General features: G+C 43.7%; 2 protein-coding genes across 2 annotated transcripts; one reads left to right on the forward strand and one right to left on the reverse strand.

The window, feature by feature from the left end:
* Window positions 1–27,483: 27,483 nt before the first annotated feature.
* LOC308292811 (alpha-aminoadipic semialdehyde synthase, mitochondrial-like) lies at window positions 27,484–32,337 on the forward strand (the record flags this gene model as incomplete). The annotated part of the gene is made up of 2 exons (XM_080735236.1): window positions 27,484–28,323; window positions 32,296–32,337. The coding sequence occupies 2 exons, from the start codon at window positions 27,484–27,486 to the stop codon at window positions 32,335–32,337; spliced, it is 882 nt and encodes a 293-aa protein (XP_080591362.1).
* A 5,732-nt stretch (window positions 32,338–38,069) lies between these two features.
* Window positions 38,070–60,213, reverse strand: LOC308292812 (protein NLRC3-like; the record flags this gene model as incomplete). The annotated part of the gene is made up of 7 exons (XM_080735237.1): window positions 38,070–38,193; window positions 39,725–40,236; window positions 40,513–40,661; window positions 51,606–51,763; window positions 53,295–55,010; window positions 57,216–57,250; window positions 60,154–60,213. The coding sequence occupies 7 exons, from the start codon at window positions 60,211–60,213 to the stop codon at window positions 38,070–38,072; spliced, it is 2,754 nt and encodes a 917-aa protein (XP_080591363.1).
* Between the last annotated feature and the right edge of the window lie 735 nt (window positions 60,214–60,948).

Raw genomic sequence — 60,948 nt, forward strand, 5'->3', positions numbered from 1 at the left:
TCTCCGTATTTAATTTTATGTACCATGGTCAGTCTTGACATGGTCACTCTGGATTCCACAGGGAGCCAGTTGATTTCCCTAAATTGATTCCTCCCTATGGGGCTTTTAAGCCGTGACATCATTTTGTAGGCAGAGGAGAATCTGCCCCCAGAGCATTTTCTGTCCCTCGCTATTTCAAAAAACAACGACTAAAAAATAACGACTAAAGTATAATTCTAACACTTTCCTTTCAACAACAAAGAGAAGAAAAATTTGTAAATTGTAAAAATAGTAAAAAGATTCACGGAAACTGGGGGCAGAAATTCTCCTCTGCCTACAAAATTATGTCATACTTAACAGCCCCATATGGGATCTGGGCTCTAGCCCCAGTATGACCCTGATCAGTCTATTTTGTGCTGACTGTAGCTTTGTCTTTTGGGACTTTAATAGGCCCTCGAACCAGGATGTACATGCATAGTCAAAATGGCACAAAATCAAGGAGTTTGCCACCGTCAGACTAGTTTCCCTATCTAAATATCTTGCTGTCCTTGCTAAGAATTTGGTCAGGCCAGAGACCTTGCTCAAGACCTTGTTTGCCATATTTTGGCCATCTAAGTTCCCTTCCAAGATACAGCCCAGATATTTCACTGATGTTTTAGCTGCTATAAAATCAGAATTAAGTTTGACCTTGAAATCGGTGTTCCTTCCTAATTTTATTTTTGATCCAAACAGGATTGATTCTGTTTTCCCCGAGTGTAAAGATAGCTTGTTGTCAATAAGCCAGGAGTTGACATTAGCCAATTCCTTACTCAGGGAGCTCTCCAGGATTGATTGATCCTTATGGGACATTAGCAGAGCCGAATCATCTGCATACAGGAATAAGTCACAGTTACAGGCATCTATCATATCATTTATATAAATTAAAAACAAGGATGGGCCTAGAATGCTTCCCTGAGGGACTCCACATTCCATGGTGTTTGGGTCTGACAATACACCACTTACCTCAACCCTTTGCTCTCGCCCTGTCAGGTAGGAATTAAACCACCTGCAGGTTGCCATGTCTGCCCCCAGGGCCTCAAGCGTGTTCACTAACCTGTTGTGGTTCACCGTGTCGAAAGCTCGTCGCAGGTCGAGCATCACCATACCACAGAGCTTCCCACCGTCAACCTCCTTCCTAATTTTCTCTGTTAAATACAATAAACATGTATCGGTTGAGTAAGATTTCCTAAAACCTGATTGGAGCTTGTACATTAGATTGTTCCTATCCATGTACTCATTTAATTGCTCGTTAATGATTTTCTCAAAGATCTTTGACATGGAACCCAAGATTGACACTGGTCGATAATTACCTGGGTCACTTTTGTTTCCTTTTTTATACAGGGGGAGAATCTTTGCCTTTTTTAGGTCATGGGGAAAAACTCCCTGTTCAATGGATAGGTTGAAGATCTGTGTGATACTGGGAGCTATCTGCATTGCTGCATCCCTTAAAAAGAGAGGAGATATACTGTCCAGGCCTGTGGCCTTAGTGCAATTTATCTCCAAGAGCATCTTAGAGACCGCTCCCTCCTCAACCTTCTGCAGTGAGAATGAATTTTAACTCACTCCATGCTTCTCATAAAAATCCCTGACCCTGTTTATGTCAAATATCCCAGGTGTGGCCGGCAATTTGGAGACCAGATCTGCTGCTACATTTGTGAAGTAATTATTAAATTGATTTGCCACCAATTTGTTATCATACTCCATCTCTTCATTTATCCTAAGGCCTATTTTGCTGCCTTTTGTTTTTATTTTATCTCCTGCGCCAAGTTCTTTTAGGGTCTTCCACAACTTCTGTGTATTACCTTTATTTTCCATGATCTGATCTTTATAATGGGACTGTTTAGTTTTCTTAATGAGCCTCTGAGTCTTGTTCCTCAGTTCCTTAAAACAAGAAAAATCTTCTAAAGAATTCGTTTTGCGAAATCTTTTTAGGGCTGTCTCTCTGGCCCTGATAGATTCTAATATTTCATTGTTAAACCAGCTGCTCGACCTTTGTTTTATTCTTACTTGCCTGAGGGGTGCGATTTTGTCAATTTCTTCATGGAAATCTTTCCCAAAAGCTTCCCATGCTTTGTTGACACATCCTCCTGTTTGATCTGAAGACCACTCCCTCATGCTTAGTTGTTCCCTGAATTTGTCTGCAGTATAATTTTTATAGGTCCTCGCTAGGACAGTTTTGTGATCACAACATTTCTCTTTCATTACTTTCCTTGTACAGTACGTTATATAATGATCACTTATACCGTACACAATTGTACCACTCTGAGATATTTTTGAGACATCTGAAGCTAAAATTAAATCAATGATAGTTTTAGATTTTTTGCCTATTCTGGTAAATTCTTTTATTAATTGCTTAAGACCAAAAGAATTACAAACTTGTTCAAGCGCTTTCAAAGAAGGTTGGGCGGAGTTTGCAACATCGGTGTTCATATCTCCCAAAATCAGAGTTTCCATTGATACAGTAACGTTGGATAAGACTGAGTCCAAGGTGTCATAAAACCCTGACTGATCTGGAGGTCTGTAACAAGCCCCAAATAATATCGGTTTTGTTTTGGCTAAACAAATGTCCAACCATATGATTTCCAGATCGCTCATGAGATCCTCTCTGACATTAAAAGGAATGTCCGATCATATGTATACACATACCCCCCCTCCTTGTCGGTTTCTGTCTTTCCTAATTATATTATAATTTGGGATTGCAATTTCAGAGTCATTTATACTAGAATCAAGCCAGGTTTCCGTAAAACACATTATTCCAAGCTTTGCATCTTTTACCAAATCCTCAATTTCCCCTATTTTGTTAAACAGGCTACAAATATTAAGGTGTAGAAAATGCAAACCTTTCCTACAAAACACTGACTTGAAGACCCTCTTTGTTTGTGCCAGTCGTTCTGCCGCGGATGACGATCCATTTATAGTCGTGTTGCTCTTGGCCTTGACCGTGGCCGCTGTCCTGCTGCCCCGCCTGGATGCTTCCCTTTCGCCTGGCGGAGTCTCCCCGCTGTTTACCCGGTTTGCTGCCGTCTGGAACGCAGCCAGCGGCCGCTTTGTCGTCGGGTCCATGCCGTCGCTCTGGAGCGCCTCACCACCCGCTGGGATTGACGCTGTCTGGAACGCTGCCGGAGGCTGTGTAGACTCCGTATTGCTGCCATCAGACTGCGTGGTGGCGAGGATGTTTTTGTTCTGGAACGTCTCGCCTCCCGCTGTGTTTGACGCTGTCTGGAACGCTGCCGGAGGCTGTGTAGACTCCGTATTGCTGCCATCAGACTGCGTGGTGGCGAGGATGCCTCCGCTCTGGAACGTCTCGTAGCCCGCTGTGTTTGACGCTGTCTGGAACGCTGCCGGAGGCTGTGTAGTCTCCGTATTGCTGCCATCAGACAGTGTTGCTGCGAGGATAACGTCGCTCTGGAACGTCTCGCTGTCCGTGTTTGTCGTGGTCTGGAACGCAGCCGGTGCCTGTGCAAACACCGGATTCCTGCCATCAGCCAGTATCCCAGCGAGAATGATGAGCCATTTGAACAACGGCGGGGGAAGATGGAACCAAGCCAGTAGAATGTTCGCAGCTTCGGGTGTTAGCGGAGGCCATATCAGCTGCTGCTGGATGCAGTTGTTTTGTGGCCCGATAGCCTCATTCGTCTGTGTTATGGGCACCTGAGTTGTTTCGCGTGGACCCGGATTTTGTTCCACATCGCCCGCTAACAGGAGAATCACCGCTATCTGTACCAGGCCTCTGGAGGAGCGAGATGTTCCCCTTTCTTCACTTTTGGAAGGAGACCTGGCGTGACCGTTGTCCAACAGCCCAGAGAACAGTAAGAGTTGGCTTCTCACCGCTGGTGTGTAGTTGCAGGAGTTTTCTCCCATGTTGTTTAGCATGAGATTCCTCGACTGGATTAGACATACACACGATATTATAAATCCGATCGCCACCCACGGGGGAACACTTTTAGTTACCCGTGGCTTTTCTACCGATTTTGTTTTAATCGCATAGAAGCGCTTTAAATCCTTAGCTGTTTGCCGCGATGCACTGCGAGTCATGCCGGTTGCGGCCATCTTGCTCTCTCCTGAATGAAATGGTTTTCGGTCCGAGACTTAACGCTTCTTCTGGGTTATTCTCTTAACACGGGAGTGGATGGGGGTCAATGCATCTGCCTCTGACTGTCTGAACGTACCCTCTGTCTGTCTGTCTGTCTGTCTCTCTCTCTCTCTCTCTCTCTCTCTCTCTCTCTCTCTCTCTCTCTCTCTCTCTCTCCAGGGAGTGCCTAGGTGAAGCTCATGAGCCGTGTGACTGCCAAACATGGAGGAACTGGCTGCAGAAAGTCACTGAGATGAAGCCTGAGGAACGTATGTGTTGTTGTTCACTGTTCACTGTCACACGCCACGCTGACATATAGAGTCCTAGTTGTTGTTCACGGTTCACTGTCAGACACTTAGTTTTTAGTTTAGTTTAGTTTATCAGCACATTATTATAAAAACATAGAACAATACATAATGAGGATACAAAATACTGTGCAAGGAGAGGAAGAAGCCAATCAGGCTTATTTGGAATCCTTTCCTTAATGAAAGAGGTCATTCATTAAACAGATACAAGTTCACCAGGAACAATACAACATACACGTTATGTAAGAGCACTAGAGCAGCTGTGCAATAAAGAAGTAAAAGCTCTAAATCCTAGTTGTTGTTCACTGTCTGACGCCACGCTGACAGTCATGCTCACATATAGTCCTACATCATAGATACATAGCCTTCTTGTAGTGCTACTTCAGGCTGCTAACATGTTTCAGCACAGAGGCTTCCCTCCTCAGAGCATCATCTGTCAGACTCTGGTTGTTATGTCTTGTATGAAGTCCCCTCCAGGTAGGGGAGAAGGTAGTGGTACATGCACTACATGAGACTACAACACATGCACAAGTAGTAGTACAAACTATTCATGAAACAATGTGATCATTGCATCCAGTGTTTATTGATTCGTCGACTAAAACCATGATGGAAAATGTCCGTGGACTACCTTTTTTACACTGATGAAAATGAAATGAAAACAAAATAATTACTAAGCTATTGATTGATTGAAGAATGTATTAGAAGTTTGCATAGAAAAAGCAGTTTCGTGACAGTACAGTTCACTGGTACAAAAGATCAACTAAAAGGATACACTCAGGAAAGTGTATGCTATCCATCCATCCTATGATGACTAAAAACTAGACTACAATGTTAGGAAGGGACAAGTGGAGAAGAGATCCAATAGAACTAAAAGACAAGTCATTTATTTTATGCTTGGTTGCTCTCCGAAAATAGCAGATCTACAAGCTCAGAGATTTTCAGCATGCAACCAAGTTTAAAAACAGCCAATACGATGCCATCAAGGCCTGCCGAAAATACATTTTTGACGACAAAATCAACTGTAGATTTAGTCAACTAACACTAGACGAAAACTAAAAACATTTCAGATGACTAAGCATAACTAAATGGAATTTCATCAAACTAAATATTAATCTAAACCTGCTGTCTAAATGAACACTGGTTTCATCATCACAGTATATCACAGGTCTCTATAATGCAACAAGTCTCCAGCATGGTATTTCATGGTTTGTTACTCCCTCTAGTGGCATTATCTTGTATAGGTTTTGCTTCAACATAATGTTTTGTCAGCATATTGAACATTTCCTGCAGTTTTGTGTCGTTTCATATGCCTTTCCACAGGGACAAGTGGGCTTATAATATACAGTACCATTGGTGGAATTGCAGTTGATAAGGTTAATGTTAAATTACATTTGGATTTTTATTTAATTACCTGTAAGAGATGTGAGCCTGGAAACCAGATGAATCTGCCATTGCAGATTTGGTCTGGCAGCGCTCAGTTGTGATTGGATTTCATTCTCAAAGAGAACACCAGCACTCACGGAATAGTCCTATAAAGGCTCTTTTTTATTTTGCATTAAGGTTGGCATGGTAGGCTATATGCTGCATAGCGGCCAGTAACAACGAACGCGTTTCGGCGTTTCACGCCTTCATCACGCTCTATACATATCAATAATAATTCACATAGGAGTGAAAACAAATAAATACATCAGTCTGAGTCTGTTCTAATATAGGGGTCTACTTAAACACTTAAATTCATAATCAATAATAGGTAGGAATCACAACAGAGAGGCATGTGGTACTCATAATTAAACTAAGTCAGGGCTATTCACAAATATAATGCAAAGTAAACTTTGCATTATATTTGTGAATAGCCCTGTGAATTTTTTGTGTTTTTGATGTGTATAGAGCAATGAACTATTTAATTGTCTTTGCATATTATGTACAATGTTGGGTGGGAGTTGTTTGCTACACGGACGGAGGAAGCTGTCGCTCCTACAGGACACTATAAAATGTGACACTTCCCTAGCCCACAGTATACAACGCTGATGAAGGCGTGAAACGCCAAAACGCGTTCGTTGTTACTGGCTGCTATGCAGCATATACCATGCCAAGTTGCCAACCTTAATGCAAAATAAAAAAGAGCCTTTATAGGACTATTCCGTGAGTGCTGGTGTTCTCTTTGAGAATGTTCCTTGTAAAGTTATGTTTCCCGACCGTGCACCCGGTAAGAAGTTTACTACTATAGAGACGACTTGGAGTTGTGCGCGCACCTCTGCTTCAAACATATTGGATTTCATTCCCCATGATGTTGTTAGGGACCAATCAGTGCCCAGTATGCAAATATAGGGTGGCTTTATCACCAGAGGATTTTTTTTTTTAAATCAGCCTTTCTTTGTACACTGTGTTTTTTCATCTGTTTTTTATTTCCATTTCGTATTAATTTTGTCTGATCTTCGTAACTGACAGCACTGGGTCCCTTGCTCTCTCTCTCTCCTCTCTCTCTCTCCTTGGCCTGAAAAAGGTTTTTGCGGATTTTGGATTTCCAAAATGCAACAAAAAGACGCAGCCATGTGCAACCATCATGCAGTGATATTGATGTATGCGTGTGTGTCTGTGTGTGTGCGCGTGTGTGTGTGTGTGTGTGTGTGTGTGTGTGTGTGTGTGTGTGTGCATGTGTGTGTGCATGTGTGTGTGTGTGTGTGTGTGTGCCACAGTGGCGGGTGTGGGCGAGGCATACGAGGACGCTGCCAACTGTCTGTGGCTGCTGACCAACTCTAAACCCTGTGCCAACTGCAAGTCACCCATCCAGAAGAATGAGGGCTGCAACCACATGCAGTGTGCCAAGGTACACGCACACGCACACAAGCATGCACACATACACACACATACACACACACACACACACACGCACGCACACGCGCGCACACGTTTGCATTACTCTACAACAATGTTAGGACGACAATTTTATGAATGCCATTCTTGATTATGTTTTTACTTTATTTGGATTGACGAGGCCAAAAACACACTTTGGATGTCGGTTGAACTATTTTGAAGTGTGTAAGCCCTTCAACTACTAACTTCACGTCACCAGTCTTTCCACCTCGGAGGAAAGCCTGCTATTGGTTTACAACGGGCCGTATGATCTGGTCTAGACGTGGCCTAAACTGGAAACAAGCAGAAGAAGCGGCGTCGCTTTGTTTTGGTTCCCCCTGTTTGTTTCCCCAATCCCTATTTAAATGCTCGAAGAAGTGTAGTCTTGCCAGTCGCTGCGAGTTGGACTAAATGATGGATATACCAAACAGACTTTAAAAAAAATAAGCATAACTACTCAATGGTTTTATTGGGCAGGCCCTAAAATGATTTCCTTGAGAAATTGTTTTGGGTTCAACTGATTGGGGTTCAGTAGTTCCGGCCAACGTGTAGTCCGTTTAATGACTACAACATGACGTAGGTTGTTTCCTCTCCCGACCGGCTCAGAGTCCTCCCAGGCTATTCAACTACAGTAGTAAAGTGAAGGTGTTTCAACTAATAAGTAGGTAAGTAAGTAAGCCTTGCCGAGCCATGAGTCCCATATGACTCGGCCGAGCCATGAGGCTCATAGGGCAGGAGCCTATCTCCTGTTTCTGTAGCGTGAGGCTGCTTTGATGTACAAGTACACCCCCTGGACATGACGCTAGTATGTCGCAGGGACTTACCCCCAATCCAACCCTTGATGCTGAGTGCCAAGCAGGGAGGCACTGGGTCCCATTTTTTAGAGTCTTTGGTATGACCCGACCCGGGTTTGAACCCCGATCTCCCAGTCTCAGGGCGGACACTCAAACCACTAGGCCACTGAGCTGGTCATTTCAACTAATAAGGTGCCAGATTATGCCACGAGATACCAACGATTTTAGAACATTTTATGCGGGCTGAAATGTAATTAAATAAGTCATTTAGGAGTGAGTTTTCTCTCTACCTTTCTTAACTAATTTACTGCTATTAAAAAGTCGTACTATGTCGTTTTCCGACACAATGTCCTTGCCTTTTAACATGGGCATGTGCTGCAAGCATGCCGTGCATGCCATGGTAAACTTTCAAACACATCAACAGTCCTTGATATTCCATTACGAACATGTCGGCACTGAGCAGTCAGCCAGCGTAAACAAGGAAGCAAAGCGTCCGGGGACAGGATACAGGGAGTGGTTGTCCCGCCCCCTGTTTCTCAGAACATCCGTATCCGGTTCCAACGGGTAGTCGTCTCTCTATAAAAAAAAAGTCAGATCGGCGACCAAATAGTTTTATAGCGATTAAAGCATATTAAATTATCTGGTTCCTCGGGCCTGGTGGAGAGAGACAGCAGCATTTTTTCGGGTTCCTCGGGTTGTGACAGTAAATGTTAATGTCTCTCTCTCTCTCGCTCTCTCTCTCTCTCTCTCTCTCTCTGTGTGTCTCTCTCTCTCTCTCTCTCTCTCTCTCTCTCTCTCTCTCTCTCTCTCTCTCTCTCTCTCTGTGTGTCTCTATGTCTCTCTGTCAGTGTAAGTATGACTTCTGTTAGATCTGTCTGGAGGAGTGGAAGAAGCACAGTTCGTCTACAGGAGGATATTACCGCTGTACTCGTTATGAGGTCATCCAACACCTGGAGGAGCAGAGCAAGGACATGACCGTAGAGGTACACACGCACGCACGCACGCACGCACGCACGCACACACACACACACACACAAAGCGTACAGGGACACACATACTGTTGCAGTAAAGGTTACTTTCACAAACTTTGAAAAATACATATACCGGTATTCAAAGATTTGCACACATTTTCACGACTTTCAAAAATAGCAGATTTACTTGTTTATCTGCTATTTTTCAATAGTTAAAGTATAAAATAATTCTAGGCCTAAATGGGTTAACTGGCCTTTCTGCCACGTCTTTGGGAATCCCAAGTTGTGGAAACGCTCAAACAAACAGTTTGTGGTTTTAATGTCCTGGGCTGGATCACCAGAGGAAACAAAGTTCTTAGTCTTGTACTGTTGCTGGGTCTTAAAGAGCTCTCTGTAGTTGTTCTCTGGTGCCTGGAACTGGATTCATTGCTAATCCGACAGCGGATGGACATACCGCTGTTAAGCTGCCAGGTCTATTGCCTCTCCTCCCGGTTGCTGTTAACGGGAGGGAGAGGCCGTCAGGTAGCGTGGGCTGTTGGTAGATTCCTCCGTTCAGTTTGTCTGTGTGTTTGTTTCAGGCTGAAAAGAAGCACAAGAGTTTCCAGGAGCTTGACCGCTTCATGCACTATTACAGCCGCTTCAAGAACCACGAGCACAGCTACAAGGTAACACACATCTTAACCATTCATTCACGTCCACACCAAAGGAAATTGCATAGAAGGACATCAATATTTCAGGTGCAGCAAAATTGCATCCACAAAATCAAGGCATACGTATGTCCTCAGTCATGATACAACGCAGGCGGGACATACTGTATCACCCTTCAAGGCAGTCTGCCAGACATACTGTAGCAGCCCAACCCAGTCGTCACTTTGAGTGGCAGTTGGGGCAAAAGCAGTCCCCACAACAATATTCATTCTGTCCCTATCGGTGCGCAACTCGAACGGCGCTGAGTCGGCTCAAGTGAAGTTCGCAACGCTTAGCCCAGGTGGGGCCTCATGTGGCTCAAGTTCGCTTGAGACAGCGTGACTCCGTCGTGGTCTAAAACTATATTTATCACTATAATTTATCAAGATTTTTTTGGCGAAAAATCGTTTCACAAGCGGGAGATTGGGGGTCTAATGACTAGAGAGGCAAGCCACTGAGCCCGATGCTGAGATGGGGCATTCTGTCTGTATTAGAATATGGCAACGCCCAACTCCTGTAAAATGAAAGAAACCCCGCATTGGAGTTCCCAGTCCACTCCCGCATTGACAGCCGGTGTCAAAGCACTCTCTGTAGCGTAGCAGATCCCAAGAGCCCCAAATCCACCCACTGTTGTTCTGTCCGCGGACAGACACACTGCCAGAAGGCCGGCTCCAACGCCTCTCTTCCCGTTAGCTGCTCGTGTGAGGTGCAGCAAGGCAGCGTCGGCGGTCGCTATTAGACCTGTCACAATTCAGGCAGACAACTCTTGGATTAATTAGAATATATTTTGATTGAGCATTTACTGAGCATGATATACAGTATGAAGATATAGTTTGGCGTCAGGGCTCTGTCTCTATTCATTCCCTGTAAGCATAAACATTTTAGATAAGTTATATACCAAATAGAATTACAGGGAATGAATTAAGACCCCCAAATTGGATCTGGAAACAGCGGGGGATGTGGTGGGTAAAATGTCATAATCGTGACAGCCCTAGTCGGTATAGCCTACTCCATCTGTGAGCAGCGCCCTCTTGTATGCCAGCTTGCCATGCTAATGAAGCACACAGTCCACAGAGGCTGCAAACGCATCTTAAATCTGCACCTTCTACATTACCGGTGGTACAGTAGTTACAACAGAGCAGTGAATGAATCATGATGGCTGTGTGGTTCTCTCTCTCTCTCTCTCTCTCTCGCTCTCTCTCTCTCTCTCTCTCTCTCTCTCTCTCTCTCTCTCTCTGCAGCTGGAGCAGAAGCTGCTGAAAACGGCCAAGGAGAAGATGGAGCAGCTGAGCAGAGCTTTCATCTGCCGTATGTCCTGTCTTACTGTTCTCTAGAGTCTACGTTCTGTCTCTTTCTCTCTGTCTTACTGCTCTCTGGAGACACTTTTCTTGGAAGTCACGAGCGTCCGCTAAACGCCTGCACTGTAATTCATGTGTTTCATCAGGAGAGGCCACCCCTCCAGACACGCGCTTCATCGAGGACGGTGTGTGTGAGCTGCTGAAGACGCGGCGCGTGCTGAAGTGCTCGTACCCGTGCGGCTTCTTCCTGCAGCAGGGAAGCATGTAGAAGGAGATCTTTGAGCTCATGCAGGTACGGTACATGAAGGAGATCTTTGAACTCATGCAGGTACAGTATGCTACAGTAACAGTACATCTCACCCGTCTGTCTTGAGTTATACTTGTACACGTTAGTGTAGAAGTGCAGGGGTTCTCAAACTGCTAGAGGCCAGCTTGCTTCTATAAAACATGTGACTTTCGAAGGGAATGAATTGGACGCCGTTGTCCCCCCCGCCTCCCCCAAGGGCACGCGAGAGGCTTGTGCTTCCGATGTCTGTCGGAGGCCTAGGAGTTCTTGACATTAAAAAAGTTTGAGCCCCACTGATCATAGAGACATAGGTTTTTTCAGTAAACTGTTAGGATTTCTAGGGATAGAACACACCCGTTATACAGTGAATATAACCTTATGCCCTCAGGACGACGGTACACAGTACCTGGGTTGATGGCGAGGGCTTCCAGGACATTTGTCCCTACAAGTATAGGGCTTCTGAACAAACAAGCCCCATCTCAGTTCTGTGCATAAAAATGTTATGTACTGTATGACTGGTAGCCTATTCTCGTTTTGTATCATGTTGGCAGTGAATTGTGAGTTCTGTCTTGTCATTCATGTATTGTGTATTATGTGTTGTGATTGTGTGTCCTGATGACTGCTTGGTGCAAAAAGAATTTCCGCAAGGACAAATAAAGCATCTATCTATGTAGAAGATTTTTGTTGAATGGACCTCAGGTCTTAATGACCCCTTGTTGTGTCCTGGTCCAGACGGATCTGGAGATGGTGGTGGAGGACCTGGCCCAGAAGGTCAACCGTCCGTACCTGCGGACGCCACGCCATAAGATCATCAGCGCCGCGCGCCTGGTGCAGCAGAAGAGACAGGAGTTCCTGGCCTCGGTGGCCCGCGGTGTGGCCCCCAACGACTCCCCTGAGGCCCCCCGCAGGAAGTATGTACTCATTACACTCACACTACATACATACCCGCGGTGTGGCCCCCAACGACTCCCGGAGGCCCTCCGTAGGAAGTATGTACTCATTATCACGATTATTGTGACAAAAGACACAGCAGTTTATGATATTATCACAATAATCAAAATATCCCCAACATCCATTTGCCAAAAAAATAGCAGATCTACAAGCTCACTACGTAAAATAATGATGAAATAATCATTTTGGCCATTGTCAGACTGACTTTGTTTACATCCCTTATCAATCCATATAAAAGAATAGAAGAGGGATGTAAACAAAGTCAGCTCGACAATGGCCAAAATGATTATTTTATCATTATTTTATGCTTTTTGTGGTCATTTTTGAATAGAAACACATGAAGCTCAATCTTTTTTATAAAATATTTTCGAAACATTATTTTTATTTTAGCGTCCGTTTTTCAAGAAAAAGTTGACTATAGCTCCTTTAAATCTCCACGATACGTTTATCATGATAAACGATAATAGCGATTATCGTCCCATCCCTACACACACTACAAACACAAACACAGGTGTTTCGTTCCCTACACCAGTGGTTCTCAAAGTGGGGTCCGGGAACTCCCAGGGGTCCCTTGAGGGGGGTCCATGGGGTCCCCAGCATAATCTCTTTGCTGAAAATAGTCGATCTATAAGACCACAACGCCTTGTGTCGTCGCGACATATTTATGAGCTTGTACATCTGCTATTTTTGCTGAATGCTTGACTGGATGATTTTCAGCTGCACAGCACCTGTATTTGTCAGTACAGTCAACATTGTGTCATAATAGCTTTGGTGTTCAGAATTAACTACCGTATTTTCCGGACTATAAGGCGCACTTAAAAGCCTTTCATTTTCTCAAAAAACTACAGTGTGCCTTATAGTCCAGTGCGCCTTATATATGGATCATTCATTGACATTGACATTCCCTTTAGCACAACTCCATCTGTTGGATGCATAACACAATGGTAGCGTCTATTATGTGCGCCTTATAGTCCGGTGCGCCTTATATATGAAAACAGTTTGAAAATAGACCATTCATTGACAGTGCGCCTTATAGTCCGGTGCGCCTTATAGTCCGGAAAATACTGTACTTCTTTTTTTTTTTTTTACATTTTTATCCCATGATTTTGCAACCCATTTTTCACCCATTGCCAAATATCTACTGTAATCCTGGGCTCTGCTCTCCTTCTGCAAACCTGGGGAGAGCAACAGACTGACCTCATGCTTCCTTCTATGCATGAGGAGTCCAAGCCGCTTCTTTTCACCTGACGGGGGAGTTTCCCTGGTTGGACGTACTGTAGTGTGGTGGAAGGAACACTTTATGTGCATGAGTGACATGCGTCACCCCCTGTCCCTGCTGACTGCATGTGGTTTAACCTGCAGCCCTGTGGCTCTAATATATTCAGACTAAACTCAATGTTATGTATTATTCTTATTATGTATTATTCTTATATCAACAACAAGTTATGTTATGCAACCACAATTCACGGTTGAAATTACACACCTATTCATTCAGGAGTTCACGGTCCATTTATGCTGCTCGATTAATCCATTATTTTCTTATAATCGATTGAATGGAATAGTAAGACTAAGACTAAATATATTGACAATTTTGTCAAACAAAAACTAAAATGTCAGGGAGGGACTGGTGGACTGGTAGAGCTAAAAGACAAGTCATTTTATGTTTGGTTGTGCTCGGTTGTTGTAGCCTGGCGTTGCTCATACTAATTCCTCACTGCGTATATCGGATATTAGTCTGGACCAATGCTGGGCCCTGATTGGTCCCCCAAATTATAGGGGAGAGCAAATGGATTCACAATTGAGCGGGGCCAGACCCATATCCGCCAAGAGCACATTTCTTTGCCCAGGAAGATTGGTCTGGGTCATGGCTACGGTTGTTGCACTCTGAAAATAGCATGAGCTTGTAGATCTGCTATTTTCAGCATGCAACCAAGTGTAAAGTCAGCCATTTCACTGCCATCAAGGCCTGACAAAATATATTTTTGTAGACAAAATCAACTGTAGATTTAACTAAATCGTATCACAAAAATCATATGATATTTAGTCGACTGAAATTTTTTATCAAAAGTCTATTACTAAAACTAAATTTCCTGTCAAAATCAACACTGGTGCGATGAAGGATCTTTAAAATAAAAATAATAATAAGGTTTAATTAATTAGGCTCTGCTTATGTGTGTTAAGATGCTGGCACGACACTCAGTGCTGGGGGACGGAGAGCAGAGAGACACGCACGCACACACACACACACACACACACACACACACACACACACACACACACACACACACACACACACACACACACACACACACACACACACATGAAATGCATCAAAAGTGTTTGGCCAACAGAATAACATTACTGTAGAAAAACTTATCATCGCAGGTCTGGGGATGCAGTTATTACAGTATGAGAAAGGTCATACACCGATGGCAGAGGAAACCATGCAAGGCACCAACCTGCTCACCAGGAGCAACTAGGGGTTCAGTCTTGCTCAAGGACTCTTCCACATTAACCCTCGTTCTCTAATGACGGTTTCTCTACCCCTGAGCTATGCCGCCCCAGTATATTATATGTATTGTATATACCAGTGCAGTCCTGGCTGTGTGCATGCCGTGCTATACGGACGTCTCTTGCGAGCTTTGCTAAGCTGACCCTGCACTGCAGCATGCGCCGCTTAAGAGGCAAAAACACCCACATTATTTAAAAGAGACTGAGTTCACTGGTGGTGAACGCTATGTTGTTGTTACGCTAACGTTGACTTCCTCTATGTTTTTATGCCATTAGTACACTGACTTCCTGTATGTTTTATGCTAGGAGTACGCTGACTTCCTGTATGTTCTAGGAATACGCTGACTTCCAGTACCGCCGCAGACACCGGCAGCGTCGTCTTCACAGCGTTCGCAGCAACAGCAACACTCCAGAGACCAGCAGGAGAGCCGGCAGCACAGGTACAGTACCTGAGCAGCCGTGAAATACATGGAATTATAGCATGTTATACAATGGGTAGTTCTGATGAAGCAATCCGATTGGTTGAAATATCCATCTACCCGTGATGATAATGAGCACTATGGAACAGGTCTCATCAAACAAAGAAATCAGCTGTGCCCGGTCGGTTCGCAAACGCTCGCTTTTATTGTTTCCGTAGGATGCCTTGTAAGTGGCTAGCAGTTTTCATGTGAAGTTCAGGGACATGCAGTAGTAGCGAAATCTGGCATTAAAAATGGACAGATTTCCATTGAATATCTGAATTACAATGAAATGAAGTTGACGTGTGTTTTTTAAAGGGTAACAGTTGTATAATCACAATATTAAACTCTGGAGGGTTGTGCCTTATCATGATTATATCGGTACTTCACCCCTGCCTACAGAACTTGTCTATTGGCTGGTTACTGCAGCAATGCTGGCGTGCCGATAATCGTAATGATGCACACCCTCTGGCTTAATATTGCTTAAATTTGTCCATGTATTTTATAGGCAGCAGGGGTTGACACTAAGGTCTCAGCACGTGCCTGTTGGACAAGTACAGGTCATGTTCTACATCACAATTACACATGTATTATAAATGGCAAGACAAAATTCATCAAGAACAGAATTAGTATTGGTTACTATAGGTTATGAATGAATTACAATCACAATGTAATATAAATTGTAAGAATGAATTCATGAGGAATGGTACACGAATACCAGCGGATTCCTTGCTGGGGCTGTGTGATAAAAAAAAAGAGAGAGTATGCCAAATAAGTACATAGCATACTCTCAAACATGTCAACAAACCAAGATGGCAGCCAACAGACTTCAGTTATTGCTTAATGAATTGCTATGGGCTGTGAGTAATAATCGTCGTAGAGCTTTAGCCAGAGGTAGAGTAGAGCAGCCGCTCGGTTCCCAGTTCAATCCCGGCGAGTTGATTAATTGGCCGCCTACCCGTGAGTGGACAAGGAACTGGTTGAGCAACATCTAGTCTAAAACGACACAGTTAAGGCTGAGCCTCATTGTGTTGTGTTATTGCTGGGTGATTGCAGACGGCCCAGAGAGGAGCGAGGGCCGGCGACGAGCGGCGCTGTCCTCCCTGGACGAGGACGACCCCAACATCCTGCTGGCCATCCAGCTGTCTCTGCAGGAGTCCCGCCGGGACCGCCAGGCGGACGCAGACAGGTACGCAACCAGGGGAAGCTTATGCTGTATGACCTACAGTACTAGGGCCCATTGATTCACTCTGAAATAAGGAGCCGAGTTTATTCCGGTTTAGGAGGGCTCCCCGAACAGGCATTTTATCACGCAGCCACTTTTCTGTGGAATGCCCTCTTCCCTCCAGCCCTGAAATGTCTAAATTCCCTTGCAAGATTTGAGAACAAGGTTAATACCTTAATACTAACTGGTCTTAGTTATATCCTTACCCCGGATGGCATAATTTGCACTGATCTTTCTCCTTGAGTACCTCTTGTCCAATATGTATATTATATTATATGTTTATGTATAATCTCAAATCAATCAATCAAATCAATCGATCAAATCTCTCTCAATGTTCTTTGGTTGTTTGCTATTGCATATAGAGTAGTGAAGTGTGACGTAATTTACACATCCTATCTGGTTCGCGGTTTTCTTCCCCCATTCTGAATTCCCATAGAACTTTTTCATATCGCGTCATATAAGAACTGTGTCCCAATTATAAACACATTATCTCAGCGGTTTCACTCATGGATATGAAGAATCAACTGATGGTGAGAAAACTCTAATGTTACAGTCGTCGAATTAGTAAAATTTTCGCTAGAAACAGGCTTTATAAAATATGACTGACTGACTATCATAAACCACCTCGCCGACAATATCGCAAAGACAGTTTGTTTATTTTTGGACCGCAATGCTTATATGAGAGGATTTTAAGATGACTCGATGTTATTCTCCATAGAGAATGACTTCATTGGAACCGGGGGATGAGCGAGTCACGCCATGACTTTGTTACTCTATAGTGTATTTGTTTCATGTCCAAAGTGGGCCACAATGGAAACAAGCTTCGTCCACATTGGCCATTTCAGGAATTGACGTCATTGTTGCAATGTATTTTATATCTGTCAATAAAGTATTCTATCTATCTATAGAGACAGAGCCACGGACGGAAGGCCGGAGACAGAGAGAGCGGCGGACCTGGGCGACCCCTCCTCGCGCTCCCCCGCCGCGTCGGGGGCCAGGCGCCCCTCCTCCTCCTCCTCCTTCCTGGAGCCCCCCTGCCCCCCGGCCAGGACAGACTCCTCCCCGCAGCCCCCCGTGCCTCCCCCTCCTCCCCCCGTCCCCTGCCACCGCCTCCCCCTGCCTCCCCCGCCTCCCCCCTGCCTCACCGCCGAGCTGCTGAAGCTGGGCGACAGCCTGATGAGGCTGGGCGACATCACCACCCCGTACCAGCTCGACCATGCCCGCGCCGTACCACCTCGATGCCAACATCACCCCCCCTTACCACTTGGACGCCAACATCGGCGCGCCGTACCACCTGGACTCGCGTGCCTTCGGCGGGCAGCGAGACGCGGAGGACGGTGGCCCGCACCGCGCCTACGACCACGGCGTTCCCTGCGACGCGGAGCTGGGCTACGGCCCGGATCCCGTCCACCGGGCCGCCGCCGGCCGGAGCTCGGACCCCGGCTACGACGGCCCCGAGTGGAGTCACGGCCACTGCCGCGCCGGCGCTCACTCCGTCAAAGCGGAACGTGCCGACGTCGGCGGCAACGCCTACACGCTCGCAAGCGCCCCCGAAATCCACCCAAATCCCAGGCTGGAGAATCCGCGAGAATCCGTGGGCCGCCCGGCGGCGACCGCCCGCGAACCCGACGGCTGCTCTGGCGCCGCTGCCAAGCTGGAAGAAGAGGGAGCCGGTGGCTCCGGCTCGTACGCCCCGCGACACACGCCTCCTCCAGCTCCTCCTCGCGCCACCGGGGTCTCCCCGCTCCACCTCACCCCTCGCCCCCCTCCCACCCAGCTGTGCCTCCCGTCCCGGGAGCGGGAGCTGGAGGGGGACGAGGAGGAGGGGGACGAGGAGGAGGAGGACGACGAGGTGCCGCTGTCTCCGGTCATCCCGCCGGGCGGCGCCTTCACGCCCAGCGACCCCCAGAGCCTGGAGCCTCTGGACCCCGAGGCCTCGGCACAGCTGCTGGACAACATCATGGCCTGGTTCAGCCAGAACATCACGGCCCAGAACAGCCCCCAGAGCCTGGCCCTCATCCCTCCCTCGTCCCACCAGAACAGCCCCCAGAGCCTGGCCCTCATCCCCCCCTCGTCCCACCAGAACAGCCCCCAGAGCCTGGCCCTCATCCCCCCCTCGTCCCACCAGAACAGCCCCCAGAGCCTGGCCCTCATCCCCCCCTCGTCCCACCAGAACAGCCCCCAGAGCCTGGCCCTCATCCCCCCCTCGTCCCACCAGAACAGCCCCCAGAGCCTGGCCCTCATCCCCCCCTCGTCCCACCAGAACAGCCCCCAGAGCCTGGCCCTCATCCCCCCCTCGTCCCACCAGAACAGCCCCCAGAGCCTGGCCCTCATCCCCCCCTCGTCCCACCAGAACAGCCCCCAGAGCCTGGCCCTCATCCCTCCCTCGTCCCACCAGAACAGCCCCCAGAGCCTGGCCCTCATCCCCCCCTCGTCCCACCAGAACAACCCCCAGAGCCTGGCCCTCATCCCCCCCTCGTCCCACCAGAACAGCCCCCAGAGCCTGGCCCTCATCCCCCAGAGCAACCACCGGGAGTCCCCCGACGAGTGCTGGGACCAGGGGGGCCAGGGCTGCGACTCCTCCGCCGCCCCGGAGGGCGACGCTGACCCCGCCCAGCCCGCCCCGGAGGCTCCGCTGGCGCCCGGGCACGAGATTCACGAGGAGGGGGACGAGGAGGGGGACGAGGAGTGCTGCGCGGAGGCGGGGGCCGTGGTGGAGCTGGCGCTGGATGCAGCCGACTGGACTCACACCGCCTCCGCGCTCTCCTCCTCGCTCGCACACGGCCAGGGAGACGACACCGACGCACGGGACGACGCAAAGGACAGCGCACGGGGCGACGCACGGGGCGAGCGGGGCGACGAGACACACCTCACACACCACCACCAGCAGCACCACCCTCAGCCGGACGAGGACCAATCACCAGAGGAGGAGGAGTGGCTGGAGCAGGAGGAGTGGGTGGAGCAAGTACATTTGGACACCAAAGTCCAGTGGTTCTCAACCTGTGGGTCGGGACCCCCAGGGGGGGTCCCCAGATGATTAACTTAATGCGCAACATTGTTTCTCTCTCAACAGTAAACAAACCAACATAAAGTTTAGGTGTATAGAAGGAATCTGCCCATTTCTAAAGTGACAATTTAAAGCTATACTGTGTAAGATGCCCAACTAGTGGTCATTAGCCCTATAGCAAACCGCGGTCGCGTCCGCGTCTTTCGGCCGTTTTTCGTACCTTCAGACCCCCGCGTCTGCCTCCACCTCGCTGAGATCTATCTTTTGAGGGGTCCCTTGTTCCTGTGCGTTCAGTAATTCCAGAGATACGGACTCCTTCACCCTGCCTGGTAGGCGAAATTACCTAGAGAAGGGATGGTACAAACGGGCGACAACAAATATGGCTGCCATAGCGACCCCACTTCAAGATGCGCTGTGATTGGCCGGCAGTTGTATAACCCTCGCTGTGATTGGCCGGTAGTGTGATGACGCAATTTTGGCGCGAGATCCGGTCCCCGGCAAGGATCGCAGTTTACATATATAGAGAAGGCTTTACAGGCTGAAATTCACGGAGTGGGTGTTCTAAAACTTTAGCGATTTAACAGTTAGGACAATTTTAAGATTTGTTTTATAAAAAAAGTTACATGGTACAACTTTAAGGACTTTTTAATACCTCTAAAAAGACAAATTAAACATTGGCCAAATTGTCAAATATTAGAGGCAGAAATTGTGAAAATAGCAGATCTACATGCTCACAAAACCTCTCAACGCGAGGCATTGTGAGCATGTAGATCCGCTATTTTCACAGTAGAACCGTGTTATACAAAATGTTGCGCCTCAACTCTTAGTGCTCATAGGGTGGGGGTGAGAGGGGGGGGGGGGGGGGGGGGGGGTCCCCAGTTAAAATGTGATTATTTTGGGGGTTGCAGCCTGAAAAGGTTGAGAACCACTGGCCAAGTCGACGGGATGGATGGAGAGAGAGAGAGAGAGAGAGAGAGAGGGGATGGAGCAGAACGAAGGAGAAGGAAATATTGGTGGAAAGACTAGGAGGGGAGGTGGGAGAGAGAAGGTGGGAGAGAGGTGGGAGAGAGAAGGTGGGAGAGAGAAGGAGTAAACTGTGGTTATAGTGTACGTAAAGGGTCGCCTCGCGACCGCGAGGCGCTTCGTCCATTAAAGATGATGTCATGAGCGGCGTATTGAAAAGAAGAAGAAAAAAAATAAGTGATTTGACGAGAATTAAAAAACAACAACAAACTAAAAACAATAAGAGTTGTCAAAACTGAGAGTGCATCGTTAGAACACTACTGCTATCACACCTTATATTTATCACCTTTCATTTGATTTTGATTGATTTGGTCTTATTTTTTATATATATTTATTCACTGGCCTCATGTGGTTTTGAGTATTCGACCACTGAGGGGGCAACACGTTGGTGCCGATCGCGTCCCAGATTTCCGGAACGCTCCTCTTTGCCACCTTTTGACCACGAGGGCCTCAGTCCACAAACTGACCCGGACGCTTCTCCACCACACCAACGCGTTCGTGGTGACGCGGTAATAAAAGGCTTCTGAAGTGGCCAAAATATGCCCACGCCCTGGAGGCTGAGGGTGTTTGTGTTACAATCACGGCGGCTCCCTGTGCGTCATGGGTGTTTGACGCGCGGTGAGCCGGCCTACATAGTAAGGGGATAGTGTCATATCCTGGAAAAAATTCCTTACCAAAAACTTTCTTCACCAATGTGTTCGTAAAGGTGTCTAGTAACACATCTCAAAAAAACATTCCCTGGGTTAAAGGCGGCTCCCACACATCCCTAGTTTCACTAGTTTTCATCATCACTAAACCATAGTTTTGTCGGGACGTTTTTTTGGCAGAAGAATGTTTTTCGTGAAAAACAAATGCTTGCAATGGATTCAGAATCATGAAAAACCCCTAGTTTGACCCCTCACATGCTACTTAAAGCATTTTTATTTTGGTGTGTTTTGGTGTGTTTTATCCTGTATAGTTAATTTAAAGGGACCCCAACTTTCAGCAGCTGTCAAGGATTCTCCTAGGGAAACTGAATTTCAGTCTTTGTGAGATGTGAGATGTGTTACTAGAGACCTTTACAAACACATTGGTGAAGAAGGTTTTTGGTAAGGAATTTATTCCAGGACTTTATAAGATATCCCCTTACAATACAGTTGGGGGAAGCTGAGCTGTGAAGTGTAAAAGGAGTGTTACGTCCAGTGTATAGGAGTGTCTAAAGGTAGCTCTTCACAGCACCGGCGGCGGTACGCGGCAGAAATCGTCGGTTGCCAAAATTCTGCCGTTGAACGGGCAGTGGGTGCACTGCCGCGTCGGCTCGCAAGTCATAGGGAAGCGTCGAAAGCCGACCGAGCACGTTCGGCCGGCTTCGTCGGATAGCAGCGGGCTAGTTGTTGAAAAAGACATCAAGCCATAAAGGCTATTTTTAGCACCACCGTAGCCGTCTTGTCGGTGTCGGCTCTTAAATAATTTTTTTCGCACTTTCCGACCATCTGATCTCCCGACTTCATTGGACTGCCAGTCAGTCTGTAGTGATCTGCAGCAGTCTGTTTGGTGGAGAGCTGCCTTTAGACACAGCATCCCATCTCACCCACATCCCAAGCTGCCACAAAGAGACAAGTAGAGCACAACCCCTGCTGCGAGTTTGTAGATCTGCTATTCTTGAAAAAAACATTTGTGCAAGAATATTTTTGAGTAGAAGTAGAAGGTCAAAGGTCACATGGTTACACACATTAAAATCCTTAGTATTCATTTCATTCTTAAACAGTGATTTGGACCATAATGACGGGTCAATGTTTACCATTGAATGAGCTCTCTAGACCAGGGGTTGGCAACCTTAGCACAGGGGAGGGTGATCACTGACTGGCACACTGGCAGAAGTGTGTGAGAGGATCTATATATTAAAATCAAATGTTGATTTAAACGTGGTCAATTAAATTAAGCCACCTAAAATTACATCCTGCACATAATTCTACATTCATTAAAATGCTGAACTTTGGCTGGGGGAGGAGTCTGGGATATACGTAGGTGGGTACGTAGGTGGGTTCTTCCTCTTGAGTCTAGTGATCGTTATAACAATGTCCTGACAATCAAAATATGTCAGAATGTTTGATGGGGTGTCATTACATTTTATGTTGACATGGCACACTGACTATCTAGAACAGGGGTGGGCAACTTTGATGATGGAGAGGGCCACTATATTTTCACACACACTAAAATCCTGAACAGTATTTTTTTTACATTTCATTTCAAATGCATGTACAGGTACTTATGTTACTTCTTACTTTATGAACTAAAATACAAATGCATTGGACATAAAAAACATAAAAAAAAGTCTAGTAGTAGGCTACTAGTCATCAAGATACTAATATACAGTAGACTAAAATAATAAAAGCTGGTCATGTTAGCACGTTTGGTTTGGAATTATAACAGCTGAAACCGATAATATATCAGTATTCCTGCAGGCCGCATTAAGTGAAGTTGGGGGCCGCATGTGGCCCCCGGGCCGCCAGTTGCCCATGTATGATCTAGATAGAAAATAAAAACATGGCATTTCATTTCAAAAAGGTTGCTGACCCCTGCTCTAGATAATAATGACTTGATTCAGGCTGGCTTTTGTTGTGCCAATTATGTTTCCACACTAACACTTATTTAAATGGACTTTCTTTATTATATTTTATTTTAATCATATCTATTCCACTACTGATGGAGTGTGTTGTTCATTGAACGATGGATGACGATGAGTTGGGTTTTCAGTGATGGTTGATGATGATGATATCACACATTTTTAGGTCTGTGTGCCTTTTTTTATTATTATTGTTTCAATCATTGCTGAGTATATTTATTATTGATTGTGTTACATGTTTTTGTACCAAGTTTTATGGAGGTCCAATTAACGATGAATGATCAGTAGCTCGACACAACTCGCCCACTTGGGTGTGACTGACTCTGTGTTGCCATCTCCTTGTGTTGGAGCCTCCTCTGTAGTTAGGTCAAATCGGCAGCACAATATTATAGTTTGATATGCCATCGCAACGGTTCACTTTTTTTTTTTTTTTTTTTTTTACTGGGTTGAATTTGCACGAGTCAGAGAAAGTGAAATGGATTCAGTAACTTATCCACTGACACATCATCACACGTCATGTCTCATGTCCCTGTTAATCATTCAGCAACTGTTCCACACACTGTCCTATGCTGTCCCTGTTAAACACGCAGTAACTATTCCACCACCCTGGCCACAATATGCGATGTGAATGGCATGAACCTGTAGACACCGGAAGTGGCGGAAGTGCTGCGTCATGCGTCAACATCCGGTGAAATTATCCCGGTGGAAGTAGCACTGTTCTATGCCGTATCAGCCTCATGTCATAACCAGGCTCTTCTCTTCGCAGATGAGTAAGCCTGGCTACGCGAGGCTACTGTTCCTGTTAAACACAACCATGTTCAAAGCATGGAAGAGGAACAGTGTGAGAGAGCGGCAGGGTTTGCCGACCGTACCTTGAAACAGAGAACCGTTCCTTATTTGGAGACTAAAAGTTCTTATTGCGTCACCTTATTGAACTGATGAGGGACACACTTTGTTCTGGTGTTGATTTGGTAATACTACGATGAAAGATGTTTGTCGACTACCTTTTTCCACTGACGAAAACAAAATAAAAACTAAGCGATGGAGACTTAAGACTAAACATATTGACGATTTAGTCCAGTAAAGTAAACCAGACTAAAACGTCAGGGAGTTACCTCCCTGGAGAGGAGATCCAGTAGAAATAAAAGACAAGTCATTTTATGTTTGGTTGCGCTCGGGTGTTGCTCTCTGAAAATAACAGATCTTGTATCGGCCAAGTGTAAAATCAGCCATTATGACGCCATCAAGACCTGCCAAAATACATTTAAAAAAAAAAATATGACAAGTTATATGACAGGTATACGTATACTAATAATACAGGTGGTCAACCACAAACAACTGTACATGTACCATACACCGTGAGATTGTAATCTTGTTCTGGGTGTGGCTTATTTATTAATAATATTTCAGGTAGTTGGAACAAACGCCAACCCTTAGAGAGCAGATGCAGTGATTTCCACCAAACCAAACTGCAAGATGCTGTTCCTGATGTCTGAGAAGAACTTTTATTTTATTTTTATTATTTTTTACACCCGGTCAGCAAGACGATGCCAAGAGTGCTGGAGTGTTGGATTTTATTTATCACGTGGAATCATTTGGTTGGTGTAATCTGTGGTGACACAACTGAATCACTGATGTCTGAGTGGTGTCTTTGTTTTTTGCACACCCATGTTCATTTGTTTGAGCGCTGTTGGATACTGTCTGAGAAGTTGTAGAGGACTCTGAGTGTGTCTGTTATTGCTTTAACCCATTTAGGCCTAGAATTATTGACTGCTTTAACTGTTGAAAAATAGCAGATATACAAGCTCACAGCGCGGCACCGAGTGCCGCGCTGCGAGCTTGTAGATCTGCTATTTTTGAAAAAGTCGTGAAAATCTTTGAATATATGTATTTTTTTGTAACTCAAATTTTGCTTCTGGTGGTCCTTGCAACTAGATATTTTGAGATATGATTTTTTTTACAGGGGTCCTTCACATGAAAAGGTTTGAGAGCCACTGACATAGTAGTCTCTCAAGAACAGACTAACTGATAACTGAGCTCCAGTTAAGTGAAAAGGACCTTTTCTTTGACGATGGCAGGCCAGATTGCTGACATAGAAACATAGGGTTTTTCAAAAAACCTTAGAAGGATTCAAAAGACACTAATATAGAATCGGGTAAAAATTATAACACGTTTTTTCACGTTTTTTTCACTATTTTACAAGCTTGCAGCGCGGCACTCGGTGCCGCGTTGTGAGCTTGTATATCTGCTATTTATATCTGCTATTTTTCAATAGTTAAAGCATACAATAATGATACACAATAATGTGTACCCGTTCTGAATGGGTTGCAATGGGGCTCTGCTGTCATTTTGTACTCAAACCTTTCTTTTTTATATACCGTGTATACAGTATAATACTGCAACAATCCATACACCAATGACCATTAAAAGTTCAGAAATGTTAATTGCACTTTCTCAGATTATACTTGATACATTCCCAATCAGTCCATAAGAAAAAGGAGGCAGTGTTTGATGTGTGCTCAATGCTGCTGTAAATGAAAGTGTCAGTGCAAAGTTTACTCTCAATAAAATAGATAAAACAATAAAAATAAAAAAAAGGAATTGAAAAGTGTAGCGTAAGCTTGGAGTGGTTATTTAACTGTCTCCTCAGAGACGCTGTTGTTTACTATAAGACCGCCTTAACGCTCCCAAAATAATTGATTAACAGAGTGGTAAAAATATGTTTAATCCTCTAAGGCCGTTGTCAGGTATACTCAAGATATATTCTATTGAGTATATGAGTATAAGCTCTCACATGGAGTTGGATACAATGATTATTGCGACCGTAGGTCGCAGTTTACTGTCAGAACCGGCACAGCTTGTCCTTATGTATGTGTAACGCCTGACACTGTGGTTCCCCTGACACATCACTGTGACATCACAGTGATGTCAGATACTCAGAGCAGGGATCTCCATATATGGGCATAAACAGGTGGCATCACAGTGGTGTGACTGGTTCAGACAGGGATGTATCACACCATGTATCATACATGATTTATGGGCATAAAAGGGATTGTATGTTGTGATGTAGGGGAACCACTTCATGCCCATATATGGAGATCCCTGATGTCATCAATATTAAGCCCATATCTAACAGGACTTGTCACCCTGAGGTGTCTTACTTGTACACGAGAGCAAAAAAGCATGAAGATAACCAGTGGGGTTTGATGATGACACATTTGTGCTTGTTGGAGGATCTGACCATGGAACAAGAGGCAAGTCCAGACCTGCTCCTCCTACAGCAGGTCACCCCAGACTGACGTGATAGAAAGCACGCAGACTGAGAGCGACGTCACCACAGCTGATGTCACGGACAGAACGGTCCATACAAGGACATACTGTATGCACACTCCATATAGGGCCTGGTGAGGTCAGAGGTACAACACCACACCCCTTAACTCCATATAGGACCTGGTGAGGTCAGAGGTACGACACCACACCCCTTAACTCCATATAAGACCTGGTGAGGTCAGAGGTACGACACCACACCCCTTAACTCCATATATAGGGCCTGGTGAGGTCAGAGGTACGACACCACACCCCTTGGGTGGGATTTATAGAGGGATGGGAATGAGCAGAGTTTTATGGTTCCATGTGTTCCCTCTCACAGTTACAGACTTCAGGAGTATCTCTGTCCGCTCATTTTGTATGTTGTGCAAACAAGGGGAAGGGACCCCAAGCCTAGCCATTAGACGTATTTTAGACATCCTTAAATAGCGCCAAAAATGCTCGGTGGATAAACTATTACTTTATTTACTTTACTAGCCTTGGATCAAGACTATCATGTATTTTATTGAGTCTGACTTTGGCTTGGCTTTATAAATTGGCTTTATGAATTATTAATCGGCCCTTGCCCTGGGGCTGTGCACACAGCACAGTATATGAGGGATTGAATGTAGGAGTCTCAGAAGTAATGCTGGAGAACCCAGACGTATCAGTGATGTCAGTCATCTCCAAATTTGGGCACTGTTTTAGCATGCGGCTGTTACCATGGCGGCGGTATCGGGAGTATGTCGTTATTGCGACGTAGCATTTGTTCGACGTCCCATTAGTTGAATGCTAACCTGGTGAATGAAACTATGCCAAACCTTAGCCCCAGTAAAACTATGCCTAAACCTAACCCTAACCCTTAGTCAAACTAATGACACATCGAAAATCGAGCCTTTCCCGGCGGTATCACTGATGTCAGTTATCTCCAAATTTGGGCACTGTTTCACCCGTTTATGCCCATATATGGTGTTCTGTGTGCAGGTTTCACCGTAATAGTTAGATAATTCATAAAGCACGAGTCAGACTCAATACTTATTGATGCCATGTTCAGAGTTCTGAGTCACCAGAGCAGGAGAACCACGAGGGCCTGCCTTAGCAGCCAGCGGCGCTATGAGCACATATGAGGACATCAACCCTTGGGAGCGGAGGGCGCCGCTGGCGCCACGCCACGTCCAGGAGCTGACCCAGGCCGGGCACAAGGTCCTGGTGCAGCCGTCCAACCGGAGGGCCATTCACCAGAAGTATTACGAGAAGGCAGGCGCCGCCATTCAAGAGGACATTTCCGAGGCGTCGCTGATCATCGGCGTGAAAAGACCCCCGGAGGAAAAGGTCTACCCCAGGAAAACCTACGTTTTCTTCTCCCACACCATCAAGGCGCAGGAAGCAAACATGGGACTCCTGGACGACATTCTGAGAAAGGAAGTGCGTCTGATCGACTACGAGAAGATGGTGGACGCTAACGGGTTCCGCCTGGTGGCGTTTGGACAGTGGGCCGGCGTTGCAGGAATGATCAACGTCCTGCACGGTTTAGGATTGCGCTTCCTCGCGCTCGGCCACCACACCCCTTTTATGCATATCGGCATGGCTCATAACTACAGGAACGTCTACCAGGCCATCCAAGCGGTGAGGGATTGCGGCTACGAGATCTCCACAGGACTCATGCCCAAATCCATCGGCCCCGTCACGTTCTGCTTCACCGGCACAGGGAACGTCTCCAAAGGCGTTCAGGACATCTTCAACGAGCTCCCGGTGGAATACGTCCAACCTCACGAGTTGAAAGACGTCCCTGAAACCGGAGACACGACCAAAGTGTACGCCACGGTCCTGAGTCGCCATCACCACCTCGTGAGGAAGAGCGACGGCATCTACGACCCGCTGGAGTACGAGCACCACCCGGAGCGGTACACCTCCAACTTCAGGACAACGGTGGTTTTTACTGGGGACCCCCTGGTATGCAGTCCATGACCCTTGTGGGGTCCCCAGACGCATGGAGGTCACTGAACACCATTCTGACACGAAACGACCAAAATACGTGCTATGAGTTTGTAGATCTTTGCAGCCGTAGTCCCGCCTCACGTCGCAGTAGTAGAAACAGGCTCCTTAAATTACCTAATAATAATATCAGCCACGTATCGGTATCGGACAAACTTTTCGGGTCGAGACCCGAAAGAGAGATTAGTCGTTTGCCCAGGACCCAAACTAGTGAAAATAGCAGATCTACAAGCTCACAACACAGATCTATTTTCACTACTTATTGATTAGTGTGGTTTCCCCGCAGGGCAACACACTTCTTGGTGTTTTTTACTCATCATCATCTGGTGTAATCTTTTCTCTAAGGGTTTTCCCATTGAAGTACTTGTCCGAGGTACTCATCAACTGATGTAAGCATGTCAGACAATCAGACATCAAAATTCCTTGATATTGTGATGTCATCCATTTCCCCTATCTGTTTGTTTGTCAATTAGAGAGTGAGATCATATATCAATATTATACTGTTGTTCCACAAACTGTTGGAGATATACTGTTTTTCCACTTTCCATAAGTATTATGTCTTATAGTTCCTAGTATCTATGAGTTAAGTAAAAAAAAAAAAAATCTAATTCAACACAATGAGATGGGAGTGCATTAAGAATGTAACAGATTAAAAACTTCTAGTTTACAGTCTGGTAAATCAAAACAATATCTATATTCAACATTTTAAAATATGGACTTTTTCGTCTCAGGTACTCATTAATGAACACAAGGTTTCTCTATGACATCATGCACACCGGGTCCCAATTTGTGACAAATTCTGACAATATTGTCATTTTTTCCCGTGTGGGAAATCAGACCCTCTCTGCAAAGGCCTTTAAGTCAAAACGTTATTATTTTTTGGGTCTAATTTGCCTAGTGAATAAGTTAACAGTTTGACCACTTTACAGTTGGTAGTAAGCTTTGTATCGAGTGACCTGTGACCTGCTATGACCCAGGCTACTGTGTTCTTCTCAGTACAGATGGTAGATACAGTAGCCTACTATAGGTACGTTACGTACCATGTACATATAGAGCATCACAGCGGAAGTGGTTTGCTGGTGCCACTTAAAAATCGTCATTCATTTTCCCAATAGACTTTTACAAAAATATTTGTAACAATTATGTTAAGCCTTGAACCAAGCAATCCAGGATTGCAGCGAATCATGAACACGAGACCTATGTTTCCAACCTAGTTATTATACATGACCAATGAGATCCAACCTAGTTATTATACATGACCAATGAGATCCAGCCTAGTTATTATACATGACCAATGAGATCCAACCTAGTTATTATACATGACCAATGAGCTGTGGCCATGTTGTCATGACAACACTATGAATATTAACACACAGGAACAACGACAGACTGTCAACGATCAATTTATTAAACAATTATTACTTCTACACATGATCATAAAATAACATGTGAACAATGAGAACAGCATCACATTAATATTCAATGAAAGCACAATAATGGAATGAGTGAGGAAACAATGATCTGATAATGAATCAATGAGTAAACAATGATTGATTTGAGTTCATTAACAACACATTCAGTAGATGTTTGAATCCAGAGTGATTGACAACGATCTGACAAAAATATATTGAACATTTCATCAACAAATAAAAACTAGACTAAAATGTCAGGGAGGGACAAGTGGAGAAGAGATCCAGTAGAACTAAAAGACAAGTCATTTTATGTTTGGTTGCACTCGGGTGTTGCTCTCTCTGAAAATAGCCGATCTACAAGTTCACAACGCGTCACAGACATGCTGTGAGCTTGTAGATCAACATTTCTTTGGCACAGAGCTACAGTAACTATAAATCAGGCATTAAGATGCCATCACAGCCCTCCAAGAATTTACATTTTCATTTTAGTCGACTAAATAAACGGTTGATCTGGTCAACTAAAATGCTATGACATTTAGTCAACTAAAATGCTATGACATTTAGTCAACTAAAATGCTATGACATTTAGTCAACTAAAATGCTATGACATTTAGTCAACTAAAATGCTATGACATTTAGTCAACTAAAATGCTATGACATTTAGTCAACTAAAATGCTATGACATTTAGTCAACTAAAACTAGACAAAAACAAATAATAATACGAAAAACAGTATGATTAAAATATGACACAATAATTTGCTATCAAAATGAACACTGCTCACAATGTGTCACTTTGTGATGTAGATCTTAGCTATTAGATGGCTTGTAGATCTGCTATTTTCACCCAAGAGATCTGGTGTAGAGGTGGGGGAAAAGCAGGGGACCAATTACAGAACCCTGGGGAACCCCAGTCAATAAAGTATATGGGGTTCAAGTGGTTCAGTATAAAGGTTTATATACAAGAAACAATATTGATATTGTGACAATTACATGATCAAATATACAGTTTATCTCTGTCTATTGAATAAAAATATCAAAAATAAAATATACATCAAATATGAGTTTGTATCTACATAAGAGAAACAAGTATAACACTGATATTTACATTATCATCATTGATGGACAGTATTTATGATACATATTTATAAATGTGTGGAGTGGAGGTTTGTGCACTTCTATCTGATCTAATCTAAGATCTAAAGCTCCCTGTGGTGATGACTCATTTTATACCATAGAGTTTGACATTAATATGGATTTGACCAGGGACCCCCATTTGAACATATTTGTACCAGGGACCCCCATCTGAACATATTTGTACCAGGGACCCCCATCTGAACATATTCGTACCAGGGACCCCCAAACAACATTTGTATATTTAAAAGAAAGTTTATTTTTTTTGAGCTTGTAGATCTGCTGTTTTTTGAATAGCCAACATACAAATGGATTAAGTGGTTCAAGTGATTGTGATGCTATGTTAACTACTTTTCCTGGGGACCCCCTGGTTCGCAGTCCACAACCCTTGTGGGGTCCCCAGACGCATGGAGGTCACCGAACACCACTCTGGCACCAAATGACCAAACGACGCGCTGTGAGCTTGTAGATCTGTATTTTTTAATAGCCAGACCCCACCCACCTCAAAATGATAATCTTAAAGTGGTTAAAATGTTGTTTTTACTGGGGACCCCCTGGTAAACAGTCCACGACCATTGTGGGGTCCCCAGACACATGGAGGTCACCGATCACCACTCTAGCACGAAAAGACCAAATGACGCGCTGTGAGCTTGTAGATCTGCTATTTTTTTTAAACCATGAACATTTGTGCAAACCTTTGAATGTATATTTTTAAAAGCAAACTTTGCTTCTGGGGGTCCCTGGAACAACACATTTTGAGATGGGGGGGGGGGGGGGTCAGCGACCAATTACATGTAATTTTGGGGGTCCTTGACATGAAAAAGGTTTGAGAACCACTGATTTAGCAGAATCTGGTAAAAAAAAGTAGTGTTCACGATTTTTCAAAAATAGCAGATCTACAAGCTCGGGGACTCGGCACTCAGTGCCGCGCTGTGAACTTGTAGATCTGCTATTTTAGGGAAAATGTTTGTGTTTATTTTATATAATTTGTAACATTTTTAACGACACAATCTGTCTCATGGGGGTCCGGGGTCAAAGGTCAAACACACATGGGGGTGTTGTCATGACAACGTCAGAGAAACACTGAATCTACAGGAGCTGTAATGTGTGATGTCACTGTGCTGCTGATTACATCATCATGATGATGTCACCGTGATGTCACCACGAGTCACTCATGCCCAAGCCCACAGTCATAACCAGCTCCTTTCCTGCTGATCCCTCTATAAGTCACTGCTATCTTAACCTCTCCACTGCACTCTACCTCCCAGTAACAGCGTCCAGTCAGACCCTCTGTACACAGAACCTGAGACCATACATCAAACCTGTCAGGATGTTTAGGATATGATTGATCCTGTCCCTCACGTGTCACCTTCCTGTTGTTCTCAGACACAGAGAGGTCTCTGTATGCTGTGTTTGTGTCCAGAGTGAGACGATGGAAATCTGATGAGAAACACACAGTAAACATTAAATACATCATTCACTGACTGACACACAACACACACAACACACACACACACACACACACACACACACACACACATACACACACACACACACACACACACACACACACACACACACACACACACACACACACACACACTTGAAATAAGACATGGAACCACTTTATTAATTATTTTATGCTTTAACTATTGAAAAATAGCAGATCTACAAGCTCACAGCGCGGCACCGAGTGCCGCGCTGCGAGCTTGTAGGTCTGCTATTTCTTATTTTGTATGTATTTTTTTCCTTTGAATAATTCTTTTTAAAAGCGAACATTTGTGACTGGAACAAGATATTTTGATATGGGGTCCGCGGCCAAACGTGTGTCATTTTGGGGGTCCTTGACATGAAAAAGTTTGAGAAGCACTGATTTGGAAGACATTTATAGAATGGGGTGAAAATATTCACACCTTTTCAGGATTTTCCAAAAAGAGCAGATCTACAAACTCGCAGCACGCCCTGAGGTTGTACGTCTGCTATTTTGACCCCTGTGGGTGAAGCGGACGGATGGGGGTCCTCGCACCCTAGTGTGACACCCAGTGTCCAAATGATGTGCTTGTAGATCTGCTATTTTTAAATAGCCAATACAGAGCAATATGGATAAAGTGCATAAAATGTGGTGTGAACTAGTTTACTGGGGACCCCCTGGTAAGCCCCCAAGGACACCTGTGGGGTCCCCGGACAGGTGGAAGTGGCCGCCCACTAGTCTGGCACCAAACGACCAAATGACAACCTATGAGCTTGTAGATCTGCTATTTTCAGAATAGCCAATAGAGAAAAATATTCTCAAAGTATAAAATGTGGCACAAAGTAGTTTAAAGTCCGTTGTTCTAAGTGCGACAGGGAGTTTATTCCACAACTTGGGGGCCAGGAGGGCAAACTGTCTCGGACGAGTGGATTTTTGCCCTGGAGTTTTTAGCGAGGGTTCTGTCAGCATCCCTGTGTTGGCTGATCTAAGTGAATGCGTGGGGGTGTAGGGGTTGATCAGGTTTTGGAGGTATGGAGGAGCCATACCTTTGGCTGCTTTGAAGGTCAGCATCAGTGTTTTGTATTCAGTGCGGGCCGTTTTGTATTCAGTTTACTGGGGACCCCCTGGTAAGCCCCCAAGGACCCCTGTGGGGTCCCCGGACGGGTGGATGTCACCCCCTCTAGTCTGGCACCCAGTGACCAAATGACACGCTATGAGCTTGTAGATCTGCTATTTTCAGAATAGCCAATAGAGAACAGGGGACCCCCTGGTGCACAATCTGTGACCCCTGGGGGTCCGCGGACCAGGGGGGGATCCCCGCCAACTACTCTGGCACCAAATGACCAAATGACGCCCTAGGAGTTTGTAGATCAGTATTTTTGAATAGCGAACAGAGAGCAATATGCATTAATACATAAAATGTTGCGTGAACTAGTTTACTGGGGACCACCTGGTAAGCCCCCAAGGACCCCTGTGGGGTCCCCGGACGGGTGGAGGTCGCCGCCCACTACTCTGGCACCCAGTGACCAAATAACGTGCTGTGAGCTTGTAGATCTGCTATTTTTTCTAAAAGCATGAACATTTGTGCAAACCTTTGAATGGTGTATTTTTCAAAGCCAACTTTGCTTCCGGGGGTCCCTGCAACAACACATTTTGAGACGGGGTCCGCGACCAAATCAATGTAATTTTGGGGGTCCGTGACATGAAAAGGTTCGAGGACCACTAATTTAGAAGAACGGTTTGGAATGGAATCGGGTAAAAAATATTCAAAGACCTGCACAAATATTCATGATTTTTCAAAAATAGCAGATCTACAAGCTTGCAGCACGGCACCGCAAGCTTGTTAATGTGCTATTTTTCACACATGCACGCACGCACTCTCTCACACACTCTCACACGCGTATTAGTAACCTTTCTTTTAGTGTTGATTTTGTTGACTAAAACTTGTACTGCTTAAATGCTGGATGCAAAATATTATTTGTGGGTTGTTGAAGGCTAAATGAGGCTAAATGTGACGGATTACCACACACCTGCATCCTGTTATGTAGAGACACACATGGGGGAAATTTGGTTGAAATGGAAAACAACAAATGCAGAAGCGACTTGGAGCACACTTATGGGGAAGTGAATTCAGACAAAGTCTGGCAGAGGTGTATATACAGTATACTGTCCCCTTCAGAAGGAACATTGGGCTCTCTACCCCAGCGAGAGGTCGCACGCCAAAAGACCTCTTGCACCAATCTGACAGAGAGAGAGCCCCCAGGATTAACAATTTTAATTCTGTAAAAGAAAGTATGGAATGGAAATGATCAACCGGTTGGTGCATCTCTAACCTTTGAAAGGGTAATAAGAATTTATTCTGCTTTCTTACTATGATGATTATTATCATTATAGTGTAAAAATGGAAACGATGATTTAGACTAAATTGGGAACATTGAAATGTACTTTGAATGCTTTTGCCTTTTTCTATTAAAAGCTTTTATTTCTTTAATAAATTTACCTGCAAAATATATCATTCAAAATCTGATTTTTATATGCATCATTATGAAATGTATAACCATAGAGATCTGCTTAAATAGGGTGTGTTGAACCTATAATCTAAGTGTGGCCTAACTTGTTGGGATATTGATTCGAAGGTTTAGTTAATATTCAAAAACACCTCCTTGGATCTAATTATCCTAGATTCAAAATAACTACTCTGATAATACAACCAACAGTCAGATCCAGCAGCGAGCTACAGTTAATCTCAGGTTACAGAGGAGGACCAATCTATTGGGTCATAGGCCGAGGTTTCTGATGTTGAAATTAGGAGGGACTGAGAGATGGATGTAGTTAGATTTCAGAGCGAGTCGTTGCAAATATACGCTTAAAGTTGTCTATTGTTATTTAGACTTCTAAAACCTATTGAAATGGATAGCGTAACGCCATCCTGTATGGGATTGCGTGGATTAATAACAAACTATGACTAAATGTTCGTCGACTCGCTTTTTTTTTCACTGACGAAAACTAAATAAAATGTCTCTGACTAAAACTAAAACCGATACAAATCCGTAGAGGGGTAGAACTAAATTTTCTGACCAGGATTTGGGGAGTAAGAGGCAAGAATCCTTCTCCATCGTAAACACTGTTGCTGAGGGAGGCTACTTCCTGAAGAGACACAGCACACACTGTGATTGGCCGTATCATGTGTATCATGTGTGTATGATCCGCGATGTGATTGGCCAACCTATACACACCGTACACGGATGATGCAGATGACGTAATTTTGCTGGGAAATCCAGTCCCCGGCCAGGATCATAGAAAACATATTTAGAGAAGGCTTTAGGGGCTGAAATTAAAAACGGAGTTGGGGTTCTAAAACTTTAGCGATTTAGTAGTTAGGACAATTTTAAGATTAGTTGTATTTAAAAAGTTACATAGTATGGCTTTAATTCTCAAATAATTGACAAATCCGTATTTTATGTGACGGGTGGCAACCCCTACATTTTTTAATTAACATTTTTTTGTACTTTTAAAACATACTTTACAAATTCAGAACCTGTCACAATGTTACATATTTTGAGCTTGTAGATCTGCGATTTTTGTCTAATTTTCAAATATAGACGATCCAAAAGCTCACAATGCATGGTGAGCTTGTAGATCGGTTGTTTTTGGAACTATATATATATATATATATATATATATATATATATATATATATATATATATATATATATATATATATATATATATATCAACTTAGTCAAATGTGAGCATTCTTTAATAAAAAACATGTTTTATTAGCCTGTTATTTGGTGGTGTGTTTAAACTTAGTCTTGCTGGTGTTAAGGACCAGGCCAAGAGCAGAGAAACCTGAATTCCCTGGAAGCTCTCCTGAAGAGTTTTCAGAACAGCATCTGGGGAGGAGCCAACCAAGCATACAACAGTGTATAAAATGACAATGTGTGATATTGACACAGACAGATACTCACATCTGGTAATGAGTTGAGGATTAAGCCAATCTTCTCCTCTGTGTTTCACTCTGTAGGAAGTAGAACAACAATGCATCAATGTCTCAGTGTCTAACATTTAAGGAGCCTGTTTCTACTACTAGCAGACTACGGCTGCTATGACGCAATCGCCGTTGCGGTCCAAATTGTTACGCAAACAGCCGTCAGCGACGGGGTCCCACCCCTTTTACTGAGCGCTTTGGTTGCCATGGTGAGATTGTTTTAGTGTTAGTTTAAGTTTACGGTTATGGTTAGGTTTACAATAACAACTCAAAGACCAGTAGTCACAGGTCTATCCATTATAAAGGCCTTTTTATTTTTCTATATAAGTTGGCATGGTATGCTGCAGAGCAGGTAGCAACAACGGACGCGTTTTGGTGTTAAGCTGCACGTCGGAAAGTCGGAACTTTCCGATGAAAAGTTTGGTGGTCGGAGACACTATGGACAGGCTTTACTTGGGAGATAATAAGCTATGATCTTTTTTTCGGTGGCATCTTATGATTAATCAAACTACATCAACACGTTTACCTCATGTTATGTTTAATCAAACTACAACAACACGTTTACCTCATGTTATGTTTAATCAAACTACAACACGTTTACCTCATGTTATGTTTAATCAAACTACAACACGTTTACCTCATGTTATGTTTAATCAAACTACAACACGTTTACCTCAGCGCCTGGAGTGGACCACGGTTCAAACATTAATCGCACGTCCCAAAAAAGTGCAGTTAAAAGGAATGTGCGTTGACTCGTTATTATCGTCTTAAAAGAGTAGTTCACCCCCAAAATTGATTACTCATGCCATGGAGACTTGAGTTCAATAATATATTTTTGTGTTAATTAACAAAAAAAACAAAAACAAAAAAAAACATTTTGGAGGTGAACTACTGACAGCCCTATACTAAATACACATGAGGGAAACAGTGCACATTCAGTGCACTAACATGGACACAGCTCAAGTCTACTCACTTGCAGTTCTCCAGGACTGGAACATTCACCATCATGTTGGAGCTCAGGTCCAGCTCTCTTAGGGAGGGATGAGAGCTTACAGCTGAGACCAGAAGTTCACAGCATCTCTCTGACAAGTAGCAGTGAGCCAGTCTGAATGAATAATGAAACACCAGATTGATTGCTTGATAATCATATTTGAACTGGGAACCCCAAACCTGACAAGCACTTGGAACTTTGCAGTGATCTTGTAGATCGGCTATTTTCACAATGTTTTCCTCTTCCGTAATATTTTACAATTTCAAAAGTCATTAAATGAATTAATTAATCATCTGGGGACCCCACAAAATAATATGGGGGCCCCCTTGGGGTCACACGTCAAAAATAGACGATCTACAAGCTCACAATCGTTGCGTCCTCGACGCGTTGTGAGCTTGTAATGTATCAGCTATTTTGGATGTGCAATCCCGTGGTATGACAAAGTAGCCTATAAATTTGTGTTAAAGGGATATTACACTTTCAAACATATATGTTTGCGGTAATTTTAACGTCTACTCAGGCACATACGCTTGGGTTATCATGATATCAAGCATATTAATACATTCTCACCACAGCATTCATATTATATTCACATAATACAGTACATAATAATACAGAAGTGATCAAAATAAATTGGGTAAATGTATCTTACCGTAGAATCTCCAGCCTACAGTGCAGACTCTTCAGTCCTTTACAGAGCAGCTCCACTAGTCCTCTGAGTCGTTCAGGTTGTTTTCACTGAGGTCCAATTCTCTCAAATGGGAAGGATTAGAGCTGAGAGCTGAAGCCACAACTTCAACCTCTGTCTTTCTGAGGTTACAGCCAACAAGTCTGTAAATGCAGATTAAATCAGAGATTATCAAAACAAATTATACATATATTTAACAGCAGAGTGTGGAATAGACAACACCACACAGGAAGAGCAATTTTGATAACAAAGCTTTCACCCAGCTGTTAAAGGTGTGAAATGAAGACTGAACTACATTGCATATTTACTGTCTAAAAAACTGTGTAAAAGCTTTACAAACAAGCTGCTAGAGACCAGCATTCAGTCTCTCTATTTCTCATCCCTGTCTCCTCAAGCTGGGCCACAGCTGCAGGCTTTGATCTGGCTTCGAGGTGGAGCAACGACACACATACATTGTTTATAAGTTGTCCATAGACACATTTGGCTTTGTGTGTGTGTCCATCAAGACAGACATTGTAACTCATGAAAGGCACTGCTCACTTCACACTGGTATGATTTTTATTTTAACACATCGGACGCCCACGTGGTTTTGAAGTCTTAATTTGCTGGTGCCCATGGCAACGCGTCATTTTACCTACCGGCGAGAGTACTGGCGAGAAAAGTAATCAGAGTAAATGTAATCCGAGTATGTCCTGTTTATTTCGCAAAAATCTTTTCTTTCAGTCAGGACCGTTTTTTATCATTTCTAAGCCACAGTGTTTGTGTTACGGCATGTAGAAGAGGCTGCCGTTTTGAGAAAAAAATTAAAAAAAGGAAGAGAATCCAGAGAAAACAGCATTTTTGTGCAGCCGCTAAACAGGAAGTCAACGAGACACACAGCACGTCCGGGTGACGTAATTGCGCGCTGCATGTTGGGAAATGGAGTTTGTTTCATCACCGCGGTAGCCAAGTGCAGTAGCTACAGTACAGTATAGTTTACTGTACAACGCGTCAAACGCGTCGTGGGCCTCCAGCGACATCAAAGAAATTGACTTGTAGACACCACATGGGCATCCGATGTGACACTACTGAGTGTAAGTGGGTTCAAACCACTGCTCTGGAGGGTTCAACCAGCAGGGATTTTAGACTCTTAGTTTAGTTAGTGTGGTTGCTATAGGAAACACACTATTGTATATTCGGTCAGAGAGTTTTTTTTTACCCATCAAAGTGAACCTGTGTTTTGTAAACTTTTTAGTGATGTTATCTGGGTTGGGAGGCTGCACAACAAAAGGGTGAAGCTTTTGGTCATGCTTCACTTGACATCACAGTATATAATATAAATGACATCACAGTATCTAATATAAATGACATCACAGACATCAGAATATTTAATATAAATGACATCACATTATCTAATATAAATAGTAAGATGGAATTTATTTCCCAGTTGATTCCTCGTCACTTGTGTCACGGCAACCACACTTGCAATTTCCTTGAATTGAATCTTTCTGGTTTTTACCCTGCTTTATTGTGGACTTTGCACAAAATACCACCAGTCTCTATTACACAGACAGTATTATTGGAGCCTTTGTGTCAACCTTAGTTTCTAACTTTTGTGTCAACCTTAGTTTCTAATTATAGTGTACTGTAATGTCAGATTGACTCTAGGGTATTTCTATTCACATGACTACTAACCGAGCCTTTCTGCAGTTCCTCACAGCTGGGATCAGTCTCCATCGCCCCTCCTCTGATGCTTTGTATTTGTCCAGGTCCAACTCATCCAGAACCTCCTCTGACATCAGCAGCATGGCGGCCAGAGCTGAACACTGGGATGGAGACAGACTGTCCCCTGACTTCAGGTACTTTTGGATCTCCTGAAGTACTGAGTGGTCGTTCATCTCCATCAAACAGTGGAAGATGTTGATCATTCTCTCAGGAGAGATAGGATGATCTTCAGTGGTCATCTTCTTCAGGTTGTTAATGACTATCTGGATGCTCTCTGGACTGTACTTTTTCTGACCCAGTAGACCTCCTAACAGACTCTGGTTGGACACCAGTAAGAAGCCATGAAGGAAGCGGACAAAGAGGTCCAGGTGGCCATTTTTACTCTTCTGGGATTTTACCATGACTCTCTTCAGGAAGTCTTCCAGGGTCAGCGAGTATCCTCCTCCTCCTCCCAGGAACATCTCCAGTACCTTCGTGTTCTTCTGTGTGAAACAGTGGAACAGGTAGACTGCAGCCATAAACTCCTGGATGCTCAGATGAACAAAGCTGTAGACCTTTCTCTCAGATTGAACAGTCTCTTCTTTGAAGATCTCTGTGCACACTCCTGAGTACAGCGAGGCTGCTTTCACATCAAGGCCACACTCTTCCAGGTCTTCTTGGTAAAACATGACACTGCCTTTCTTCAGATGTTCAAACGCCAGCCTACCCAGCTTCAGAAGAACCTCATTGTCCTTCTCCATGAGCTGCTGTTGATTCACATCATGACTGTCATCATACTTTTTCCACTTCCTCTTTGTCTGGACCGACAGGAAGTGGCTGTACATCTGAGTCTGGGTCGTGGGCAGCTTTTTTCTCTTGTCTGTCTTCAACATGTCCTCCAGGACGGTAGCGGTGATGGAACAGAAGACTGGAATGTGACACATGATGTGGAGGCTCTTTGATGTCTTCATGTGTGAGATGATTTTGCTGGCCAGCTTCTCATCATCACTGAATCTCTTCCTGAAGAACTCCTCCTTCTGGGGGTCTGTGAAGCCTCGTACTTCTGTCTCCATGTCAACACAATCAGGAGGGATCTGATTGGCCGCTGCAGGTCTGGTAGTTATCCAGAGGAGGGCTGAGGGGAGCAGATTCCCCTCAATGAGGTTTGTTAACAGCAAGTCCACTGATGATGTCACTGTGACATCAGAAACAATGTCATTCTCTTGGAAGACACGAGAACCAATGCGAATGTTCTTGAATTTCAGTGGAAACCTGCTTTCATCCAGACCATCAAAGATGAAGCCAACCTTCCAGACAGCAAGCTGCTCTGCTGTGACCTTCTTTAATTCTGGGTGGAAACGATGGATCAGTGAGAGAAGACTGTGCTGCTCATTTCTTACCAGGTTCAGCTCCCGGAATGAGAAGGGAATCAGGAGAATGATATCTTGATTTTCCAAACCCCTTGCCCAGTCCAGAGTGAACTTACGCACAGTGAATGTTTTTCCAATGCCAGCGATGCCTTTGGTCAGAACTCTTCTGATTGGTTTGTCTCTGCCAAGGAGGAGGGGCTTAAAGATGTCACAGCATTTGATTGGATCATCATGGAGGGTCTTCTTCTTGGAAGCCGTCTCAAGCTGCCAGACCTCATGTTGGGTATTAACCCCTTCACTCTCTCCCGCTGAGATGTAGAGCTCTGTGTAGATGCTGCTGAGGGAGGGCACTTCAGTGACGTATGTCACACGATCAAGACGGTTCAAGCCGACCTTATAAACCTTTAGAACCTCCTGCGGACTGACACCTGCTATGAGAAGACAATGAAGACATTTTAAACATTCAGTTGAATTTATAACTTTACATCCTTATATATGTGTATGCACATTATTAATTTAACCACTTAAACAGCAGCTTCCGTATTCTGGGAAAATCCTTTACAAAAAATAGCAGATCTACAAGCTTACAAGCTGATCTGTAAGCTTGTAGATCTGCTATTTTCAGCGAATATATTTCATGTTGTGTGAAAGCAGAAAATACACTAGTATAGAGCCCTGAGGGTCTAAACAACATAAGGGGTTTAAGTGTTTAATAAAACTAGGAAAAACAGGCTAAAGAAACATTGGATCACTGGTTTTCATACAGAGTTGATACATGTTTAGCATCATTATTTCAACATGGATACTGATGACACATTGTGGACATTTAGTCTGACAATGTCTTCTGTAATTTCAAACATTTCAGTTATTAACTGTGTTAATTAATGTACATGGTGTCCAGTCTTACTGTGTCCACTGCTGGTGTGACTGGGTGTCTTCAGTCCAGGTGTGGTTCTGGATCTCTTGGACGCCTGCTCTGTCACAACACAACCACTCCTCTTCCTCTCTCTGTGGATATGAATAGACAACTTTTTATGAATATAGTAATGTGTAAAAATGTGTGAACTATTCCTTTAAGCCACAAGCAACCATATCTTTTTAGAGTGTGCTCTGAGTACTGCTGGCCAATCAGAGACAGAAGGGCTGCTCCAGCAGCCTGCTGGACAGATTTTGATATATAGACTTTGTTAGATAGTGACTCCTCAGAGATCTCTCCGGAGTGCAGCTGAAACTTGTTGGTTTCAGTTGGACGCTGTCTTCTAGCTTGCTGTGGATGCAACTTTATGTTGTGAAATATCAGGCTTGTATTCTGTTTACTTTCATGCATTTGCTGTTCATATGTTTATATATTCATGTGGGGAATCTACCCTGTGTAATCATTAAACATGCTGAGTTTAATAGCTGAACTGGTGCTCCTGTGTAATGTCTCATAACTGGACTCTTAGGATATAGAACGGCGCATCAGCTGGTGACCCTCGACGTCTATCCTGTCCGGAGTCCAGGCGTCCAGTCCAGGGGACCGGTCCATTGGGGACCCCTCCGCAGGTTTCCAGCAATATTTGGTGGTACAATTTAAAAGGGATCCCAGAGGTATGCATATATTATATGCTTAGTATAGGTAGTTGTACCACGTAAAGTATTGTATGAAATCTGCATTATACCAAATTTAGGTTAATGATAATATATAAGAAGAGTTAAAATATTACACATGAATTCATTTTGAATAGCATTTGAATAATTTCTGTGCAAACTTAAGTCTCACGAGACCTTTGTTTCCAACCTAGTTATTATACATGACCAATGAGATCCAACCTAGTTATTATACATGACCAATGAGATCCAGCCTAGTTATTATACATGACCAATGAGATCCAACCTAGTTATTATACATGACCAATGAGCTGTGGCCATGTTGTCATGACAACACTATGAATATTAACACACAGGAACAACGACAGACTGTCAACGATCAATTTATTAAACAATTATTACTTCTACACATGATCATAAAATAACATGTGAACAATGAGAACAGCATCACATTAATATTCAATGAAAGCACAATAATGGAATGAGTGAGGAAACAATGATCTGATAATGAATCAATGAGTAAACAATGAATGATTGATTTGAGTTCATTAACAACACATTCAGTAGATGTTTGAATCCAGAGTGATTGACAACGATCTGACAAAAATATATTGAACATTTCATCAACAAATAAAAACTAGACTAAAATGTCAGGGAGGGACAAGTGGAGAAGAGATCCAGTAGAACTAAAAGACAAGTCATTTTATGTTTGGTTGCACTCGGGTGTTGCTCTCTCTGAAAATAGCCGATCTACAAGTTCACAACGCGTCACAGACATGCTGTGAGCTTGTAGATCAACATTTCTTTGGCACAGAGCTACAGTAACTATAAATCAGGCATTAAGATGCCATCACAGCCCTCCAAGAATTTACATTTTCATTTTAGTCGACTAAATAAACGGTTGATCTGGTCAACTAAAATGCTATGACATTTAGTCAACTAAAATGCTATGACATTTAGTCAACTAAAATGCTATGACATTTAGTCAACTAAAATGCTATGACATTTAGTCAACTAAAATGCTATGACATTTAGTCAACTAAAATGCTATGACATTTAGTCAACTAAAATGCTATGACATTTAGTCAACTAAAACTAGACAAAAACAAATAATAATACGAAAAACAGTATGATTAAAATATGACACAATAATTTGCTATCAAAATGAACACTGCTCACAATGTGTCACTTTGTGATGTAGATCTTAGCTATTAGATGGCTTGTAGATCTGCTATTTTCACCCAAGAGATCTGGTGTAGAGGTGGGGGAAAAGCAGGGGACCAATTACAGAACCCTGGGGAACCCCAGTCAATAAAGTATATGGGGTTCAAGTGGTTCAGTATAAAGGTTTATATACAAGAAACAATATTGATATTGTGACAATTACATGATCAAATATACAGTTTATCTCTGTCTATTGAATAAAAATATCAAAAATAAAATATACATCAAATATGAGTTTGTATCTACATAAGAGAAACAAGTATAACACTGATATTTACATTATCATCATTGATGGACAGTATTTATGATACATATTTATAAATGTGTGGAGTGGAGGTTTGTGCACTTCTATCTGATCTAATCTAAGATCTAAAGCTCCCTGTGGTGATGACTCATTTTATACCATAGAGTTTGACATTAATATGGATTTGACCAGGGACCCCCATTTGAACATATTTGTACCAGGGACCCCCATCTGAACATATTTGTACCAGGGACCCCCATCTGAACATATTCGTACCAGGGACCCCCAAACAACATTTGTATATTTAAAAGAAAGTTTATTTTTTTTGAGCTTGTAGATCTGCTGTTTTTTGAATAGCCAACATACAAATGGATTAAGTGGTTCAAGTGATTGTGATGCTATGTTAACTACTTTTCCTGGGGACCCCCTGGTTCGCAGTCCACAACCCTTGTGGGGTCCCCAGACGCATGGAGGTCACCGAACACCACTCTGGCACGAAACGACCAAACGACGCGCTGTGAGCTTGTAGATCTGTATTTTTTAATAGCCAGACCCCACCCACCTCAAAATGATAATCTTAAAGTGGTTAAAATGTTGTTTTTACTGGGGACCCCCTGGTAAACAGTCCACGACCATTGTGGGGTCCCCAGACACATGGAGGTCACCGATCACCACTCTAGCACGAAAAGACCAAATGACGCGCTGTGAGCTTGTAGATCTGCTATTTTTTTTAAACCATGAACATTTGTGCAAACCTTTGAATGTATATTTTTAAAAGCAAACTTTGCTTCTGGGGGTCCCTGGAACAACACATTTTGAGATGGGGGGGGGGGGGGGGGTCAGCGACCAATTACATGTAATTTTGGGGGTCCTTGACATGAAAAAGGTTTGAGAACCACTGATTTAGCAGAATCTGGTAAAAAAAGTAGTGTTCACGATTTTTCAAAAATAGCAGATCTACAAGCTCGGGGACTCGGCACTCAGTGCCGCGCTGTGAACTTGTAGATCTGCTATTTTAGGGAAAATGTTTGTGTTTCTTTTATATAATTTGTAACATTTTTAACGACACAATCTGTCTCATGGGGGTCCGGGGTCAAAGGTCAAACACACATGGGGGTGTTGTCATGACAACGTCAGAGAAACACTGAATCTACAGGAGCTGTAATGTGTGATGTCACTGTGCTGCTGATTACATCATCATGATGATGTCACCGTGATGTCACCACGAGTCACTCATGCCCAAATATGGAGTCCATGATGTGGTAACCATGACAACCTGCACTCACTCAAACATGTTGAGTAACCATGGTGACCTGATGTCACCCTCACATAGAGACTCTATCTCTGCTCACACAGACACACTGAGGAGGGGTACCATAACTCAAACCCAGCATAGAGAGGTTCAGTGAATTTGGTGTTGAAGGAGTACAGGTGTACCAGTGAGTCATATGACACTGTGTAGAAGGACAGAGTCCCAGCAAGACAGTCCACAAACACTGCTACTCTGTTGGAGGCCCTGACAGGGAGGACAGTCTGCTTACTATTGTGTCTGACACTGTAACTGTTACCACTGTGACCATCACGCTCCAGTCTCCAGGACATGTTATTGTATCCAAGCCCACAGTCATAACCAGCTCCTTTCCTGCTGATCCCTCTATAAGTCACTGCTATCTTAACCTCTCCACTGCACTCTACCTCCCAGTAACAGCGTCCAGTCAGACCCTCTGTACACAGAACCTGAGACCATACATCAAACCTGTCAGGATGTTTAGGATATGATTGATCCTGTCCCTCACGTGTCACCTTCCTGTTGTTCTCAGACACAGAGAGGTCTCTGTATGCTGTGTTTGTGTCCAGAGTGAGACGATGGAAATCTGATGAGAAACACACAGTAAACATTAAATACATCATTCACTGACTGACACACAACACACACAACACACACACACACACACACACACTTGAAATAAGACATGGAACCACTTTATTAATTATTTTATGCTTTAACTATTGAAAAATAGCAGATCTACAAGCTCGCAGCGCGGCACTCGAGCTTGTAGGTCTGCTATTTCTTATTTTGTATGTATTTTTTTCCTTTGAATAATTCTTTTTAAAAGCGAACATTTGTGACTGGAACAAGATATTTTGATATGGGGTCCGCGGCCAAACGTGTGTCATTTTGGGGGTCCTTGACATGAAAAAGTTTGAGAAGCACTGATTTGGAAGACATTTATAGAATGGGGTGAAAATATTCACACCTTTTCAGGATTTTCCAAAAAGAGCAGATCTACAAACTCGCAGCACGCCCTGAGGTTGTACGTCTGCTATTTTGACCCCTGTGGGTGAAGCGGACGGATGGGGGTCCTCGCACCCTAGTGTGACACCCAGTGTCCAAATGATGTGCTTGTAGATCTGCTATTTTTAAATAGCCAATACAGAGCAATATGGATAAAGTGCATAAAATGTGGTGTGAACTAGTTTACTGGGGACCCCCTGGTAAGCCCCCAAGGACCCCTGTGGGGTCCCCGGACAGGTGGAAGTGGCCGCCCACTAGTCTGGCACCAAACGACCAAATGACAACCTATGAGCTTGTAGATCTGCTATTTTCAGAATAGCCAATAGAGAACAATATTCTCAAAGTATAAAATGTGGCACAAAGTAGTTTAAAGTCCGTTGTTCTAAGTGCGACAGGGGGTTTATTCCACAACTTGGGGGCCAGGAGGGCAAACTGTCTCGGACGAGTGGATTTTTGCCCTGGAGTTTTTAGCGAGGGTTCTGTCAGCATCCCTGTGTTGGCTGATCTAAGTGAATGCGTGGGGGTGTAGGGGTTGATCAGGTTTTGGAGGTATGGAGGAGCCATACCTTTGGCTGCTTTGAAGGTCAGCATCAGTGTTTTGTATTCAGTGCGGGCCGTTTTGTATTCAGTTTACTGGGGACCCCCTGGTAAGCCCCCAAGGACCCCTGTGGGGTCCCCGGACGGGTGGATGTCACCCCCTCTAGTCTGGCACCCAGTGACCAAATGACACGCTATGAGCTTGTAGATCTGCTATTTTCAGAATAGCCAATAGAGAACAGGGGACCCCCTGGTGCACAATCTGTGACCCCTGGGGGTCCGCGGACCAGGGGGGGATCCCCGCCAACTACTCTGGCACCAAATGACCAAATGACGCCCTAGGAGTTTGTAGATCTGTATTTTTGAATAGCGAACAGAGAGCAATATGCATTAATACATAAAATGTTGCGTGAACTAGTTTACTGGGGACCACCTGGTAAGCCCCCAAGGACCCCTGTGGGGTCCCCGGACGGGTGGAGGTCGCCGCCCACTACTCTGGCACCCAGTGACCAAATAACGTGCTGTGAGCTTGTAGATCTGCTATTTTTTCTAAAAGCATGAACATTTGTGCAAACCTTTGAATGGTGTATTTTTCAAAGCCAACTTTGCTTCCGGGGGTCCCTGCAACAACACATTTTGAGACGGGGTCCGCGACCAAATCAATGTAATTTTGGGGGTCCGTGACATGAAAAGGTTCGAGGACCACTAATTTAGAAGAACGGTTTGGAATGGAATCGGGTAAAAAATATTCAAAGACCTGCACAAATATTCATGATTTTTCAAAAATAGCAGATCTACAAGCTTGCAGCACGGCACCGCAAGCTTGTTAATGTGCTATTTTTCACACATGCACGCACGCACTCTCTCACACACTCTCACACGCGTATTAGTAACCTTTCTTTTAGTGTTGATTTTGTTGACTAAAACTTGTACTGCTTAAATGCTGGATGCAAAATATTATTTGTGGGTTGTTGAAGGCTAAATGAGGCTAAATGTGACGGATTACCACACACCTGCATCCTGTTATGTAGAGACACACATGGGGGAAATTTGGTTGAAATGGAAAACAACAAATGCAGAAGCGACTTGGAGCACACTTATGGGGAAGTGAATTCAGACAAAGTCTGGCAGAGGTGTATATACAGTATACTGTCCCCTTCAGAAGGAACATTGGGCTCTCTACCCCAGCGAGAGGTCGCACGCCAAAAGACCTCTTGCACCAATCTGACAGAGAGAGAGCCCCCAGGATTAACAATTTTAATTCTGTAAAAGAAAGTATGGAATGGAAATGATCAACCGGTTGGTGCATCTCTAACCTTTGAAAGGGTAATAAGAATTTATTCTGCTTTCTTACTATGATGATTATTATCATTATAGTGTAAAAATGGAAACGATGATTTAGACTAAATTGGGAACATTGAAATGTACTTTGAATGCTTTTGCCTTTTTCTATTTCTGTAAAAGCTTTTATTTCTTTAATAAATTTACCTGCAAAATATATCATTCAAAATCTGATTTTTATATGCATCATTATGAAATGTATAACCATAGAGATCTGCTTAAATAGGGTGTGTTGAACCTATAATCTAAGTGTGGCCTAACTTGTTGGGATATTGATTCGAAGGTTTAGTTAATATTCAAAAACACCTCCTTGGATCTAATTATCCTAGATTCAAAATAACTACTCTGATAATACAACCAACAGTCAGATTCAGCAGCGAGCTACAGTTAATCTCAGGTTACAGAGGAGGACCAATCTATTGGGTCATAGGCAGAGGTTTCTGATGTTGAAATTAGGAGGGACTGAGAGATGGATGTAGTTAGATTTCAGAGCGAGTCGTTGCAAATATACGCTTAAAGTTGTCTATTGTTATTTAGACTTCTAAAACCTATTGAAATGGATAGCGTAACGCCATCCTGTATGGGATTGCGTGGATTAATAACAAACTATGACTAAATGTTCGTCGACTCGCTTTTTTTTTCACTGACGAAAACTAAATAAAATGTCTCTGACTAAAACTAAAACCGATACGAATCCGTAGAGGGGTAGAACTAAATTTTCTGACCAGGATTTGGGGAGTAAGAGGCAAGAATCCTTCTCCATCGTAAACACTGTTGCTGAGGGAGGCTACTTCCTGAAGAGACACAGCACACACTGTGATTGGCCGTATCATGTGTATCATGTGTGTATGATCCGCGATGTGATTGGCCAACCTATACACACCGTACACGGATGATGCAGATGACGTAATTTTGCTGGGAAATCCAGTCCCCGGCCAGGATCATAGAAAACATATTTAGAGAAGGCTTTAGGGGCTGAAATTAAAAACGGAGTTGGGGTTCTAAAACTTTAGCGATTTAGTAGTTAGGACAATTTTAAGATTAGTTGTATTTAAAAAGTTACATAGTATGGCTTTAATTCTCAAATAATTGACAAATCCGTATTTTATGCGACGGGTGGCAACCCCTACATTTTTTAATTAACATTTTTTTGTACTTTTAAAACATACTTTACAAATTCAGAACCTGTCACAATGTTACATATTTTGAGCTTGTAGATCTGCGATTTTTGTCTAATTTTCAAATATAGACGATCCAAAAGCTCACAATGCATGGTGAGCTTGTAGATCGGTTGTTTTTGGAACTATATATATATATATATATATATATATATATATATATATATATATATCAACTTAGTCAAATGTGAGCATTCTTTAATAAAAAACATGTTTTATTAGCCTGTTATTTGGTGGTGTGTTTAAACTTAGTCTTGCTGGTGTTAAGGACCAGGCCAAGAGCAGAGAAACCTGAATTCCCTGGAAGCTCTCCTGAAGAGTTTTCAGAACAGCATCTGGGGAGGAGCCAACCAAGCATACAACAGTGTATAAAATGACAATGTGTGATATTGACACAGACAGATACTCACATCTGGTAATGAGTTGAGGATTAAGCCAATCTTCTCCTCTGTGTTTCACTCTGTAGGAAGTAGAACAACAATGCATCAATGTCTCAGTGTCTAACATTTAAGGAGCCTGTTTCTACTACTAGCAGACTACGGCTGCTATGACGCAATCGCCGTTGCGGTCCAAATTGTTACGCAAACAGCCGTCAGCGACGGGGTCCCACCCCTTTTACTGAGCGCTTTGGTTGCCATGGTGAGATTGTTTTAGTGTTAGTTTAAGTTTACGGTTATGGTTAGGTTTACAATAACAACTCAAAGACCAGTAGTCACAGGTCTATCCATTATAAAGGCCTTTTTATTTTTCTATATAAGTTGGCATGGTATGCTGCAGAGCAGGTAGCAACAACGGACGCGTTTTGGTGTTAAGCTGCACGTCGGAAAGTCGGAACTTTCCGATGAAAAGTTTGGTGGTCGGAGACACTATGGACAGGCTTTACTTGGGAGATAATAAGCTATGATCTTTTTTTCGGTGGCATCTTATGATTAATCAAACTACATCAACACGTTTACCTCATGTTATGTTTAATCAAACTACAACAACACGTTTACCTCATGTTATGTTTAATCAAACTACAACACGTTTACCTCATGTTATGTTTAATCAAACTACAACACGTTTACCTCATGTTATGTTTAATCAAACTACAACACGTTTACCTCAGCGCCTGGAGTGGACCACGGTTCAAACATTAATCGCACGTCCCAAAAAAGTGCAGTTAAAAGGAATGTGCGTTGACTCGTTATTATCGTCTTAAAAGAGTAGTTCACCCCCAAAATTGATTACTCATGCCATGGAGACTTGAGTTCAATAATATATTTTTGTGTTAATTAACAAAAAAAACAAAAACAAAAAAAAACATTTTGGAGGTGAACTACTGACAGCCCTATACTAAATACACATGAGGGAAACAGTGCACATTCAGTGCACTAACATGGACACAGCTCAAGTCTACTCACTTGCAGTTCTCCAGGACTGGAACATTCACCATCATGTTGGAGCTCAGGTCCAGCTCTCTTAGGGAGGGATGAGAGCTTACAGCTGAGACCAGAAGTTCACAGCATCTCTCTGACAAGTAGCAGTGAGCCAGTCTGAATGAATAATGAAACACCAGATTGATTGCTTGATAATCATATTTGAACTGGGAACCCCAAACCTGACAAGCACTTGGAACTTTGCAGTGATCTTGTAGATCGGCTATTTTCACAATGTTTTCCTCTTCCGTAATATTTTACAATTTCAAAAGTCATTAAATGAATTAATTAATCATCTGGGGACCCCACAAAATAATATGGGGGCCCCCTTGGGGTCACACGTCAAAAATAGACGATCTACAAGCTCACAATCGTTGCGTCCTCGACGCGTTGTGAGCTTGTAATGTATCAGCTATTTTGGATGTGCAATCCCGTGGTATGACAAAGTAGCCTATAAATTTGTGTTAAAGGGATATTACACTTTCAAACATATATGTTTGCGGTAATTTTAACGTCTACTCAGGCACATACGCTTGGGTTATCATGATATCAAGCATATTAATACATTCTCACCACAGCATTCATATTATATTCACATAATACAGTACATAATAATACAGAAGTGATCAAAATAAATTGGGTAAATGTATCTTACCGTAGAATCTCCAGCCTACAGTGCAGACTCTTCAGTCCTTTACAGAGCAGCTCCACTAGTCCTGAGTCGTTCAGGTTGTTTTCACTGAGGTCCAATTCTCTCAAATGGGAAGGATTAGAGCTGAGAGCTGAAGCCACAACTTCAACCTCTGTCTTTCTGAGGTTACAGCCAACAAGTCTGTAAATGCAGATTAAATCAGAGATTATCAAAACAAATTATACATATATTTAACAGCAGAGTGTGGAATAGACAACACCACACAGGAAGAGCAATTTTGATAACAAAGCTTTCACCCAGCTGTTAAAGGTGTGAAATGAAGACTGAACTACATTGCATATTTACTGTCTAAAAAACTGTGTAAAAGCTTTACAAACAAGCTGCTAGAGACCAGCATTCAGTCTCTCTATTACTCATCCCTGTCTCCTCAAGCTGGGCCACAGCTGCAGGCTTTGATCTGGCTTCGAGGTGGAGCAACGACATACATACATTGTTTATAAGTTGTCCATAGATACATTTGGCTTTGTGTGTGTGTCCATCAAGACAGACATTGTAACTCATGAAAGGCACTGCTCACTTCACACTGGTATGATTTTTATTTTAACACATCGGACGCCCACGTGGTTTTGAAGTCTTAATTTGCTGGTGCCCATGGCAACGCGTCATTTTACCTACCGGCGAGAGTACTGGCGAGAAAAGTAATCAGAGTAAATGTAATCCGAGTATGTCCTGTTTATTTCGCAAAAATCTTTTCTTTCAGTCAGGACCGTTTTTTATCATTTCTAAGCCACAGTGTTTGTGTTACGGCATGTAGAAGAGGCTGCCGTTTTGAGAAAAAAATTAAAAAAAGGAAGAGAATCCAGAGAAAACAGCATTTTTGTGCAGCCGCTAAACAGGAAGTCAACGAGACACACAGCACGTCCGGGTGACGTAATTGCGCGCTGCATGTTGGGAAATGGAGTTTGTTTCATCACCGCGGTAGCCAAGTGCAGTAGCTACAGTACAGTATAGTTTACTGTACAACGCGTCAAACGCGTCGTGGGCCTCCAGCGACATCAAAGAAATTGACTTGTAGACACCACATGGGCATCCGATGTGACACTACTGAGTGTCAGTGGGTTCAAACCACTGGTCTGGAGGGTTCAACCAGCAGGGATTTTAGACTCTTAGTTTAGTTAGTGTGGTTGCTATAGGAAACACACTATTGTATATTCGGTCAGAGAGTTTTTTTTTACCCATCAAAGTGAACCTGTGTTTTGTAAACTTTTTAGTGATGTTATCTGGGTTGGGAGGCTGCACAACAAAAGGGTGAAGCTTTTGGTCATGCTTCACTTGACATCACAGTATATAATATAAATGACATCACAGTATCTAATATAAATGACATCACAGACATCAGAATATTTAATATAAATGACATCACATTATCTAATATAAATAGTAAGATGGAATTTATTTCCCAGTTGATTCCTCGTCACTTGTGTCACGGCAACCACACTTGCAATTTCCTTGAATTGAATCTTTCTGGTTTTTACCCTGCTTTATTGTGGACTTTGCACAAAATACCACCAGTCCCTATTACACAGACAGTATTATTGGAGCCTTTGTGTCAACCTTAGTTTCTAACTTTTGTGTCAACCTTAGTTTCTAATTATAGTGTACTGTAATGTCAGATTGACTCTAGGGTATTTCTATTCACATGACTACTAACCGAGCCTTTCTGCAGTTCCTCACAGCTGGGATCAGTCTCCATCGCCCCTCCTCTGATGCTTTGTATTTGTCCAGGTCCAACTCATCCAGAACCTCCTCTGACATCAGCAGCATGGCGGCCAGAGCTGAACACTGGGATGGAGACAGACTGTCCCCTGACTTCAGGTACTTTTGGATCTCCTGAAGTACTGAGTGGTCGTTCATCTCCATCAAACAGTGGAAGATGTTGATCATTCTCTCAGGAGAGATAGGATGATCTTCAGTGGTCATCTTCTTCAGGTTGTTAATGACTATCTGGATGCTCTCTGGACTGTACTTTTTCTGACCCAGTAGACCTCCTAACAGACTCTGGTTGGACACCAGTAAGAAGCCATGAAGGAAGCGGACAAAGAGGTCCAGGTGGCCATTTTTACTCTTCTGGGATTTTACCATGACTCTCTTCAGGAAGTCTTCCAGGGTCAGCGAGTATCCTCCTCCTCCTCCCAGGAACATCTCCAGTACCTTCGTGTTCTTCTGTGTGAAACAGTGGAACAGGTAGACTGCAGCCATAAACTCCTGGATGCTCAGATGAACAAAGCTGTAGACCTTTCTCTCAGATTGAACAGTCTCTTCTTTGAAGATCTCTGTGCACACTCCTGAGTACAGCGAGGCTGCTTTCACATCAAGGCCACACTCTTCCAGGTCTTCTTGGTAAAACATGACACTGCCTTTCTTCAGATGTTCAAACGCCAGCCTACCCAGCTTCAGAAGAACCTCATTGTCCTTCTCCATGAGCTGCTGTTGATTCACATCATGACTGTCATCATACTTTTTCCACTTCCTCTTTGTCTGGACCGACAGGAAGTGGCTGTACATCTGAGTCTGGGTCGTGGGCAGCTTTTTTCTCTTGTCTGTCTTCAACATGTCCTCCAGGACGGTAGCGGTGATGGAACAGAAGACTGGAATGTGACACATGATGTGGAGGCTCTTTGATGTCTTCATGTGTGAGATGATTTTGCTGGCCAGCTTCTCATCATCACTGAATCTCTTCCTGAAGAACTCCTCCTTCTGGGGGTCTGTGAAGCCTCGTACTTCTGTCTCCATGTCAACACAATCAGGAGGGATCTGATTGGCCGCTGCAGGTCTGGTAGTTATCCAGAGGAGGGCTGAGGGGAGCAGATTCCCCTCAATGAGGTTTGTTAACAGCAAGTCCACTGATGATGTCACTGTGACATCAGAAACAATGTCATTCTCTTGGAAGACACGAGAACCAATGCGAATGTTCTTGAATTTCAGTGGAAACCTGCTTTCATCCAGACCATCAAAGATGAAGCCAACCTTCCAGACAGCAAGCTGCTCTGCTGTGACCTTCTTTAATTCTGGGTGGAAACGATGGATCAGTGAGAGAAGACTGTGCTGCTCATTTCTTACCAGGTTCAGCTCCCGGAATGAGAAGGGAATCAGGAGAATGATATCTTGATTTTCCAAACCCCTTGCCCAGTCCAGAGTGAACTTACGCACAGTGAATGTTTTTCCAATGCCAGCGATGCCTTTGGTCAGAACTCTTCTGATTGGTTTGTCTCTGCCAAGGAGGAGGGGCTTAAAGATGTCACAGCATTTGATTGGATCATCATGGAGGGTCTTCTTCTTGGAAGCCGTCTCAAGCTGCCAGACCTCATGTTGGGTATTAACCCCTTCACTCTCTCCCGCTGAGATGTAGAGCTCTGTGTAGATGCTGCTGAGGGAGGGCACTTCAGTGACGTATGTCACACGATCAAGACGGTTCAAGCCGACCTTATAAACCTTTAGAACCTCCTGCGGACTGACACCTGCTATGAGAAGACAATGAAGACATTTTAAACATTCAGTTGAATTTATAACTTTACATCCTTATATATGTGTATGCACATTATTAATTTAACCACTTAAACAGCAGCTTCCGTATTCTGGGAAAATCCTTTACAAAAAATAGCAGATCTACAAGCTTACAAGCTGATCTGTAAGCTTGTAGATCTGCTATTTTCAGCGAATATATTTCATGTTGTGTGAAAGCAGAAAATACACTAGTATAGAGCCCTGAGGGTCTAAACAACATAAGGGGTTTAAGTGTTTAATAAAACTAGGAAAAACAGGCTAAAGAAACATTGGATCACTGGTTTTCATACAGAGTTGATACATGTTTAGCATCATTATTTCAACATGGATACTGATGACACATTGTGGACATTTAGTCTGACAATGTCTTCTGTAATTTCAAACATTTCAGTTATTAACTGTGTTAATTAATGTACATGGTGTCCAGTCTTACTGTGTCCACTGCTGGTGTGACTGGGTGTCTTCAGTCCAGGTGTGGTTCTGGATCTCTTGGACGCCTGCTCTGTCACAACACAACCACTCCTCTTCCTCTCTCTGTGGATATGAATAGACAACTTTTTATGAATATAGTAATGTGTAAAAATGTGTGAACTATTCCTTTAAGCCACAAGCAACCATATCTTTTTAGAGTGTGCTCTGAGTACTGCTGGCCAATCAGAGACAGAAGGGCTGCTCCAGCAGCCTGCTGGACAGATTTTGATATATAGACTTTGTTAGATAGTGACTCCTCAGAGATCTCTCCGGAGTGCAGCTGAAACTTGTTGGTTTCAGTTGGACGCTGTCTTCTAGCTTGCTGTGGATGCAACTTTATGTTGTGAAATATCAGGCTTGTATTCTGTTTACTTTCATGCATTTGCTGTTCATATGTTTATATATTCATGTGGGGAATCTACCCTGTGTAATCATTAAACATGCTGAGTTTAATAGCTGAACTGGTGCTCCTGTGTAATGTCTCATAACTGGACTCTTAGGATATAGAACGGCGCATCAGCTGGTGACCCTCGACGTCTATCCTGTCCGGAGTCCAGGCGTCCAGTCCAGGGGACCGGTCCATTGGGGACCCCTCCGCAGGTTTCCAGCAATATTTGGTGGTACAATTTAAAAGGGATCCCAGAGGTATGCATATATTATATGCTTAGTATAGGTAGTTGTACCACGTAAAGTATTGTATGAAATCTGCATTATACCAAATTTAGGTTAATGATAATATATAAGAAGAGTTAAAATATTACACATGAATTCATTTTGAATAGCATTTGAATCATTTCTGTGCAAACTTAAGTCTTTTAATCTCTTTGCACCATGTTATATTGAGAACTGTATGAGAGACTTTTGTCTGTATGTTTATTAGCTCTTTTGAATCGATTTTAATAATAGTTAACAACAGGAGATAAAAATATATGCTCTGTATGCTGGAGAAGGTAGCAGCGGTGAGGCGATTGTCTCGATCAAAAAAATATATGCTCTATACGCTGGAGAAGGTAGCAGCGGTGAGGCGATTGTCTCGATCAAAAAATATATGCTCTATACGCTGGAGAAGGTAGCAGCGGTGAGGCGATTGTCTCGATCAAAAAATATATGCTCTATACGCTGGAGAAGGTAGCAGCGGTGAGGCGATTGTCTCGATCAAAAAATATATGCTCTATACGCTGGAGAAGGTAGCAGCGGTGAGGCGATTGTCTCGATCAAAAAATATATGCTCTATACGCTGGAGAAGGTAGCAGCGGTGAGGCGATTGTCTCGATCAAAAAAATATATGCTCTGTACGCTGGAGAAGGTAGCAGCGGTGAGGCGATTGTCTTGATCAAAAAAAATATATGCTCTATACGCTGGAGGGGTAGCAGCGTGAGACTTGTTGTCTCGATCAAAAACAAATGTTAAATGCTCTGTACGTTGGAGATGAAGTGCGAACGGTGAAATTGCTAAGTCGCTCAGCCTCGAAGTAAAAAGATAAGCGACAGGTTTTGATAAATAAAATATACATGTATCTTTTTCTTTTCTTCTTTCTTTTTTCTTTTCTTTTCTTTCCTCCACCTTTCAGACAAGCAAGAGCTGCTGAGTTCCTGACCTTGTGAAGAGAACCAGTTTAGGGTGTTGTGGTCCCTTTGAGGGGTAAGTGAAAAGAGACAGTTGTATGGGATTAGTGTCTGTAGGGTGTGAGAGTGGCTAGGCGCACCCACTTATAATTCATAGGCTGTGGCAAACACGGTTCCATAAATGACTCTCAATCGTTTGTGTCTTAGTACAGTCCGTTTTTGAGTCATTATATTTTATCAGGTTTGCCGCAAAACACAAATCTGATGTGATTGGGGTGGGGTTTGTAGGGAAATACTGATACTGTTTTCCGTGGGTATGACAGGTCATATTCGCTCCGAAATAAATTAATATTTGTTTATTAATTTATTTTGAGCTAGCGGCGTGTAGCGACGTAAGTCCTGTGACAGCAGGCAAACCTAGGGTTTTGACGGGGTGGAAGAGATTTGCAGTTGTAAAAAATAAGAAATAAAAACGATTGACAGACAGCAGACACTTAGGAAAAAATCAGGAAGAACCTCTCTCCAATCCTTTGAAATCTTCAACATGGCCACTACTTTTGATGAAATCTTAAACATGGCCACTACGTTTGAACAGCAGTTCACTTTATATGGAAGGAGCATTGACTCCACACATGGGACAAAGGCTATTTCCCTTCTCCATTGGACCAATCGCTTATTGACAGAATGGAAGAATGAAGGAATTCTGATCTTAACCTTACACCCTCGTGAATGTGGCTGTGTACAGACTGACCCCCACCATTGGCCTGTCACAAGAGATCAAATATGCCAAATACATAAATTCGAGGAGGAGCGTTGGCGGTTTGCCAAAGAAGGAACGAAGAAAACTGTATTTTCTAGCAGTACAGAGGAATACGTTGAGAAGCGCTATCAAGTCTCCAACCTTTTCTATCAAAGACTGTTATTGACTTCTCCTGAGAAAAAATCTAAAGCACAGCTGACATGTGAAGTGCTTTATCAGGATCTGTCCGAGCTGGGTCCGCCTCCCCCGCCTTATGCTTCTGCTTCCCCTCGCACACCCATGGCTACTTTCGATGATGCACAATCTAACTTACAGTGTCAGGACTTTGTTGTTACAAATCCTGTCGAAGTGACAAACAATGAGGTGGACATAGGCAGTGACAGTGTGAGTACCACACACGTTACGGTTGGGTTAACCATCCCTGAGCTGTTCAAGCACATTCTAGAACAGCAACAGATCTTGCAGCGAGCCAGTAGCATGGTGCAGGAAGTGTGTCAAAATCTGCTTCGCCTTCCTGCTGCAGGGAATAGGATTGAGGGCTTGAGAATCCCTATAACATCACCACAACAGGCTGACATACTGCAGGAGTTCAGCTCTGGTGTGCAGATTCCAAGCATGCCAAGGCATAAATCTGTCCTTAGCTCACAGTCCAGCTTGCATGAGATACCAGCAATGTTGAGCCATGGTGATGCAGAGCACAAACTGTCCTTCGACGAAAACACCAAAGTACCCAGTGGCCAGTTTCCAGTAAACTTTGACCATCACATAGGCAGACAGGTTTATGAGCCATGGTCACTCCTAGATCTTGAAGCCTACGTGTGCAAGTTACCCTCTCTGTCTAGTGGTGTTAATGTGTGGATAACAGAATTAAACCGCTTGACAGCCCATGAGGAAGTTGCAGTGAGAGATCTTCGGGCCATTTTGGGTCGAATCAAAGGCACTATGTGGTTAACTCGATTTGAAAATACTGCAGGAACCATGCAGATAGCAGACACATCTTTGCTTGCCCAAGTCTGCACACGATTTTGGGATGCACTCCGTTTAGAGTTTCCCATGAAGACGGATGTGGCCTTAATGCGTACGCTTAAAATGAAACCTGATGAGAACATTCACGACTATATTACGCGTGCCCAGAGCCATTACTTCCATACAATGTGCTCACATTATGACCGAGATGATACCCATGTTCAAATCTTTCGTGACATGGTTCTTACAGGCCTCCCTGACAACTTATGTGACACCCTAGCGGATGTCGCTGGACTAAGTGTCGAACCCCAGGCTGAATGGCAAGCTGTTGTGCTTCACCACTACAACAGATACATCAAGGAAAATAACACAAAATCAGAGAGCACAACGGAAATTACGCATAAAATAGCACTCTTACAACTACAGGAATTAGAGCGACAGAAGAAAAAACTTCACACAGCTGCCCAAGATGCAGCCTTTGCTGAGTGCATGTTGACAGTGCGCACAACCACACCTGCCCCACAGGAGGTGATTGGAGATTGGCCAATGATAGACCCACCTTCCTCCATGTGCTATCAAAATACTTACCCAATGCAAAACTCTGTGTTTAGAGGACCTACACAAAGAGGTTTAAGGAGGAGAGGAAAGCAGCAACATCAGGGTCTTAACACGCAGCAATACGCACGTTTACTGCAGAACACAGAATGCTGGCATTGTCATGAGTTTGGTCACCTCCATCATTCGTGTCCACTAGGGTGGTCACCAGTAGGACCTGTGAATGGAGGTCCTGAGGAGGAGGACTTTTCCGGTAACCCTGTACAGGACTCCCAAATTGATATGTAGGCATATTTTCAAAATATTTTGTGCCAACCAGGGACCACAAGATGATTCCAGATTGTTTACACTTTTTGTGAACCTAACCCTAACGCTAACACTAACGATAACCCTAACCACCGTCGGACTGCTGCCCCGCCGGACTAATGGGACCAATATTCTCACCTTGACAGCCACCCATAGTCACATGTTTGGTACAACAGCAGCCATTAGGCATAATGGGTGGCTGTGTGTATGTCTGTAGCCTGTAGCCTTTTTCCTCAGCGTTTTGCCATAGCAAAATGTGTGTGTGTGTACTGTAGCATAGCCTGTGCATCCTAGACTTGGATCCAAGTCTGAGGATGTTATGCAGGCACGACCACCGCTCACTTCACATTGGGTGTGATTTCCTTTTTTCTTGTAGACTGTACCGTAGGTGCATGGCCCTGAGACAGCTGCTGGTGGAAGGGGAGGACAGGCGAGAAGGGCATAGTGGCCCCTTTGTTTTATTGCTGGAAGTAAGAGATAAGGTTTTTGGCATTTAATGAGCGCAGGAGAACAGGAGAGGTTTAGCAACCTAATACTCAACTGTGAGGGGGGCAGGGCAGTCTGATGTGTGAATGTTATAGCGCTGTAAATGAACCTTTTTGTATGATTCAATATTGCGGCTGAGTCAAAGTGAATTGATCTTTTGAGTCTTCAATTCCGCTGGGTTTTAGTCATAAGGCCATATGTGAATCCCAAAGATCGCAATACATGTGTCTGTCATGTAAAAGTCTTGTTAAGTGTTAAATGTTTGTGTGTAGGCCTACAGAGTGTGAGTGTGTCCAAGTGGTATAGAAAGAAAGAAAGAAAGAGAGAGAGAAAGAGAGAGAGAGAGAGAGAGAGAGAGAGAGAGAAGAGAGAGAGAGAGAGAGAGAGAGAGAGAGAGAGAGAGAGAGAGAGAGAGAGAGAGAGAGAGAGGGTGAGCGATGTGTGTGTGTGTGTGTGTGTGTGTGTGTGTGTGTGTGTGGGAGTGAGTGCATGTGTGTGAGGAGAGCAAGGGAAGATTCCTCTGCATTCCTCCTGTCACTAACAAAACCTTGTATGTGTAGTGTTAGTGCATGATTGAGTACACTTCAAACAGCATAACAGTACTGTTATACTTTATAGATTGAATGGAGGGTGTTGTTGGGGTCTGCAGGCCCCAACATGCAACACTGCTTTATTTTGACCATGGTGCCCCA

This window comes from Nannobrachium achirus, assembly GCF_963921795.1.
Source record: "Nannobrachium achirus genome assembly, chromosome: 10".
Classification (NCBI taxonomy): Eukaryota; Metazoa; Chordata; class Actinopteri; order Myctophiformes; family Myctophidae; genus Nannobrachium; species Nannobrachium achirus.